The sequence below is a fragment of the Solanum dulcamara genome, chromosome 5, assembly GCF_947179165.1.
Source record: "Solanum dulcamara chromosome 5, daSolDulc1.2, whole genome shotgun sequence".
Lineage (NCBI taxonomy): Eukaryota > Viridiplantae > Streptophyta > Magnoliopsida > Solanales > Solanaceae > Solanum > Solanum dulcamara.
Genome location: NC_077241.1, coordinates 10,307,021 through 10,379,109, shown reverse-complemented (window position 1 = coordinate 10,379,109; position 72,089 = coordinate 10,307,021). Strand labels below are relative to the sequence as shown.

The window sequence follows — 72,089 nt, the reverse complement described above, 5'->3', positions numbered from 1 at the left end:
ATGGCTTGGTCCCCGAGCCTAACTTCCGTGCCAACCTCTTGAGGTGTCTCACTGAACTTGCACTCTAGGTACTCTGTCTTGGTCCTACTCAGCTTAAACCCCTTAGACTCCAAGGTGCGTCTCCAATCTTCCAGCTTAGCGTTAAATTTTAAATAGCATCTTTATATAAATTCAAAATTATATTAGGAGATGACAAATTTTCTTATATTTATTAAGATTTAAATCAATTAAAATTTATTTATTTTATTCATTCCTTGTTTGATCAAATAACAAAGTTTATCAACTTTGTCTACACTTAGGAGTCGTTTGATGTGAGGTACAAGGTATAATAATATAAGGGATAAAATGCAGGACTATTTATCATGCGTTTGGTTGGAGGTATTAGGCAGTCCTAAGATTATTTATCCCACCATTTATACCTTTGTGATGGGATAAGTTATCCCATATACTTGGTGGAATAACTTATACCAGAATAACTTATCGCGAGATAACTTGTTCCCAGCCAAACGACCCCTTAATAATATAAGTACACGTTAATATATCAAAAAATAATTCTTCTTGCGGTAAAATATTTCTTTCACCAATTGTAATTGAATCTAAATCATAAATATTAGGGCTTTTAACATAGTTCAAATAAAAAAAAATCAAGAAGCAAAATTTTATCAATTATAAAGTACTAAATTATTTAGGAGTTCTTGCATCTTACAAATTCATTTTAAATTTTAAATAGTCTCCTTATATAAATTCAAGACTATATTAGGAGTTCTTACCTATTACAAATAAGTAAAGATTTTAATAGTTATAAATTTAATTAATTTTAAAATCTTAAATATTAGAATAACAATTAAGTGACAATTATTTAGAGGAAAATGATGAAAAGACGATTTTGTCTAAAGCGGAGTCTTTTAATACAACAACAACAACCCAGTGAAATCCCACAACGTGGGTCTGGGGAGGGTAAAGTGTACGCAGACCTTACTCCTACCAAGGTAGGACGGCTGTTTCCGGGAGACCCTCGGCTCATTAGAAGCATAAAAAGAAGTCAGATAAGGCTAAGAAGTTCAAAGTGATATGAGAAAGAAAATAACAAATAACGCAAATAACGAAAGCAACACAGATAAAATTGTAACACCCCGAAAATTTTTTCGCAAAGACTCGAACACTTCTCCACGTGTGGGTAGACTCGAACCGAAGGACTTGTAATTTTATATATGAGATAGGATTAATTACTAAGTATTTCAAGTGTGTTATATGTGTTTAGGGGTCATAAGGGATCTCTAACACCAAGTCGAGTCCAAAGATTTCCAATCGAGTAAGTTTTCGGATGAGTTAGTATAAGGGTCAACTTCAAATGACCATATATCCTATAATATAATGAACTGGGTGGACCACAATCTACCAAATTAAAGATCTTTGAGTCTTCTTTCCAACACCACCAAGATTGCAATTTTTGAAGTTCAGAGTCAAAAGTTATGACCATTTTACTACAGACTAGTACTGCAGGAATTTTTGTCCTGGGCGACCACTGCAGGAATTTTAGGCTTGGCGCTCCAGTGGCGCCCGGCGCCACTATAGCGCCAGAAAACAGCCTCAGTAGTTTGGTCCTTGGCGCGATGTGCCACTATTAGATGTGCAGGGTTTTAAGCCTATTTTGGCTTGGCGCTGCAGTGGCGCGACGCGCCACTATAGCGTCAACAAGATTTTTGCCCAATTTTCCAGATTTTTGAAGAGGGGCAACTTGGACTTTTTCTCTAATTATATATACCCTCACTTGGAACGTTTTGGGATCATTTTTCATCCTCCTCACCTCCCAAAAACCCTAATGTTCATCCCCTTTTCTCTTCCAAACATCTCCAACAAGAATTTGCCCTCAAAAGCTCAAGGATTCAAGCTTCCCATTGAAGACCCAACAATAAGGTTTCTTCAAAATCTACTCTAAGGTATGTAAGGCTAACCTAAAATATTGATTGAGTTCTTCCATATGCCCATAGATGTGTTAGATAGAAGTCGTGAAAGATTTGAACCTTTTATGAAGATTTTTCTTGGAATTTTCCTAAACTCTAGAATATTTTTATGTACTAGAAATTGATTGGCGATTTTCATGACTTAAATTCTTGAATAGTTATATTTCATATTATTAACTACAAATGAATTTTTGTATATAAATTCATATGTATTGATGGTGTTCTTGAGTTGAGTTTTGTTGAGAGTATGGATTCATGTATTCATTCACATGAACCCAAGATGAGATTTCTTTGGGTCATAATTTGTCTTGAGTCTGAGATGGATGGTTTGTGTATATGTGATGATTGGAATGAAAAGAAGGAATTAGAATAGTTATGAATGTGAATGGCATAAAAAGAATTGAAACATTGATAGAGCTAGAATGTCACTTTTGTTTCTATAAATGGAATGTAGAATTAAATAAGGATTTTAGAGTAGATGTTTGATGATGATGTGATGATGATGTTTGATGATGATGTGAATGATGATATTTGAGGATGATGCAATGATGATGTTTGATGATGATGTGAATGATGATATTTGATGATGATGTGAATGAAGAGGTTATGTTGATGAGAATGTTGTGTGATGAAGTAGATTGGAGTCTAATGTGATGATGTGATATGTGATTTGCATAATTCTGATTTGATTGGAGTCTTATGAGCATTTTGAAAATAAATGATCTGAGAAGGAGTTTTAAATAAATGATTGTGAGCATTTTTTCATAAACTATTTATACACTATTTTGAGTTTTAAAGAATGATTATTTTCATCTATGATTTAAAAAGAGTTTAAGCATGAGTTGAGTTTGAGAAGTCTTTTAATTATTTTTTAACATGAGTATTTGGAGTATATATGAGTTGAGCATTTTTACTTTAAAATGTCAATTTTTGAGATTGAGTTGAGATTGTATAGATTTTAAAGAAAAGAGTTTGATGATTTGAGATGAGTCGATTTGAAAGAAGGTCCAATGAGGTCAGATTTGATTGAGTTTTGAAAAGAGTCCAATGAGACTAAATGAGTTGATTTGAAAGAGTCCGATGAGACTAAATGAGTATTTTGAGTATTTTACTCACTTGATAGATATGAGCATATTGAGTCTTGGGAGGAGTATCGAGCACCGAATTGGGTAAGAGTATAGTTCATACTCGAACCAATAAACTACGTCGCCAAACGTAGGAGGGGATGGAACCGTTAAAGTCGGATGCTTCCCCAAAATTATTGTCCTGACATTATAGGACTTGGTTGGATTGGATCCATGATTGGTTGATTCGTCCATACCCTGGCAAGGTATGAACGGACGTGGCAACAACGTCGGTTTGTTGTATTATCACTCGCTCATATGGTGATGGTTGTCGGTTAGAGAAACTCCCAAATTGAGTGGATTGTGCATGATATGATTGGTTTGATTGTGATTATAGATGATTGAGTTGAATCGTAAAACATTGCATAATTTAATTTTCATATTTATTGAGTTGAGTCCTTTGAGTTGATTGTTGAGTTGATTGTATATGATCGGATTGGATTAGATGATATGTGATTGGATTGTGTATGATTGAATCGGATTAGATGATGTGTGATGGATTGGATTAGGTGATATGTGATTAGGTTGAATAGAATGGTATGTGATTGGATCGGATCGGATTGTATATGATTGGGGTTGGATCGGATCGTATATGACCGGATCGAACCGATTGTATATGATTGGATTTGAACTGTATTGTACATGATTGGATTGGATTGGATTGTATGGTGTGTGATTGGTCTTTGTCTAAAATGTATTCTTACTTTAGACTTATGATACTTTGATTGAGTCTCTCTTATCTTTCTGATTTGAGATATTTGAACTGATGTTATTCTTCCTTGAGGTATGTTTCATTCTGCCATATTACATACTCATACATTCTATGTACTGAAGTCCATTTGGACCTGCATCGTTTCATGATGCAGCGACAGGTTTAAGAGATCGTCAATAGGAGCACCATTGAGGATCTATTCACACTCAGCGTATTGGTGAGTCCTCCCCTACATTCGGAGGACACTGCTTATGTTATTCTTGCGTCGAGTTAGCTTTTTATTTTTTATTTTGATTTGAGGTAGCCATGAACATGTCATTGGCACCAATTAGATAGTAGTGACAGAGGCTTCATAGACTAGATAGTGATGGATCGATTGAATATTTTATTTCCTTGAAATTATTCTTGTCAAACTATTTTAATGACAAAGATTGAAGTTTGATTTGTTGGCCCATGGCCTTTCTTTCTTGAGTTAGATTATTGATTTGGGATTTGTCCACCAAATATTCTCTTTATTTTAAGTCTTCCGCTGATTGAATGAATAAATGGATGTGTGATCAGGCTATGTGGTTCGCTTGGGAGCTAGAAATGGTTCCTGAGTGCCGGTCACATCTAGGGTACCCTCTCGGGGTGTGATAAAAATAAAGTAATCAAAGTACATAAAGTAATAGAGAGATAATAACATAAGTCAGAGCACAAGAAATTATAGTGCGCTAATGCGCCTACTAATACGGAAGAATAACGAGACTATGTACTAGCCTTTTACCCTAATATGGGTCCTCCACACCCTCTTATCTAAGATTATGTCCTCGGTAAGCTGTAACTGTGCCATGTCCTGTCTAATCACCTCTCCCCAATATTTCTTCGGCCTACCCCTATCTTTTCTGAAACCATCCATGGCCAACCTCTCACACCTCCGCACTGAGGCATCTGTGTCTCTCCTCTTCACATGCCCAAACCATCTCATTCGCAATTCCCGCATCTTGTCTTCCACCTAGACCACTCCTACCTTGTCCCGAATAGCCTCATTTCTAATCCTGTCACTCCTGGTATGCCCACACATCCATCTCAACAACATTTCTAAGGGTCTTCATGCTTTTAATATAGTATAGATAGATATAGATGATAATGTTTAGTATTAGATCTTGAAAATGATTTAAAAAATAAGTAATAAATGATAAGAGTAAAACATGAAAAAAATAATTATTTTTTCTTGAAATGTTAAAAGTAACAAGTAACATTGAAAATCTATTTTTGAAATAGTGTACAAGTCAAAGTGTAAGGAAGAAGTAATAGATAGATGCATTTAATTCATAATTTTAAGATACAATTACTGTAGATGGTCATTCGATCATTTTAATTACCAAACAAATGGTCATTCGATGTATATTCATGTATATTCGGTGTATATTTCATGTATAGAGTATATCATAATGTATATTCAATGATAGTTCATGCATAAGTAATCTATATTGTATACTCAGTGAATACTTTCTATAACTTTTGGCAAGTTATATTGTATAGTCATTGTATATTTCCTATGATTTTGGTTGTTTTTTTATGTAAATAAAACATGGTTATATTTGTTGTAGGCTAATTAGTTTATTATATATATTTAAAAGTGTCCCTAATTTTAATTCATTATTGAAAGACACGATGGAGTGACAATTGAAAGGCGAAAGTTAATTGTTAAACTACCATTATTATTCATACAAATTACAACCAAGCACACATGTTAGTGCCAATCGCTCTTCTAATATAGTAGAAAAATGTCGTCAACGAGTTTTTTTGGAGATTGCCCTTTCCTCATTTTAATAACCAAACAACGTAGTATAAACTTATGCTAATACTCCTCTCTAACCGACAACCAAACAACCTTTATGGTGTAAGTTGGAGCACGATTTAGACGGGTTTTTTAGTTTAGAATTTTATTATCAGAAAGTACCATCAGAGCCAACCCAATCTTATGGTGCTTCGTGCTATCAATGATTGGATCTAAGTGGGTCCTTCCACTATTTTGCCTTTGAGAAGGGTCGCCCACCTGGGAAGGGGAGTGACTAGGTTTACTTTTCATTGAGCGAGAAGTGCACCTAACCACATACCCACTCAGACTCCTACTGTATTGGAATCCTTTTACTGTTGCCACTCCCCTGACGGGTAGTGAGCGGTGCAAGCGAGCCTCTAAACATCAGGAAGAGAAGAAAGTTGAGCTGGATGATGAATTAAAGCTTTCTATCTCTCAATCAAACAATGTAAGGCATCAATTTGATCAAGAATAGTTCTTTTTGAAGCCTAGTCAGGTTTCGGACTACAAAGAATCAGATGATGAAATAAAATATAGACATGACTTTAATCATATTATTCCTCAACTGCTAGATAAGTAGCAACACCAATGGGGTATTAATATATGAAATTATAACAACTCCAAACAGATATATGAAAATGGAACTAAGCCCACAACAATTTAATTCAATTTTCAAAAGAGGATTATCAAAAGAAAATGCAAGAGTGAAGAGACATACGACATGTTGAATATTGATCGAAGAGAATGACATCATCATAATAGTTGTAGATATACAAACAATTTTTTAAAAAACCTACCTAACCAACATTCCTGTACCATCTACTCTTAATGGGTGTAACAATGTTGTCCAAGAGAAGATAGTAACAACAAAACATCAATGCCTCTATCATCCTAAACCATGCTTTTCTCCAACAACGATTGAAGTAGAGCGCTGTAGCTAATCCCAACAATATCGCTCCATAAGACACAACAAACCCAATGTAAAAACACTGAATATCCTCCAAGTCTGATGATTCCTCACCTCCATCAATCTTGGACGTATTTGACGATTTAGGACTACCACAGTTGTTGTCTAATGGATAGCCACAAAGAAGAGGATTTCCTTCATAGCTGCTTTTGTCAAAAGTTGAAAATTGAACTTTAAAATCAGGCACTGCACCTGATAAGTTATTGTATGCAACAGTGAATATTGCCAAAGCATTTAGCTCAAGTAGACCAACAGGAATGCTCCCATTCAATCTGTTGTGGGAAAGGTCTAAACTCTCGATTTCCTGTAGATTGGAGAAGGTATTTGGTATTCTTCCGGTGAGATGGTTGTGGGATAGATTCAAGGCATGTCGGTATGCTGAAAGTGGTTCCCACATGTGCACCAAGTTTTAGAACCTCAAGAGATGAAATCCAACATAAAGATGATATTAAAACTTTAGGATGGATGGGATTAAATTGCAAATCGACTACTTTCAGGTTGGGAAGCTTCCTTAGTTTACTGAACCCTGGATAACAAAATCAGACATGTTAGTAGTGTATATATATCACAGAAGTCTCTCATGAATACAAGATTGATCAGACCTTCATTCTTTGTCCACCCTATAATATTTCTGGAAGACAATAAAAGAACTTGCAGTGACTTAAATGGAAGAAAGAAAGAGGCGTTAAATCTCCAACCATCCTCTGATCCAAGCCTTGTTTCGAGATTGAGTTCGATAACTCTACCTGATGCTAAGCTACATTTTACCCTATTCCAAAAACAACAATCTGTAAAACCATTGGCATTATAGCCTGCCCAATCAACCAACAATTCGCCATTCGAACTCATTCTGTTTGCCTGCAGCTCCAAGAGAGCACTTCTCTCTTCCTCCCAACAACCATTGGCCACAATTACCATCACAAAAAACATCAACAACAAAAATTTAGAGTTCCACATCCCCATTATTCCTCTACTTTCTTTTCTGGTTCTCTTATTTGCTAGCTAGCTAAACGAATGTTTATATAGGAATTATACAGAGCTATAACTTACGGGTTCAATACAACTCAACAGCTTTGACTTAAATTCTGTTTTTGCGCTTAAAACGTCATTTAATATGAATAATTTATTTTTTTTATCAAGAATCGCTTTTCTAAAATGAAAGTTCAAATAATCAATCAACTGAGCTATCAAAATTCTAGTTCCGCCTTGACTACATCACATCTAAACAATAAAATAAAAGTATGAAAATAAGATTCCAAGATGACTTGAAAGGTAAAAGTAAGCGTGTTCATGTTTGGTTGGATAAAAGTATGAAAATAAGCTATTTCGAAATTGTAGTGTAATTTTTATTTTTTTATTAAAACTGGAATGATAATTTTAAGATAACAAAATTTGAAATAATTACACAATTTGACATGTTTATTTGGCTATGTAATTACTTGGTTAGTAGTAAGAGTGTTCAGGTTTGTGAAAAACTAAATCAAACCTAACCAATTAAAAAAACTGACATTTAATTTGATTTCGTTTTAAATTTTAAAAAATCGACAATAATTAATTTGATTTATTTTTTACTAAAAAAGGAGAACCTAAAAATTCAAAGTTTGATTCTCCATTGCCCATGTAGTTTCGCAATTTTAAAAACCCTTGTTAAAAAAACACTTGTAACATTAAACTCGTGACCCTTTCTTTAAAAAGTGGATCTTGTAATCCGTGCTAGAGTCACGATTTTTATTAAGATAATTTAAAATATGAAGAAGTATAAACACAAACTAATAGAAGAGTATTCAACATACGCTATATATATTTAAAAATAATTTTTACCATGTATAATATAATAGAAATTATCAAATATCCCGATCTAAATTACGGGATCATACGGGCAATTACCCTATTTTTAACTAGATAGGCGAACTCTTACCATCCAACGTAACCAAGGATATGCGAAAATATCAGTTGCAGATCGCTTAATAAATACAGGTACATTTTTAATGTCAAAATTTACAAAACCCATAAAATTAAAAAGTAAAGAAAATCGACTATTATTGTATCGAGAGGAATCCTCTCTTAGGTGCATAGTCTAAGTTTGCCCTTTCTTGTAAATGGAGATAAGTCAAATGGCAATAGTAGGCTATTCAACTTATGACCCACCGTATTTTCGGAGGTAAGATTTATGTCTCCCTCCATGTACTTTTATTTTGCTATATTATGTTAAGGCTTGGGGGTGTTCGGCTCAACCCCTGACCGCTACGAGGGGTGAGATCCTTGGGTAAGGTCCGTTTTAAAAAAAAATCGACTACACAACTCTCAAGACCTAGTCCAGGCATGTACAAGAGCTCTATATAGAATAAGACAAAAAAAGACACAACTTCCGTCAGAAAATGAGGTGCGAAAGTTGAGGATGAATATTCACCGCTGCACATAAGGGACTTTTTAGTCAACCTGCAGCACATTTACATCTCACAAGGATGTAGCAAGAGTAGTATTAATACATCACACATAATGGTAAGAAGCATCGATCGATATATCAAGGTTAAAGCACGCAACATAACATAGATATCATAAGCTCAACATGAAAATCCTATACTCCAATCATCCTCATTCATCAAAATATAACATTCCACCCCGCAAACCCTTATTTTATGAGACAAGTGTATTATTGACTAGCCCCATCTACTATATTACCATACATGCAACACATGGAAATAATTCCCCAATCCACAAGTATAACCACCACATAATAGGTCGTATTAGATAACATGTCACACAACCATCAAGTATCACAATGTATCGATATCACATAACTCAGAAAACTCAATAATATCTCACACAATAATAGTAAAGTGTACACACACTCTTAGGGTATCATTTATGCACAATAATTGTGATCTGCAGGCGATCGACTTCGTTCCATATATTTTACCGTTGTGGTACCTACTCCACAATAATGATAACCATAGTATTTGTACTAGTGCGATACCCGATATATATATATATATATATGTCACAAAGAATTCAATAATTTCATCAAGTGATACCATGCAATCTTAAGCATCCAAATCTATATCACCAAGTTCAATCATATTCAAAGACCAATCAACAAACATTCAGCTTAAAAGTATACATGAATTTAAGTCAAGTCTAACTCCAATAAACTCCACGAATTCCTCTTCCCTTATCATGATCAATAGCCTAGCAAAAACTAAGTATCCAACAATCCAATTACATTTCTTTCACCCAATTTTCATGTTTTATCATCATGCCGGCAGACCTAATCATGATTCTCCCATCAAATCTATATCATGTTCACATTTTCTAATCATAGTCTACTACTAATAAACCACATCCTACCTGGACGCCAAGTTACTACTATGGAGTGCACAAATTCTTATCCCTTGGTACCTTTCAAGCGAGATTGGACAAGAATTTTGCGAAGATAGAGTTTGAAGACACATTTCTTGAGATTCTTGCCTCCCTATTATCAAGGTTTTCTCTTAAGAATAACCTTAGAGAGTTTATAGGAGAAGGCACCCCTTTTTGAATTTGGACTGAAAAGAAAAAGGGTAAAATTCATTAGGGCCACTGTTCAATGTCGTTATGGCAGCCCAAGGACCACTACAGAGGTCCCTGCTATAGAGGCCTAAGGATTATTATGGCATTCCAAGGCATTCTTATTCGTAATAAGATATTGGCTACAACTGAAAAGGTCTTATCAATAAATATTTTATATTCCCTCCCTGAATTTCCCCTCGCAAGAGATTATTTTTTTTTCAAGGCAGGGTAGAACCCGCCTTAACTTGACTAGATAGATCAAGTTTTAGACTTAGGTATTGTATTGCAGATATTTTAAAAAATGATGGGATGGATCATTATATTAGATATCAATTTATTAATCATTCATCCCCGAACGACATCACATAGGGATTGAAATTTCACCTACATCGGGTTCCTATGATAACTTCACGATATGCAAAATAGGAGAAATCTTTAGGGCAATTGAAAATATTTTGCCTGAAAATTTTGGCGGGTCGGTGCTATAGAGGCCAGGGAAGTGGGCTTCATTCTCCATTTTTTCCAATTCTCTCGCGCGAATAGATCTCTATTGCAATTTTTCCTCTTCCAATGGTATTTTCTAAGGTAAATCTCTACTTCATCCTCACTACGTTGCTAGACACTACTTTACACTCTTTTGGTTGAAATTTTGCTATATTTTGGTCTAGAATGGGGGTTTGAGCACTGTTGGGTTCCCCCATTTTGGGAATAAGGTTTTCTAAGTATGCTAGTTTCTCTTACATTTTTAATGCTCATACAATGTTCTAGATGCAAGAATTACGGAGTTCATGGGGTTTTGAACTTAGGAAGTGGGGAGTAGATGAAAAGTTATTTAAAAGGATTTTTTTTCAATTCAAATAAACTTGATTTGGGGTGTTAATCATTATAAAAATTAGGTATAATAGTTGTACACCCCCACCCCATGCCTGATTTATGTTGGAAGGCTAAAAAGATGAGGAAAAATTTAGTTTGGGGATTGCTAAAAGAGACGAGCTCGCTATAGCAACCCCTGTCTGCTATAGTGGAGTCGCTATAGCGAGACCCCCTTGCCATATATAGGACCAACCATATTCAGAGATATGACAGTGCAAAAAATTTTAAAATTACTTTGTGACTCCCTTATTGCATGTACAATTGATCATTGCTACATTTGGTCCCAATTTCAGGTACAATGGTTATCAATGTAAAATCTCCCCCACCTATAAGAAATTCCCCAAATTGGTCAGCAGGGGAAAATACACAAACTTACACATCAGGGGGATCATACATAAGTGAAGCTTTGTGATGAATAAGGTGGAGGCGTCAAAGTTTTATGCATGACTATGAGAGTTAGAGTAGGAAACATTGGCCTAGCTGATCCGAGATTGCATGACGACTGGGTTTGAAAGTTATATGCCATGCTACTCACGGTCTTGTGAAATGACCCTCGGCCCATCATTTATATATGAGAGGTAGACGTAGAGAAGGGACAAAAAGTCATAAATCAGGTTTGGGGGTGCCTATCCGCTCCAACAAGGCCTTTTGAAAAAGAACAAGGAAAACAACGACCGTTGGTTAATGTTGATGGTAGTGGGGAAAATATAAGGTGGAATCCACCTCTTGGGTAAACTCAAGGGTCGGTATCAAGAGAATGGACTTTCTCTCTAATGCTCAATGATGATTGAACTTGGTCTCCCAATGGAGTCATCCCTCTGCTAACTTATCTGACGTGACTTACCATAAGTTGTAGTGGTTGCATGCATCTTGGATAGGGTGGACTTGAATGTAGGTTACTAGATAGTGGAAAAGTAGTGGGTATCTTCAGTCAGCCAAAAGAACTCTTCCTTTCCTTACTAATCATCGTACTATGCCAGAGGGATGAATTATCGATGAGGGAGGAAGACTCCTAGCTACCATGTGACTAGGCTTTCAACCAATGGTGGGTGAAAAGCGTACGGGGGAGGAATAAGAAGAAGATATAGGTGGGGACTAGTGAAGAACATGTTGTTTGCCGAGATGGTCTCCCAAGAGTCTACTCCTTCTATTTTGGTGGGCTCATTGTACCTATAGAGTGCCTGCACTTCCTTGGATTTGACATATGTAGAGCTGCAAAAGGACATGGATGAGGAGAAGAGGAGGTGGTGCTCTCGAGATTGATTGTTGATATGGATATGGAAAGATATTAAGACCATGCTCGACTTCCTTACCCCAAAGGAGAAGATTCCCAAGGTGAGGACTTTCGACGCTCAAGAGTTCTCCTTCCTGAGCGGGATAGAGGAGGAGGGTTTCGACACATCTAGCTTTAAGAGTGGAACAGAGACCTAGGTCCCTATCATAGTAATCCCCACGCTCTATTATATCCCCTATTTTTATCTTTCATTGATGATGATATTGGTTTTCCCCTGTGTGAGATTTTGTTGGATATTTCTTTTTATTTTTATGATTTTTTTATATTGACTATTACTCATGTTTTTTGATGTCGTTGGTGGAATCGTTGAAGATGACCTTGTTTGTAGGCCTTTGATTTTATATACTATTATTTTAATTTTAGTTTGAAATGCCTGACTATTTCGAGTTTGGAAAAAATATGGAAGTTGGGCAGGTTGGCAACCTTACTGCCAGTTTTTACCATAGCAGGCCTCATCTCTCTATAGCGTCTTTTGATATGGCGGCAGGATGGCGCTGTAACACCCCTCAAAATATTTTTCTAAGATTCAGACCTTTCTTGTACACGTGTAGGGTCTAACTCAATTATTTTGAAGTATGTGCTTGAGCTAAGATGAGTCCCTGAGTAATTGAAGAGTGTTGGAGGTGATGTGGGGTCACAGAGGATCCGTAGGACCAAGCTAAGTCCAAAAAGGTTCGTCGTGGCTAAGTTTGAGGAGGAGTTCGCATAAGGGGTTGACTTCTAATGACCCTATCTTTTGAAGGACGACAATCTGGGTGGCCCACGACCTATTATATTAAAGTTCGTTGAGTCTTCTTTCCAACGCCACCAAGAATGTAAATTTTGAAGTTCGGAGTCAAAAAATATGGCGATTCTAAGACAAACTAGCACGGCAGGGATTTCAGGCCTGGGTTGTAATTGCTGGGAAAACTGGGCTTGGCGCCACAGGGGCACGACGCGCCACTATCGCGCCAGGAACAAGCCTCAGTAGTTTGGCCCCTGGCGCGGTGTACCACTGCGAGGTGTGCAGGATTTTCAAGCCAAATTTCTAGAACCCAGAAAATATGGCATTGGCGCTGTAAGGGCGCGATGCACCACTATCGCCCCAAAAATATGCCTCAATAGTTTAGTCCTTGGCGCAGCGCGCCACTAAAAGTTGTGCAGGTTTTTAGGCATAATTGGCCTTGCACTGCAATGGCGCAATGCTCCACTATCTCGCCAGGAGCGTTTTAGCCTATTTTTCAGAACTTTTGAGAAAGGGCAATTTGGGAATTATCCTAAATTATATATGTATCCTCCTTGAGCATTTGGGGACATGTTTTTCAGCCCCACTCTCTCTCTAAAAAAGCCCTAGAAATCCTTCTCTCTTCTTCATCTTCTTCTTCTTCTTCTCCATTTCTAACAAAGATTTGTTCTAAGAGCTTCAAGATTCAAGTTGCCATTGAAGACCCAACAACAAGGTTTCTTCAAGAATCTTTTCTAAGGTATGTAAGGCTATCCAAAACATGGGTTGAGTCCACCCATGTGCCCTACTCTTGCTTTGAGGTTAGAGGTCCAAGAGAATGGAGTTTCTTGGTATGGTTTATGTTTGAATGAGTTTTGTCTCCGATTAATTTGACTTTATTGGTGTTGATGTTGTTGAGCTAAGAAGTTCCTAAAACCTTCATGTTAGTATGAGTTGATGGAGATGACTTGTTATTATGTTTTGTTGTTCTCTTTAACCATGTGATTATGATGCATAAGTCAATTTTCTTGAACGTGCTATTCTACTTGAATTGTTGGGTTAAAGCCTTAGAGTTGTGATGAGTCCTAAGGAGAGGTTATAAATGCTTATCTAAATAAGGCTTGATTGAGTTGATTAGAGGATAGAATTGACGAGTGGACAAGGTCCTAAATGGGACTTGCCATTATGACTTAATTGAGTTGAAATGAGAATAGAGTTGATGAGTTGGCAATGTCCCACATGAAACTAGCCGTGAGGGCTTGTGCTGAGATGATTAGAGGGAGTATTATGAGCATGGAGTCATAGGAGGAGCATCGAGCACCGAAGCGGGTAAGAGTATAGTCCATACTCGAACCCCAGAAACTACGCCGCCAACGTAGGTAGGGATGGAACCGTTAAAGTCGGATGTTTCCCATGAGATCGAATCATTAAAGTCGGATGTTTCCCATTTATTTGTCCTGACATGATAGGACTTGACTAATCGATGGTATCCATGATTAGGGAGGCGTTCATGCCCTGGCAAGGTATGGACGGAAGTGGAAACAACGTCTGATTGTTGTACTATCACTGGCTCATAGGTGATGGTTGTCGGATAAGAGAAACTCCCATTTAGGTCTTGATAGTACTCCGAGTCAGTTGAGTTGAGTGGCTTGTGATTGGTCCCGTCTAAACCATTTCTTGTTAGACTTAGGACACTTGAGTGAATTGTTATGTATATATATATGAGTTGAGATCCTGAGTTGATATTGATGTTTTCTTGATATTTGTTTCATCCGGCCATTTTACATACTCGTACATTCCATGTACTGACGCCATTTGGCCTGCATCATTTCATGATGCAGAGACAGGTACTAGAGATCATCAATCGGCGCTCCATTAAAGATCCACATACACTCCCAGCTAGTTGGTGAGTCCTCCTAGTTTTCGGAGGATGTTGAGCTTTCTTGTATAGTTTTGTTGTCGTTTCCTTTATTTTGATTTTTGGTAGCCATAGGCTTGTTGTAACACCCCTTAAAATATTTCCCTAAGATTCAGACCTTTCTTATATTTGGGTAGGGTCGAACTCGAGTATTGTGGAGTATTTTCATGAGTAAGATGAGTCTTTGAGAAATTGAGCATCGTTAGAGGTGATGTGGGGTCATGAAGGACCCCTAGGACCAAACCAAATCCAAAAGATTCGTCGTGGCTAAGTTTGAGGAGGAGTTCGCTTAAGGGGTGGACTTCTAATGACCCTATCTTTCGAAAGACGACAATATGGATGGCCCATGACCCATTAAATTAAAGGTCGTCGAGTCTTCTTTCCAACGCCACCAAGAATGTAATTTATGGAGTTCGGAGTCAAAAGATATGTTGATCCTAAGATAAACTAGCACAACAGAGATTTTCAGGCCTGGGTTGCAATTGGTGGAAAACTGGGCTTGGCGCCGCAGTGGCGCGACCCGCCACTATCGCGCTAGAAACATGCCTCAATAGTTTTGTCTCTGGCGCAGCGCGCCACTAAAAGATGTGCAGGGTTTTTCAAGGCAATTTCCAGAACCCAGAAAATATTGGCCTTGGCGCTGTAAGGGCGCGATGCGCCACTATCGCGCCAAGATTGTGCCTCAGTAGTTTGGTCCTTGGCGCGGTGCGCCACTACAAGATGTGCAGGTTTTAGGCGTAATCAGCCTGGCGCTGCAATGGCGCGACGCGCCACTATTGTGCCAGGAGCATTTTTGCCTATTTTCAAAACTTTTTGAGAAGGGGCAATTTGGGAATTGTCCCAAATTATATATGTCTCACCCTAGACCATTTTGGGATCATATTTTGCAGCCACTCTCTCTCTCTAAAAAGCCCTAGGAGTTCTTCTCTCTCTCTTCTTCTTTTTCTTCTCTATTTCCAATAAGAAGAGTTCCAAGAGCTTCAAGATTTGAGTCCTCCATTGCCCAACATTCAAGGTTTTCTTCAAGTCTTCACTAAGGTATGTAAGGCTATCCAAAATATGGGTTGAGTTCAACCATGTGCCCTACGCTTGCTTTTAGGTTAGATGTCCATGAAAATGGAGTTTCTTGGTATGGTTTATGTTTGAATGAGTTTTGTCTCCTAATTATTTGATGTTATATGTGTTGATGTTGTTGAGCTAAGAAGTTCCTAAAACCTTCATGTTAGTATGAGTTGATGGAGATGACTTGTTATTATGTTTTGTTGTTCTCTTTAACCATGGGATTATGATGCATAAGTCAATTTTCTTGAACGTGCTATTCTACTTGAATTGTTGGGTTAAAGCCTTAGAGTTGTGATGAGTCCTAAGGAGAGGTTATAAATGCTTATCTAAATAAGGCTTGATTGAGTTGATTAGAGGATAGAATTGACGAGTGGACGAGGTCCTAAATGGGACTTGCCATTATGACTTAATTGAGTTGAAATGAGAATAGAGTTGATGAGTTGGCAATGTCCCACATGAAACTAGCCGTGAGGGCTTGTGCTGAGATGATTGGAGGGAGTATTATGAGCATGGAGTCATAGGAGGAGCATCGAGCACCGAAGCGGGTAAGAGTATAGTCCATACTCGAACCTCAGAAACTACGCCGCCAACGTAGGTAGGGATGGAACCGTTAAAGTCGGATGTTTCGCATGAGATCGAATCATTAAAGTCAGATGTTTCCCATTTATTTGTCCTGACATGATAGGACTTGACTAATCGATGGTATCCATGATTAGGGAGGCGTTCATGCCCTGGCAAGGTATGAACGGATGTGGAAACAACGTCTGATTGTTGTACTATCACTGGCTCATAGGTGATGGTTGTCGGACAAGAGAAACTCCCATTTAGGTCTTGATAGTGCTCCAAGTCAGTTGAGTTGAGTGGCTTATGAGTTAGTCCCGTCTAAACTATTCTTGTTAGACTTAGGACACTTGAGTGAGTTGTCATGTATGTATGAGTCGAGATCCTGAGTTGATATTGATGTTTTCTTGATATTTGTTTCATCCGGCCATTTTACATACTCGTACATTCCATGTACTGACGCCATTTGGCCTGCATCATTTCTAGATGCAGAGACAGGTACTAGAGATCATCAATCGGCGCTCCATTGAAGATCCACATACACTCCCAACTAGTTGGTGAGTCCTCCTAGTTTCCGGAGGATGTTGAACTTTCTTATATAGTTTTGTTGTCGTTTCCTTTACTTTGATTTCTTGGTAGCCATGGGCTTGTCATTGGCACATCCTAGACTTTGATAGAGGCTTCATAGACTAGAGTGTAGGGAGGTTGGACTGTTATTTTGAGGAGTCCTATTATACTTATTTTGTTGAGTTAAACATGTTTGGCCTTCAGCCCCCATATTGTAAGTAGCATGTTATGATTGAGCCTTCCTTCGAGCGTTTATGACTGAATGATAGAGTGATTGAATTAGGTGGTTCGCTTGAAGGTCAGAAATGGCTTTTCAAGTGCCGGTCACATCTAGGGTACCCTCCCAGGGCGTGACAAACATGGTATCAGAGCCCAGAGTTCAAGTGTCCTAGGGAGTCTATGAAGCCGTGTCTAGTAGTGTCTTGCTTATGGGTGTGTTGTGCACCACACTTATAAGCAGGAGGCTATAGGGCATTAGGAATTGTTTCACTTCTTTCATACTCTGAATTCGTGCGATAGAGTTAAACTCTATAAAACTCCTTTCTAATTCGTGTGTTTATACATTACAGATAATGCCTCCTAAACGTACAACTAGCTAGAGAAATGTTGACAGTGCCGAGATGCCCCAATCTGAGGTACGCCCAGCAAGGTCTAGAGGCCGACCTGCGAGATATGCGGAGGCACCTCAAGTGCCTGCTACTCCGCCCACACCCACATCAGAGGCATAATTTCGTGGGGCGATTGTAATGCTCACGCAATTAATGGCTGCCTGGAATGGTAACCAGAGTTCGCCCACTCTTAGCTCTAGTTCCCAAGAGCCATCTGCTGCCACTAGAATTAGAGACTTTCTGAGGATGAATCCGCCGACATTCACAGGTTCTAAGGTTGATGAAGATCCCCAAAATTTTATTGATGAGATGTGGAAAATTCTGAAAGCTATGCATGCTATGGAGATTGAGGGGGTTGAGTTGGTGTCTTATCAACTCAAGGATGTGGCAAATATTTGGTATAACCAATGGGAACAAGGTAGAGGTGAGGATGCTGCACCTGCTATGTGGGATGAATTTGAAGGAGCTTTTCTTGACCACTTCTTTCCCCGAGAATTACGGGAAGCAAAGGTGGAGGAGTTTGTGAATCTGAAACAAGAAGGCATGACTGTTAAGGAGTATGGCCTGAAGTTCATCCAGCTATCCAGGTATGCTCTAGAAATGATCCCAGATATGAGGTCAAAGATGAGGAAGTTCATCTCCGGGTTAGGGAGGCATGTGAAGAAGGAGTGCAAAGCGGCATTGTTAATCTCCGATATGGATATTTCTAGATTAATGGTGTATGCTCAACAGGTGGAGGAAGGAAAGAGGGAATTGGCAAAGGAGGTGCATACATTAGCCCGATTGGGAGTTCGTCTTGAAGAGAACCATGAAGGCGGAGTTACTGTTCAGGATGGGTCTACACCCTCACTTGTGGCAGAGGTAAAGGAGAAACAAGATCAAGATTCCGTCCTTCTCAAATTGAAGGGGGTTGTTCACAAACAAGAGGTAATGGCTTTTACCAAAGGGAGAGATGGTGTGTTGAGGTACTAAAATAGATTGTGTGTGCCCGATGTCGATGATGTTCGAGAGAGGATTATGGTCGAAGTGCATAGTTCTAGATACTCTATTCATCTGGGCTCTACAAAAATGTACCATGACTTGAGGGAAATCTATTGGTGGAGTGGGATGAAGAGGGATATTGCGGAATTCGTTTCTAAGTGCCCAAATTGCCAACAGGTGAAAGTCGAACATCAGAGGCCATGTGGTTTAGCCTAAAACATAGAAATTCTGGAATGGAAATGGGAGATGATCAGCATGGACTTTATCACGGGTTTGCCAAAGTCCCGAAAGAAACATGATTCGATTTGGGTAATTATGGATAGGATGACAAAATTAGCTCACTTCTTAGCGGTTAAGACTATTGACACCGTAGAGGATTATGCAAAGTTGTACATTCGAGAGATTGTCAGACTGCATGGGGTTCCCTTGTCTATCATCTCAGACAGAGGATTCCAATTCACTTCCCAATTTTGGAAATCCTTTCAGAAGGGACTGGGTTCGAAGGTGAACTTGAGTACAGTCTTCCATCCCCAAACAGATGGCCAGGCAGAGTGCACCATCCAGACATTGGAAGATATGTTGAGGGCATGTGTGCTTGACTTCAAGGGAAATTGGGATGATCACTTACCTCTCATAGAGTTTGCATATAACAATAGCTATCATGCAAGCATCCAAATAGCTCCTTATGAAGCTTTGTATGAGAGGTGGTGTAGATCGCCCATTGGGTGGTTTGAAGTTGGTGAAGTTGAGTTGATTGGGCCTGACTTTGTTCACCAAACCATGGAGAATGTGAGAGTTATTCAAGAGAGGCTAAAGACAGCCCAAAGCCGCCAAAAATCTTACACCGATGTGAGGAGAAGAAACTTGGAGTTTGAGGTGGGTGATTGGGTATACTTGAAAGTGTCACCCATGAAGGGCGTAATGAGGTTTGGAAAGAAGGGGAAGCTTAGTCCTTGATATATTGGTCCTTACCAGATTTCAAGGCGGATTGGGAGTGTTGCTTATGAGTTGGAGTTACCTTCGGAACTATCCTCTATCTATCTGGTGTTCCACGTTTCGATGTTGAAAAAGTGCTTGGGCGATCCCTCGTTGGTAGTCCCCATTGATAGTATTGGAGTAAAGGATAGCTTATCCTATGAAGAGGTTCCATTCCAAATCCTTGATCGCCAAATTCGCAAGTTGAGGAATAAAGAGATCGCCTCAGTTAAAGTCCTATGGAGGAATCAATTTGTTGAGGAAGCCACGTGGGAAGTGGAGGAATCGATGAAATCTAAATATCCACATCTATTCGTACCTACCGACGAGAATGTTGAAGGTAATGTCCATTTCCTTGACTTGAATTTATTTGCGCATTATGAGTTTGATTGGTAATTGTTTGAGAAAATTGATTGGTTGATTGACTGAATTCTGATTTTGATTCGTACCCCGAGTCTATTCTTGGTTACTCATCATTCGAGGATGAATGATCCCAAGGGGGAGATAATGTAACACCCCTCAAAAATTTTCCCTAAGATTCGGACCTTTCTTGTATTTGGGTAGGGTCGAACTCGAGTATTGTGGAGCATTTGCATGAGTAAGATGAGTCTTTGAGAAATTGAGCAGCATTAGAGGTGATGTGGGGTCATGAAGGACCCCTAGGACCAAACCAAATCCAAAAGATTCGTCATGGCTAAGTTTGAGGAGGAGTTTGCTTAAGGGGTGGACTTCTAATGACCCTATCTTTCGAAAGACGACAATTTGGGTAGCCCACGACCCATCAAATTAAAGGTCGTTGAGTCTTCTTTCCAACACCACCAAGAATGTAATTTTTGGAGTTCGGAGTCAAAAGATATATCGATCCTAAGATAAACTAGCACAACAGAGATTTTCAGGCTTGGGTTGCAATTGCTGGAAAACTGGGCTTGGCGCCGCAGTGGCGTGATGTGCCACTATCGCGCCAGAAACATGCCTCAGTAGTTTTGTCTCAGGTGCGGCGCGCCACTAAAAGATATGCAGGGTTTTTCAAGCCAATTTCCCCAGAAAATATTAGCCTTGGCGCTGTAAGGGCGCGACACGCTACTATCGCGCCAAGAATGTGCCTCAGTAGTTTGGTCCTTGGCGCGGCGCGCCACTACGAGATGTGCAGGTTTTAGGCTGTCAATTGATGAACTACAGAGCTCATTATTAATACATGAGCAGAGAATGACACCTCCTCCTGCAAAAGAACAAGCTTTGAAAGTGTCAACTCTATTTGATTCTTTTAATGGAAATGGTTTCAGCAGAGGTCGTGGTCGAGGTCGTGGCCGAGGTAGAGGACGTGGTCGAAACATGAGTTCAAATGGTAGAGGAAATGCACATGATAATGATCAACACTCCACTTATGATTCGACATTTGACAAGTCTCATATAGAGTGTTATCGTCATCGGTACGGCCACTATAAGTCTGAATGCACAACTAATTTGTATTCAGACAAGGGAAGTGGAGAGAAGTCGAATTTCACAAAACAAGAAGAAGAAGGAGAAGAAGAAACATTGTTGATGGCTTACCATGCGCAGGAGCAATCTGAAGAAACATTATTGATGGATGGTTATGTGCAAGAGCAATCTCATTCAAATAAGTGGTATCTGGACTCAGGCTGCAGTAATCATATATGCGGTAAAAAATCTTTATTTTTAGATTTGGATGAATCTTTTAAAGATAGTGTCAAGCTTGGTAATAATTCAAGTATTTCTGTCATGGGACAAGGCATTGCTAGATTTCAATTTAAAGGGCATTTTTTCAAAGTTAATAGAGTCTTTTATGTTCCTGAATTAAAAAGCAATCTTCTTAGCATGGGGCAGCTGCAAGAAAGGAACTATAAAATTGTTATAAAAAAGGGTTACTGCACAGTACGACATCCACAAAAGGGAACAATTCTTCAAGTTAAAATGACAGCTAATCGATTATTTCCTTTACATAGCAATGACCAAGCATGCTTGACAACCAAAATGATAGACTCTACATGGTTATGGAATATGTGCTATGGACACCTTAATTTCAATGGTTTGAGAGACCTGCGACAAAAGAATATGTTTGGTGGTCTTCCTCAAATAAAAGCTACTTCCAAAGTTTGTCAAAATTATGTCGTTAGTAAACAACATCGCGAATCCTTTCCGGTAGGGAAGGCGTGGAGGGCTAAGGAATTGTTGCAATTGGTCCACTCAGACCTTTGTGGTCCAATTAATCCAGCCTCAAGCACCAATAAGAGGTATTTTATATCTTTTACTGATGACTATAGCAAGAAGACATGGGTTCAATTTTTACAAGAAAAGAATGAGGCTTTCAGTGCATTCAAATGGTTCAAGATCTTTGCTGAAAAGGAATCGGGGAAGAAAATCAAAATTTTTCATACTGATCGTGGTGGTGAGTTCAATTCCAATGATTTCACAAACTTTTATGCAATGAATGGAATTCGCAGGTAGATGACAACAGCATATACACCACAACAAAATGGAGTATCTGAGAGGAATAATCGTACCATTTTGAACATGGTGAGAAGCATGTTGACAACTCGGAGCGTTCCAAAAATATTTTGGCCAGAAGCAATTAATTGGAGTGTTCATGTATTGAATAGGTGTCCTACTTTTGTTGTGAAAGATATGACACTAGAAGAAGCTTGGTCCTCAAAACCAACTGTTGATCATTTTAGGATTTTTGGGTGTATAGCATATGCTCATATTCCTGATGAAAGGCGAAGAAAACTCGACGACAAGGGAATCAAATGTATTTTTCTTGGAGTGAGCAAAGAGTCTAAAGCTTACCGATTGTATGATCCAATCACAAAGAAAATAATCGTGAGCCGTGATATCATTTTTGATGAAGAAGAATCATGGAATTGGAATAGTACAGAAAGACGATCGTCCTCAATACATATTGATGAAGAAGAAGTAGAAACAGAGAGTGAAGGGACAAATCAACAAGATGGCTCAAATGTGCAGCAGTGGCTATCTAATGATGTGATAACCAATCATGATGCAAGGACCTTAAATGAAGAACAATCATCACGAGTGTCAACTGGACAAAATCAACATCAAAGAAAGAGGTCATCTTGGATGAATGATTATGTAAGTGGAGATAAACTATCTGATGATGATGCTACTGCCAATCTTATTTTATTTACAGATTGTGATCCCATTACATACGAAGATGCAATAAAAGACTCAAAATGGCAGAAAGCTATGGATGTAGAAATTGAGTCAATAAAAAAAATGATACTTGGGAGCTGACGGATTTTCCACAAGGTCAGAAGACCATTGGTGTAAAGTGGGTTTACAAGACCAAACTAAATGGCAAAGGGGAAGTTGACAAGTACAAAGCACGGCTGGTGGCGAAGGGATACACTCAGAAGTTTGGTATTGATTATAAGGAAGTGTTCGCTTTGGTTCCTAGGCTTGATACTATTCAATTGATAATAGCTATGTCTGCACAAAATTTTGATCGATTTATCAATTGGATGTGAAATTGGCATTTCTTCATGGTAAGTTACATGAGCGGGTATATATTGATCAACCTCCTGGATATGTGCAGCAAGATAGTGAAGAGAAAGTATATAGGTTGAAAAAGGCTCTATATGGATTGAAACAAGCACCTCGAGCTTGGTACAATCACATAGAGGCTCATTTTTTTAAGGCGGGATTTCATAAATGTCCATATGAACATTCACTCTTTACTAAATCTGGTACCTCAAATTTTTTGATTGTTTGCCTATATGTAGATTATTTGATCTACACAGGAAATGATAAAAGTATGATGGATGATTTCAAACAATCTATGATGTCAGAATTTGAGATGTCAGATCTAGGTACAATGCGCTACTTTTTTGGTATTGAAGTTGTACAATTTGCTGCAGGAATTTTTTATTATGCAAAAGAAGTATGCTTGAGAAATCTTGGAAAATTTTTAAATGAGGAGTTGTAACTCGGTTAGTATTCCAGTTGATCGAGGAGTAAGGTTGACAGTGGATCCTGAAGGCAAGAAGGTTAACAACACTTTATTTAAATAAATTGTTGGAAGCTTAATGTATCTAACTGCTATTAGACCAGACATAACATATGCTGTGAGTTTAATTAGTAGATATATGAGATGTCCAACAGAATTTCATCTTGCTGCTGCAAAAAGAGTACTACGATATGTGAAGGGTACCATTGATTTTGGTATTTTTTATAAGAAAGAAAGAAAATTTGATCTTATTGGTTTCAGCGACAGTGACTATGCAGGTGATTTAGATGAGAGGAAACTACTTCTGGTTATGCTTTTATGTTAAGTTTAGGGGCTGTATCGTGGTCATCAAAGAAACAACAAATTGTTACTCTTTCAACAACTGAATCAGAGTATATTGCTGCAGCGTCATGTGCATGTCAATCTATTTGGTTAAAAAGAATACTTGAAATACTACATCAGCTTCAACAAGAACCGACAAGGATTTACTGTGACAATAGTTCTACAATTAAGCTCTCCAAGAATCCAATTTTACATGGGAGAAATAAACACATCGATGTGAGATACCATTTTCTTCGAGATCTTGTCAACGATAGAGCAATAGAGTTGGTATTTTGCAGAAGTGAAGACCACGTTGCAGATTTAGTAACTAAGCCTCTCAAGTTGGGTCCATTTGTGAAGCTGCGCGGATTACTTGGTGTCTGCCCAGAGAATGATTTTAAACTGATGTTATGAAAAACATCTAGTTTAAGGGAGGATGTTGAGTGTTTTAATTTGTTTAGGTCGTTTAATGTTTTTTTTTGTTTAGCAGAATAAAAGAATTGGTCTTGGTGGACCTATTCTTTAGGAAGATTTTATATTTTCATGATTTTTAGGAGAATCCCATAAGATTAGGAATTATGGATCAGTTTGTTGCTAATTTTTAGGAGTTAGTTTCATTTGTAACCTGATATTTATTTGGAGACTTCCGTCAATAAATTTAAGTAAGTTTCTGATATTGTTATTTTCTCAATTTCAATAGGACAATCCGTTTGGATTGACTTATAAGCTTGACTTATAAGTTATTTTAATTTTTTTTTGAGTGTTTTGCTGGCCAATATTTTAATGAGTTATTCTCTTCGTTTTAATTTATATGATTGTAGTTTGGTTGTATACAAATTTTTTCTTAAAATAGTCTTTTAAAATTTATGATCTAAAATAAGTTATAGATATTCGTATGATTATAATCTTATTAAGAATAAAATTAATATTTTAAAAAAAATTATTAATAAATATAAAAATATGTTATTCTTTTTTTTGAAACTATTTAAAATAAATAGCATATCATATAAATTGGGACACCCAACCCATGAGCGGAGTGACCTTACAGTCAGGGGATTCTTGATGAAATCTTATATTATTTAAAATAGTATAATATTATAGGGCAGCCCGGTGCACTAAAGCTCCCGCTATGCGCAGGGTCCGGGGAAGGGCCCGACCACAAGGGTCTATTGTACACAGCCTTACCTTGCATTTCTGCCAGAGGCTGTTTCCAGGCTTGAACCCGTGACCTCCTTAATTTAAATTTTCAGATCTTAAACTCTTACCAAAAATTCTGACTCCGCCACTGACCCAACCTACAAGCCCTTTATGAAGTTAGCGAATGAAGCAAAAAAATTCCTCCATATAATAAAAAAAAGTAACATGACTTTCAAACCATCAAAGCAGAGCACTAAAAACTATTATGACATGTCAAAAATAATTAATATAAAGAATATAGTACTACTCCGTTTGAGTTAAAATAAGACGTCTGTTAATGGCGGCTAACGTCAAGATTGACTTTGGTACAAACGTTGACATTTTCTTACGATATGACAACACATTAAATTATTTATATATAATTAAAATAAATTATTTATTTTATAATATGACAACAAATTAGCCCTACTTCATTCATCACGTATTAATTGTTACATTTTTCTTTTGCATTTCTATTAAAAAATTATATATTAAAAATATTTTTGTAATACCTTATTCTTATATTTCATCAATAAACTGCACTTTATTTAAGATGTTTTGGGGTTGGGGCAGTAAAAATGCGTTGGGATTATTTATATATATATATATGTTTTTAAAAAAATTCATATGGAGGTATATATGATTCTTCTAGCAAAATTTAGGGTATATTTGATTTTTTTTATACATCATTTTTTTTATTGACTTATTTGATATAACGGCTAATTTGAGGTTTAAATATCTCCATTATTGATCTATTTATTTATCACTATTTGAGTTTTTTTATTCTTATCTTTTCTTCTTTCATTCTTTAGTATAAAAAAATGAGAAATGAAAAAAGAGAAAAAAGAAAGAAAAAAGTTTAAAATTAATTTTTTTTGTTGCTATATTATAATTTATTTTTTGTATATGTAAAAAAGGAGACATCTATGATAAATTTTAAAAACATGAGTGAAAAATGAAATTTGACCATCAAATAATAAATATAAAAATATATTTTAAAAAAATAAAAAATCAAGTAATAAATTTAAAATTAATTTTTTACTATCATTAGACATAAACAGTATATCTGGGCCATTTATTTAATAGAGTATATGTGAACCACTTTGTAACAAAATGTATATAACCTTTAAACCGCAAGTTGATCATTTCCCTATTTTCTATTATTTATGTTACCATAGTAATTTATAAAATATTAAAAATTAAACATTCAAGAGGCTTATAATTAGCGCCTTGAGGCTTACGCCTTACCTTTTGTCGCCTTGCCTCTCGTCACGACTTTTATAACACTGATTAAAAAACTCTACAGATGTCACATCTTTGCAAGATCATGCTACTCCTCTATTAACTTGGATAAGTCTTCCATAAAAGGAAAAAGACTTGGACGAATATTAATGGTGTTAAAATCACTATCTAACATGTCATCATTATTCTAGAATTGTTAAAATTTTCTAACATCTAATCATCTCACTTGTGATAAGTTTTTTGAGTGTTAGTTAAGTCAAAGTCTTGAGTTGATTCATACCTAGTGAAATCACTTTATAAAATGAATGTCGGGACGTTTTCACATTAACTTATGTTATTTTTCTATATATTGTGGTATTCCTCAGCATATATATATATGGAAAATTTGGAGATTTCCCTAGAATTTATGAAGAAATTATAAAGAAGGTGTGGTGCAATTAACTAGGACGGAATAGTCAAAAGGACAAAAAATTCTACCATGGAGTTGGAGAGAAAAATCTTCCTTGGACTATAATTTCATGTGGAACACAACCAAATGTAAATTGCAAAAAGTAACGTACACAAAATTTCATGTGGAAAACCCTTTTGCTGAAGAAATTAAGTACTATGTCACGATCTAATTCACCGGGCGTGCCGGTACCCACTGTAAGACCTAAGTAGGAGAACCCTTAATCCCTTATATGGAATAAGCATTGCGGAAGCTATGGAAAATTTAGATAGTAAGCCAAAAAATTTCATTAAATCTGTAGTAATTTACGAACTCAAGTTTTATGCAAAATATTGTCTAACTCCCTAAGGATACTAGTCTAAACAGGTAAAAGAACCCTAAAGAAATGGGGTATAAGATAAAATGAAAAGACACAGTTCCAACCACAAAGTGAGGAAAAGTAGAAGTTGTAGGAGGATCGTCTTCACCTTCATTTAAGAAACTACACTGAACCTGCAATCAGATTATGTCAAGTGGCATAGCAAGAAAAGTATTAATACAAACATCAGGTACTGGTAGGCATCATCATTCAATCTGATATCCATTTCATAATATATAAGAAAATAAGAGAAGATCATAGGCAATAATGGTTTATGTCCACACCCACAATAACTTACATGTAACTCCTTACTCTCACCTTTATAGTGCTTGACACACCTACTAACCCCGGGTGCACTACCCACTCTGATTTCTGAGGTTGAGACCTGTGGGTTATATCCCGCAAGGTCCTCAAAGAACACCCTACTATCAAGCCAGTCGGCTACCTTACCCACTCACAAGGCAACATAACTACCACTAGCCTTAACCCGTTTACCTTACAAGACATGACCTAGTCATCCCACAAACACACCTCTTAACTAGCTTTGGTCCTAATGTTTCAAGAACAACGACTACTAGCACCTAATCAAACCCTAATAAAAATAAATCCCTGCTAACAAACAACCTCCACTCTTAAGCCCGAAGGTATAGAATGTCACAAACATCATAACATGGCCTCACAAGGTTCCATAGTCTTGCCCATGAATGAGCCTATGCTGACTCTCAGTCCTCCACTAATAACAACCACAGACTCAATGGAGTTCTTTTATAAGAGTCTTACCCTTTAGTCCATTAACAGTTACACTCGTTATTCCACAAAATGACAGAGATAATCGGGTCCTCTTATGGGACCCAGACTCAACCATATATGTGAAGGAATGTGACACCCGATCTAAGAACGTGTCGGAACGTGACATACGATTTAACAACCACAACAATCCACATTTACAGTTACAATAAGCAAACATAATCAATGCATATACAATTACTCAGGCTCTTACAATAAATTAAGATAAGTTGCTAACTCCTAGGGTTTATCACAACCTTCTCATTTTTCCTACCAATATACGTACAATTTAGGCAGTTACGAATACAGAAGTCTAAATACGAGAATACCACTACCAATTTGTGAAAACTCATTATACAACTTTCTTACCCATGTCATATCAAGTTTGACCACTAAAAACACTTGTATTTCTATACGTGACCCGTGACCAAAAGTCTAATTATGAAACCTCTCACTAAATCTCTTTAGACTACACAACATGTATAGATTTATCTACCCAGATAAAAGAAGCCTAGCCTACTTGGGCGCCAAGTAATTATAGAGAGATAATGTGGCTCCAATCCTTGGTTTTAGATGTTAGATGGGAAAGATAGGCCCAAAATCTACCGGTTGGAGTCCTTCCAGTGCTGCAATTCCTTCCCCTTCTCTTCTAAAGTCAGGAGCAGCCTTTTGAGAGTCTTAGCAGCAACCATCGGGTCTTAGCAGTAACCCTTGCCTCTAACTTATACTTTAGGAGAAGCGAGGAAATAAGAAAATCACAACTTAAGTTCTGTCCCACGACCTCCTGCTCTGAGGGTAGGAATCCCTCTAGAGCGACGCCGCTGTGATGGGAATATCCCGCTCTAACGGGATTGTGGGGCCTAATTGACTTATTTTCCCTTAAGATTTCCTGCGCTCTTAATTAATGAAAGTTTGAATCGTTACAATATATACAAATTTATCGCTGGTTCATTTTCGAATGATACTTGGGAAAGAGTACGCAAAGGTTGAGGTACGCTTGAAGTTTGCGTACTCTGGAACTAAGGCATGAAATTACCTTGGATGAACACTCGATGAGGAATACGAAAAATCAATCTGAACCATCAAGCTCCACTGTTCGTACCATTCCGTTGGACCGATGCCATAAGGGCGGGATACCTGTCGCTCTAATGGGATATCGCAGATAGAAAAGGCTGGGAGAAGAATGGTTTCTCCTTATTCTTCTTACACTCACCCTACAACTTCCCAAAACCCTATCAAACCCCTCGTTTTGAACGTCCACTTTACGGTGAGAATATAACTCAAACTTTAGATTACATCATTATTTACATGCTGATAATTGCATGTTAAAAATCGATTGAGTAGAAAGGGTCATAGGGTAGTTTTTCAACTTTTTTGAACTAACTTAATTGCATTGATAGATTAATGTAGCATGGACCCTTCCCTTACTTTAATGTAGCATGGACCCTTCCCTTACTTTCACAACGTGTTCACGACATCTTGGGCGTAAGGTTGATAAACGATCTCGAATCGATTCTGAAAAAGGGTGTGGACGTTGAAAAGTGTTCTGGGCCAAAACTTCGATTAGGCAACCTTTTTGGAGTTTAAAAGCAAGATTATTTATATATAAAGGTACTATGGTACTTTGAGAGCACTAATCTATAAATATTTTGAAGAAAATAAGGGGTTGGGGTGGTGAGGTGCCAAGAAGACACCTGGATAATCGACCCAGATGAAGGTTGCTCTAGAGGCCTTCATCCTGCCCTGGCAGGGCCGTTCTAGTGGGGTTATGCCACTCTGACAGGATTTTTCCAGGCAGTGTCCTCACTTGCTGGGATCCTTTTTCCCCCACCCCTTCTTGTAAACCCTATTTTATACTTATATCACCGGTTTTTAATTGTATTTTTGTGAAAACTTGCAGGTTACTCTACTATAGCTCACAACGACAACACCAACCTCCCATTCATTCATTTTCCTAATGTTGCCAACCGAGAGAGACACCATGACTATCGAAATACAAAGTTCTAGTTTGAGAGAGGCTTTTCTATGCTGGAGGTGGTGGACAAGGCACCCACCTGCCATTCCCGACTAGAGGAGTTCAGGTGGGGCTTATTGGCTGAAACTCCCCCTGCTGCGAGCTCAGGCTGGGTGAGAAAGTTCTACGCCCTACTTCCTATGGTGCATTGGGATGACTCTTACCCCACTATTTCCTATCCGAGGAGTAGACATCCCATTAAGTCCCTACTACATAAATGTTGTGCTCGAGGTACCCGATGACTCCAATGCTGATCATGAGGCCAAGTTGAGAATATGGACTTGGAATGGTTACGGGATACTTTACTGGCTTTGGAGATCCGAGAAAGGGTCTATTGGTCCAGCATCAAGGGCATCACCAACATTGACTGGTCAGATGATGCCTAGAGATGGTTACACCTGGAGGCCAAGTGGATCCTTCCTTCTAGCAACCACACAACATGAATTTTCCACGGGCTTTAGTGGTGTCTTGCGTTATTCAGGGTATAGGCCTAAATATGGAGGCCTAGATTGTGTCTTAGTGGAAGATGTCCTATAGGGGTAAAAAGGCATTTTTTCTGTCAGGTCTGATCACTACCATGTGCAAGCTGGCAGGGGTGCCACTCCTGGATTCTGATAAGATATTACCCATGGATCTTTCTTTTCACCTGTTACTGATCAGGCGGGCTTCCTCCCGAGGGCAGATAAAGAAGAGTATGGACGATGCTAGGAGTAGTCGGGAAGCAACAACAATAGAGGACGAGAATGAGAATGATGCCTCTCCCACGGAGTCACAACTAGCACCAGATCCTTTCTTGGAGAAGGACTTAGTTGCGGTCCAAAGACGGCTAAGGGTCCACTTTGCTAGGGTTCCGGCTTCAGTGCCACCTTCCACTTCTATGGAGGTTGAGATACTCCACCGCCAACTGCAATGGGAGAGGAGGAAGATCACAGAGAGGGATCTTCTCATGATGCGGATGTGGAAGACGGTCAAGGCCATTTTCTCCTATGTTGCTTCCTAGAGAGAGCTTCCCAAGCTTGATCTAAACAATATCACCTTGTTCTCCTTCTTGAATGAGGACTGGGTAGGGGAGTACCCTCCAGAGGACTTGGACTCGAACATCGACACTCCCTCTTGTGCTTGTTAGGATTTGTTAATTTTGGTTTGTCCCTTTTGGGCATGTAACAAACAATTTGTCTCTTTGCTTATTGATTTTCGTACTTTTGTAAGCACTTGGATGTTATTTCAGTAATATCACAGTCCGTATATATATATATATAGCTCAGTTTATAAATATTCATACTTGTTGGGCCCTGCAATGACCACAGAGATTAGTTAATTTGTGCCTCAGAGCTCATTACAAAATAGAGGAAAACACAGGATTTTTGATTGGGGTTCTATCTCACCCCATCCCACCCTGGCGAGAAGATTCTCTCTTTGATGGGATATTTCCGCTGTAGCAGTATTTGCCGAGACAAAATCCCAAGAAAACTCTCTTGGATTATTTCTTTTCCCATACCCCCTTATGAGTTACTGGGTTATGAATTAGCCCACTTAACTCATTCTAGATGAAGCTTAGCATGGTCTCTCCCAGAATTGAACCCAGCACTTGTAACACACCAAAAATAATAATTTAATCTAAGATCGAGTCATCCTTTATATGTGTATGGGGTTGTAATGAATGATTCATAATTGTGTGCATATGTGGAGGTTAATTATTTAGTGTGAGAATAGATTTAGAAATGAATTAAGGTTATAAGGATCCTCTAACACAAAGTCAAGTTGAAAGCTTCCTTACCGATTGAGTATCGGTAAAAGATTTTACTTGGGTCAATTTCAAATGATCATATCTCCTAGAATATTAAGAGTTAGGCAGACCATGACCTATTAAATTAAAGATCTACGTATCCTCTCTCCGACTCAAACAAGTTTGACTCATTTGGAGTTTGGAGAAGAAAGTTATGATTGTTTTACTAAAGCATGTCCATACAAGATAATTCGGTGAGCTCACTAGCCAATTTGGAGACTCGCCAAATAGTTCGGTGAGACCCCGACTTAGCTCGCCGAATGGATATGAAAACATCTACAAACTTTTATTTTAGGTGATCTAAAGCACCCTTTTGGTGACTCGCCGAACAGTTCAGCCAGGAGACCTTTAGCTCACCGATTTGGCCGACGAGACTCATCAAAGGGTCATTTATTTTAATACTTATGGTTTTTTATGTTTCCAAAAGGGTATTCTTGACCTTTTACCCTCAATTAACTCCTCTAAGCCTATATTATAGCCTTATAACCTCCCCATTCATTCCAAACCCTCCGATAAATCAAATTCACATATTCTAAGTTCTTTTAAGAGGAGAAAAAGCTAGGGTTTCAAGAGAATTCGTCGAGTTATTCAAAACTCTTCAAGAATCTAATTCTTCTAGGTATGTAAGGATACCCATAAAGTATATTGAGTCCATCCACGTGCCCTACATCTTTATTGATTCGAGTTGAGTTGAATTTCGAGGTTCCATGAGATGAGTTTTTGAGTTATTTATAATTTCTATTGAGTTGTGTATAAATTCCATGTATGTTCTTGTATATATTTTTATATTCCTTGATGGGTTTCTTGAGTTGAGTCTTGTTAAAAGTATGGATTCATATTTGCATTTATATGAATCCTAATTGAGAATTTTTTTAAAAAATTATTCATTGATGGAGTTTTTAAATAATGATTTATGAACGTTTTTGCATTAATTATTTGATGTACTCTTTTGAGTTTTTAGAGTGACTATTTTCATATTTGATTGAGAAAGAGTTTGAGAATGAGTTGAGTTTGAGAAGTCTCTTAATTATTATTTTGAGCATGGGTTTGAAAAATCTTTTAATTATTATTTTGAGCATTAGTATTTTGAGTATAAACGAGTTGAGCTTTATTACATTAAAACATCTATTTTGAGATTGAGTTGAAGAGTTAAACTATGTTTTTAAATGCATTTCTTGGGTTGAGATTTTATTGGTTTTAAAGAAAAGAAATAAGTTGAGAAGAGTTGAGTTTTGAGCTAAGTCCAAAAAAGACTAAATGATGTATTTTCAGTATTTTCTCACTTGACATATATGAGCATAATATAATATTTTAGGAGTAATATTAAGCACTGATATGGAGTGAGCCTTTAAACTACGTAGCCAGCGTAGGTTAGGATCATGACCGTTAATTCGGGCGACTCTAAACTAGTCCAAAAATGATGGACTTTGAGAGATTTTGGATCAAGAGATGAGTTTGTGTCCCTTACCCTGGCAAAGTATTCGACGGTTGTGGAAACAATAGTTGTTCGTTTTATCATCACTAGCTGATAAGTTATGGTTGTCGATCAGAGAAACTCCCCAAGAAGTAAAGTATTATATTTTTATATACTAAGTTACATTTACTTATTCATATCTTTTAAAGTAGTCTTTTACACATATTGCATGCTTTATTGAGTTGAACTATTTTCAGAGTCGATTCCTATAAGTTAAGTTGAGTTGAGTATCTTTGAGTAAGTTTCCTTTCAATTACTTTAATATCCGTACATTTCATGTACTGACGCCATTTGGAGCTGCATCATTTTATGATGAAGACACGGATGATAGAGATCCTCAACAGGCACATCGTTGGAGATTAGAGTTCCATCCAGTTTTGGTGAGACCTCTTTACATTCAGAGGCTCTCTTGAGTATTTAACTTTCAGTCTTTATTTACAGTGTGAAGTAGCCCTGAGCCTATCCCAGTACCTATTTCAGAGTCAGTTTAAAAGGCTTCATAGACTAGTCATAGACAAAGTTTATGCAGTTATTTTTAGAGTTCATAGTTTTAAAACATTGAGTTATATTCTATATATATTTGAGTATTGAGATTTTATTTTGAGAAGTAAAGTTTGTATATACTATTTTTGCTTATCTAAAACCTTTTCATGAGTTATGTCTTCTGCTAAGTGAGTTAGCTAGGCCAAATGGTTCACTTAGGACCAGTAATGGTCTTTAAGTGATGGCCATGCCTAGGGTACCATCTCGAGGCGTGACAAACTTGGTATCAGAACACAGAGTTCAAGTGTCCTAAGGTGTCTATGAATTTGTGTCAGTAGGATCTTGTTTATGGTTGTGAGGGCCCCACTTCTATAAATAAGACTCTATAGACATTTAAGAAAAATTTCCCTTTTTTCAAATCCTAAATCGTGCAATAGAGTTTTCTCCTAAGAAACTTATCTAGATTCGTATGTTCTCAGATCCAATCAACTATCCCTCATACTCAAGGTGGTCGAAACAGTAAAGCTCAGATCGTTATTGATGAGTTACTTTTAGATAAAGTATTCAAAGGTTAAATACACGACACCAGGCTTGAGAGGAGCCAATTAGTATGCATAAGTCTATTAATTTGAAAGAATGTACCCCTATTGATATGAATCGTGCATTAAGCCAGAGAAAGATGTATTTCCATACTCTTTTCTCTAAAACCTTGCTTCAGATGTTATCCTCGAGAGGAAAGTTATGTCTCTGCAATATTAGTGTCACCATCTAATGGAATATGATTTGAGGCATGGTAAGCTCTGATTCGTAGAATGATCCTAGAGCTAGAAAGACAGAGTTAGAGGAGTAGAAACTAAATAGTGAGAACGGTGGTTGATTGAGGCATGTACCTAGAGTTTGGTATCTATAAGGTAAGCAATGGGGTTATAGGTCAAGTCCCTTTGATTTTTACTAAAGAATAGTAAGTATCATCTAACTTTCATGATAGAAGGTAGAGCAAGAATTGTTAGTTAAGATGAGTTAGAGTACACTCAAACCAAGAGACGAGTTTTATGTTGAGGTGTCTTTGTATTAGTAAAGACTTAGTATAGGCGTTGGATGAAAGGGAAGAGTAGTCATGAGATCATTGATCTAAGCTAGGCTTATGATTTTGAAGAGAGAGCCCTATATTATTTAGATGGATATGAATATAACTAGGCAATGAAGTATAATGAATGGGTAAATAGTACTTAAGTTGTGAAAGGAGATGTGGTGATAGATTGTAATTAGACAGACAGTGAAATAAGGATCGATTACTCGTCATTATGTTTTAAGTGGTTTAGTGTTTCTTATTCTTACTAGTAGCTGTAAGTGAGTATAGTATGCGAGAAGTGGTTGATGTACATGTTTAGTACTAGTCCATAAGTTTGAATTTTGATGAGCATTTTGAAAAAAGGGGATAGCATTATGAGAATAATAGTGTTAGTTTTGAGGTTTGCTCTAGTAAGCTTGACATGGCGTATGCGAAAGATTAAGATATTAACTTGCGATGAGTGTGTGTCATGAATGGGGGGTATGTGATCCTTAGATGTAAATAGTGAATTGGGCTAGTCATTATGTAAGAAAAGGCTTAAGATATGTACCTGAGCTAGTATATACTTGTATGAGGCTCTAATTTTATGATTTGCTATGGGTGACTAGTTAGTATCCTTTAGCTACAAATGTGGAGAAGGCTAGATGTGAGTTTTTCTTTTTATTTGGTATCTATAAGAATTGGGTTGAAGGAGTTGTATATAGATAATGATGAGTCCCCTATTATAGTTCAAGATTCCTTCAACTAAGTTAGGAATATGTGAACCTAGAAGATGAGTGTTAGCAGGCTAAAGAGAAGAGGTTACATCATAAGAGTTAGAGAAATGGATGTGTACGCCAATAAGAAAAGAAAGTATAGAAAGATGCCTAAAAGATAGAAGAAAGTTAAGGGAAGTATCTTAGAATGAGGTCGCAGTAGCAATTTGTATCTTCGGGTATAGTATAATCAGAGATTTTAAGTGTTCTTGTGTTTAGTGATACTTTGGACAAGTGGAGAAATGTGCTTATAGCTTAGTATAGAGAATCAGTCAGCAGGATCAGGGTAGTGACTATCGAGCTAAGGGGGATATGATGAGGTAATGAACCAAAGTGGGTCTTGAGTTTTAAGAAGTGATGAGTTGACCAGGATGAGACATCCATTTCTTATATTCCTTACACTTCAATTGAAGTGATTCCCTACACCTCTCTTGCAATGGCCTAGACCTAGGCACTTCATATTGATTCATGTTCATGCTCAGTTCCTAGAGTGAGAAATGGTAACTTTGTTCTGCGATCCCGATCTTATTCCATGAATCTAAGAATTTCCAGCCCTATATTATATGAGACATGATATATGCACTCATGCTTCATAGTATGCTCAGTTCCATAAACTCATGATGGGACTTAAAGGCTAGTGAGATCATATTACGTTAAGGATTTTCTCAAATCAAATTTCTTAAATGAATCGTGCTTATAATCTGTCACTTTAAGCCCTTCCAGTGATCCTTTCTTTTTAATATTGATTGCGATGTTGATGAAGTAGATGAGTGGTGGCATATAGGAAAGAGTGGGTGTTCCTTATTGTGATAGTTGTGGTGTGCTTATTCTATTTAATGCTATAGAAATGGAGGAAGAGCGAGATTAAATCTTATTGTGTGCAATAGATAGGTAAGAGTATATTGGTGTTCCCCTTTGGTAGGAGTTAATACAAATGTGGATGCAGAGATACTAAGGTAGACATGAGAGTTATTAGGTGATATTGACTTCAAAGAATCCATAAAGTGATTATAATAAGAGGCTTGAATGAGTGGTTGTCGTTATGTGAGTGATTATAGTAGGCTAGTGATGTCTTCTTGTAAAGTTTTCAAGTAAGTAAATTGGGTTGGTTATAGAGCTGGGCTTAAATGTGGTATTGATGGAATGTATATGAATGCATGATGTATTAGGTGCTTCTTGATTTGGACCTGAGGTTGGTTGAATGTAATGGTAAGGAGTAGTAGACTTGGGATGAAATTACCTGTAGAGGTATAGAAAATGAATCTTGTGGTCTAGATTAGCATAATTATATTATGTGGAGTACCTTGTGACTTAGTATTAGGCTTGAATATAGTAAGAGCATGTAGTTAGACTTGGAGTCCTAGGCCTTAGTGAAAGTAGTCATATATATCCTCGTGGGAGTTATGAGTTGCAGTCGAGAAAGAGTTTTCTATAGAAAGAAGAGTATTTAAGCTCTAAAGCTATCGATCATGTCGCTTAATACATAGTGGTCATACTCTTATATCAGGATCATAAGCCTCTTTCCCAAAATTATGAGAAATTTCACTGAAAATGTTGGAGATTATAGCCCTCCTCTCATTTTTGCTTCAGTGTCAATGTTGAAGGTAATATTCCTATTCCTATCTCTGAGATAGTACCTTTTTGAGTTTGAGTAATTGAGTGAGTTATACACGAGCTTGATTCTTTGAGTTCTTGCATTTCATTCGTTCTTTCCAATGATGATACTAATGGTAATATTCCTTTGTCCTATCTTAGAGTAGTTGTTCATTCGGAGTTTAAGTATATGATAAGTATTCTTGAGTCTGAGTAATGATGGATTGATTGTTTGGGTGATTGAGTATCCAATTTCTTAATTTACGCTAGTGCCTTGTACAATTTCCTAGCTTGGTCATCATTCGAGGAAGAATGATCCCAAGGAGGAGATATTGTAACACCCCCCAAAAAAGAATTTAAGCTAAGACCAAGTCATCCTACATATGTGTATGAAATTGTACCGGATGATTCATAATTTTATGCATGTTTGGAGGTTAATTCTTTAGTGTGATAATAGATTTGGAGATGACTTAAGGTCATAAGGATCCTCTAGAACAAAGTCGAGTTGAAAACTTCCTTACCGATTGAGTTATGGTAAAAGATTTTACTTGGATAAATTTCAAACGATCATATCTCCTAGAATATTATGAGTGAGGTGGACCATGACCTATCAAATTAAATATCCACATGTCCTATTTCCAATGCCAATAAGTTTACCTCATTCGAAGTTCGGAGTAGAAAGTTATGATTATTTTACTTAAGCATTTACTGATAAGACAATCCGGCGAGCTCACTAGGAAATTTGGCGACTCACCGAATAGTTCGGTGAGACCCCGACTTAGCTCGCCGAATGGACCTGAAAACCTCCACAAATTATTATTTTAGGATATTTAAGGCACCCTTTTGGTGACTCACCGAATAGTTCGGCGAGGAGACCTCTAGCTTGCCGATTTGGCCAACGAGACTCATTAAAAGGTCGTTTTTTAAAAAATAATTTTTAAGGTTTTCTTACGTTCCCAAAAGGGTATTCTTGACCTTTTACCCTCAATTAACTCCCCTAAGCCTATATTATAGCCTTATAACCTCCCCATTCATTCCAAACTCTTAGACAAATCAAATTCACACGATCTAAGTTATTTCAAGAGGAGAAAAAGCTAGGGTTTCAAGAGCATTCGTCGAGTTCTTCAAAACTCTTCAAGAATTTAATTCTTCTAGGTATGTAAGGCTATCCATAACGTGGATTGAGTCCATCCGCTTGCCCTACATCTTTATTGATTTGAGTCTAGTTCAGTTTTGAGGTACCATGATTTGAGTTCTTGAATTATTTATAATTTCTATTGAGTTGTATATAAATTCCATGTATGTTCTTGTATATATTTTTAAATTCCTTGATGTTTCTTGAGTTGAGTCTTGTTGAAAGTATGGATTCATGTTTGCATTTACATGAACCCTAATTGAGAATTTTTAAAAAAATTTATGCATTGATGGAGTTTTTTAAATAATGATTTGTGAACGTTTTTGCATTAATTATTTGATGCACTCTTTTGAGTTTTTAGAGAGAATATTTTCCTCTTTCATTGAGAAAGAATTTGAGAATGAGTTGAGAAGTCTCTTAATTATTATTTTGAGCATGGGTTTGAAAAATATTTTAATTATTATTTTGAGCATGAGTATTTTGAGTATAAATGAGTTGAGCATTATTACATTAAAACATCTATTTTGAGATTGAGTTGAACAGTTAAACTATGTTTTTAAATGCATTCCTTGAATTGAGATTTTATTGGTTTTAAGGAAAAGAGATGATTTAGAAGAGTTGAGTTTTGAGCTAAGTTCAAAAGAGACTAAATGATGTATTTTTAGTATTTTCTCACTTGACGTATATGAGCATAATACAATATTTTGAGAGTAGTATTGAGAACCGATAAGAGGTGAGCCCATAAACTACGTAGTCAGCATAGGATACGATCGTGATCGTTAATTCAGGCCAAACTAGTCAAAAAACGATGGACTTTGAGAAATTTTGGATCCAGAGATGAGTTTGCGTCCCTTACCCTGACAAAGTATTGGATGGTTGTGGCAACGATAACAATTCATGGTATCATCACTAATAAGTGGTGGTTGTCGATTAGAGAAACTCCCCAAGAAGTAAAGTATTATATTTTCATATACTAAGTTACATTTACCTATTAATATCTTTTAGAGAAGTCTTTTACACATATTGTTTGCTTTATTGAGTTGAGCTATTTTCAGAGTCGATTCCTATGAGTTGAGTTGAGTTGAGTATCTTTGAGTAAGTTTTCTTTCAGCTATTTTACATACTGTACATTCCATATACTGACGTCATTTGGCGTTGCATCATTTTATGATGAAGACACGAATGATAGAGATCTTCAACAGGCACATCGTTGGAGATTAGAGTTCCATCTATTTTTGGTGAGACCTCTTTACATTCAGAGTCTCTCTTGAGTATTTAACTTTCAGTCTTTATTTACAATGTAAGGTAGCCGTGAGCCTGTCCCGGTACCTATTTCAGAGTCAGTTTAGAGGCTTCATAGACTAGTCACAAACAAAGTTTATACAGTTAGTTTTAGTTCATAGTTTTAAAACATTGAGTTATATTCTATATATATTTGAGTATTGAGATTTTATTTCAAGAATTTAAGTTTGTATATACTATTTGTGCCATTCTGAAACCTTTTCATTAGTTAAGTCTTCCGCTGAGTGAGTTAGCCAGGCCAAGTGTTCACTTGGGACCAGTAATGGTCTCTGAGTGCCGGCAATGCCTAGGGTTGTAATGACCTTGAGGGTCATTTTTAAATATTCGTATGAAATTACCAATTTACCCCTATCATTAGTGCCCCCGAGTATTATTTGATCGGTTTGTGTAGTTGAAAGTATCAAAATATTAATGGTTTGTAAATTGTGCAAATTCTTGAGTTTTATAAAGTTAAGAGGTGAAAAAATAATTTTTGGTATCAACCGGAGCTACGGGTCTCGGAATAGAATTTCGTCAATTCCGACAGCTCCAAAATGTGAAATTGGTCTAGGAGAGTTCAAAATTAAGCTCTAGAAAAGTTGACCCTTTCATGACCGTCTATGTTTAAGTATAGGTTCACTGGGTTATTAGCTTAGTTTTCTGAGCTTTAGTTAAGGCAAAGACTTGTGTTGATTCATACCTAGTGAAATCACTTTTTAAAGTTAATATATGGACATAGAATTTCCACATTAATGTATTTCATGTCTTTATTGTGATTTTCCTCAGCCTATATACTTGGCGACCATACTCTCTTTATTCCTTTTTATCTATCCACTTTCAACTTTACACGCTTCTTATAAAATAATAATTGATATGAGAATTTAATAATAATATCATACTAATTAATATTTAGATTATGTTTTGAAAAACAATTTGTAAAAATAATTAATATTAAGGGTAAAACATGAAAAAATTAATTATCTTTTTCTAATATGTTAAAAGTCAAAATGAAAATCTATTTTTAAAATATGGACAAATAAAAGCGAACATAGAGAGTATATAACACGCCATCATTATTCTAGAATTCTTTAAAATTTTCTACCATCTAATCACCTCACTTGTGAAAAGTTTTCTGAGTTTTAGTTAAGGCAAACACTTGACTTGATTCATAACTAGTGAAATCACTTTTTAAAGTTAATGTCTGGATGTAGAATTTCCACATTAACGTATTTTATGTCTCCATTGTGATTATCCTCAGCCTATATACATGGCGACCATACTCTCTTTATTCCTTTTTATCTGTCCACTTTCAACTTTACACGCTTCCTATAAAATAATAATTGATATGAGAATTTAATAATAATATCATACTAATTAATATTTAGATTATGTTTTGAAAAACAATTTGTAAAAATAATTAATATTAAGGGTAAAACATGAAAAAATTAATTATCTTTTTCTAATATGTTAAAAGTCAAAATGAAAATCTATTTTTAAAATATGGACAAATAAAAGCGAACATAGAGAGTATATAACACGCCATCATTATTCTAGAATTGTTTAAAATTTTCTACCATCTAATCACCTCACTTGTGCAAAGTTTTCTGAGTTTTAGTTAAGGCAAAGACTTGAGTTGATTCATACCTAGTGAAATCACTTTTTAAAGTTAATGTCTAGACGTAGAATTTCCACATTAACATATTTTATGTCTCTATTGTGATTGTCCTCAGCCTATATACATGGCGACCATACTCTCTTTATTCATTTTTATTTGTCAACTTTAAACTTTACACGCTTCTTATAAAATAATAATTGATATAAGAATTTAATCATAATCTCATACTAATTATTATTTAGATTAGGTTTTGAAAAATAATTTGTAAAAATAATTAATATTAAGGGTAAAACATGAAAAAATATTATCTTTTTTAATATGTTAAAAATCAAAATGAAATTGAAAATCTATTTTTAAAATATGGAAAAATAAAAGCGAACATAGAGAGTATATAACACGCCATCATTATTCTATAATTGTTTAAAATTTTCTACCATCTAATCACCTCACTTTTTGACAATGACCCCTTCCCTCTCTCTTCATCCAACGGTAATATCTCCAGCTAGTGACCACCCATCTTTTTTCCGGCCAATGACCACCGGAGGCCGCCACAGGTAAGTTGATAGCACCTCTCTCTCCTTTTCTTTGTCTCTCTCGCTCCCCCTTTCTTTCCCTCTCCTTTTCCTCCATAGCTTAGTTTCTTTCTTTTCCTCTGCTCTCCTCCTTCTACCGCTTCACACAAACACTATAGGTTCGTGCCACCATATTAGGGTTTGGGAGGTTTCGCTCCTCCCCCCTAGCCTTCCCTTTTCATTTACCTTTTTGGGGTTTATTTTTGCCCCACATTGCAGGAGGAGGCCGAGCAACAGTCGCGATGAACAGTAATTTTGGTGAATAGTAACTCCAATAGTGCATCGGTGAACAGTACCCCAGTGAACAGTACTCCAGCATATTTTCTGGCAGAGAACAGCTTTTCCGACGGCAAACAGGGATCTTCTCGGGGTGAACAGGTTTTATTTACTTGGAGTTGGTACCTCTAGTAGCCCATTTTCTGACATTTAGCCCTATAAATTTTATTTTTTAGCCTTATTAAATACCTATTTTGCTTCTTATAGACTATTGCTAACTTGCGCTTTAGTAGTGATCCCTCGTTTGTCTTAGATTAACCTTTCACTAGCGTACATTTGCCTTACTGGCTGTGGTGAGGGATGGTAGACTAGGGTCATATTCTCTATTGGGATCGAAGGCTAGGGTTGGGGGGGATAAGGGGGATGAGGGAGCTTCTAGGTTGAGATTAGGGTCTTGGAATATTGGGACTTTATCGGGTAAGTCCATAGAATTAGTTAAGATTCCCAAGATGGGGAGGATTAGTATAGATTACATCCAGGAGACTAAATGGGTAGGACCTAAACCTAAGGAGGTGGATGGGTATAAGCTTTAGTTCTCGGGCAAGTCGAGGTATAGGAATAAGGTAGGGATCTTAATAGATAGTGAGCTTAGAGATCAGGTTGTAGAGGTTAGGAGGATCAATGACAGGATAATGAAAATTAAATTAGTTGTTGGAAGATTCACCCTGAACATTATTAGAGCTTACGCGCCACAAGTAGATTTGGACGAGGAGGTAAAAAGGCACTTTTGGGAGAACTTGGACGAAGTGGTGGTAAGTATACCGTCTATCGAGAAACTTTTCATAGTTGGAGATTTCAATGGGCACATTGGGTCTGTCTCGAAGGGCTATGATGAGGTGCATGGAGGATTTGGCTTCGGGGATAGAAATGGTGAAGGAATCTCACTCCTAGATTTCGCAAAAGCTTTTGGATTGGTAATAGCCAACTCGAGTTTTTCGAAGAAAGAGGAGCACTTGGTAACCTTTCGTAGATCGATGGCTGCGACGCAAATAGACTATTTACTTCTTAGAAAATATGATAAAGGCCTCTGTAAGGACTGCAAGGTCATTCCGAGTGAGAATCTTATGACCCAACATAAGCTATTAGTGATGAATTTGGAGATAAGAAGGAAAAAGAAGCAGATGGGTATAGACGATTGACCGAGGATTAGGTGGGAGAGTTTGACTCTGCCTAAGTCCCTAGAGATGGGAGAGAAGTTAATGTCTATGGGAGCATGGGGTGGTAGTAGGGATGCGAGCAGTGTGTGTGGGATTGGACGGCCAGTTGCATTAGGAAAGCAGCTAGAGAGTATTGGGAGTTTCACGAGGCCACCATGGTGGGCACCGAGGGGAGTGGTGGTGTAATGGAGAAGTCGAAGAGAAGGTAGAAGAAAAGAAGAAGTCATATATGAAGTTGATGGACAGCAAGATGATGAAGAGAAGCGGACGAACAGGGAAAAGAATAAGGTGGCAAAAAATGAGGCAAAGTTGGCAGTCTCGATGGCTAAAATGACAGCTTTTGAACGCCTTTATACAGAACTAGAGGACAGAGGTAGGGATAAGAAGTATTTAAGCTTGCTAAGTCAAGAGAGAGGAAGGCACGCGATTTGGATCAAGTGAAGTGCATCAAGGCTGAGGATGGCCAAGTGTTGGTACAGGAAACCCACATTAGACAAAGATGACAGTCATACTTTCATGAAATCTTGAATGAAGGATGGGACAGAGACATTGTGTTAGGAGATTTGAAGCACTCGAATAGGTATCACGACTCTAGATATTGTAGGAGTATAAAGGTTGAGGAGATTAGGGAGTTGTTCGTAGGATGAGCGGGGGAAGTGCGACCGGACCTAACGAGATCTCTGGGGAATTCTGGAAGAATGCAGGCAGGGTGGGATTGGAGTGGCTAACTAGGTTGTTTAATGTCATTCTTAAGACAGCGAAGATTCCAGAAGAATGTAGGTGGAGTAAAATAATTCCTTTGTACAAGAACAAGGGAGACATTCAAAGCTGCAACAACTATAAAGGTATCAAGCTGCTCAGTCACACTATGAAAGTGTAGGAAAGGGTGGTGGAAATAAGGGTGAGGAGAGATGTGTCTATTTTAGAGAACCAGTTTGGATTCATACCGGGGCGCTCGACTACAGAAGCGATTCATATTGTAAGGAGATTAGTGGAGCAGTATAGGGAGCGGAAGAGGGACTTGCACACGGTATTCATTGACTTAGAAAAGGCCTACGCTAAACTGCCAAGAGAGGTCCTATGGAGATGCTTGAAGGCTAAAGGTGTGCATGTAGTGTGCATTAGAGCGATAAAGGACATGTATGATGGAGCTAAGACCAGGGTAAGGACTGTAGGAGGAGACTCGGAGCACTTTCCTATTAAGATGGGGTTGCATCAGGGATCAACTCTTAGCCCGTTTCTATTCACCTTGGTGATGGATGAATTGACGCGATGAATACAAGGTGAGGTGCCTTGGTGTATGTTATTCGTAAATGACATAGTCCTGATTGACGAGACTCGTAATGAAGTTAATGATAAGCTGGAGGGATGGAGATAGACGTTGGAGTCTAAAGGATTTAAATTGAGTAGGACCAAGACAGAATACTTGGAATGTAGGTTCAGTGGCTTATCGGGTGAAGCTGATGAGGAAGTAAGGCTTGGTACCCAGGCCATCCAAAAGAAAGGAAGTTTCAAGTATCTTGGGTCTATTAAATAGAGAGACGGGGATATCGATGATGATATTTCACATCGTATTGGTGCAGGGTGGATGAAATGGAGACTAGCCTCCGGAGTGTTGTGTGATAATAAAGTGCCACTAAAACTTAAAGGCAAGTTCTACAAAGTGGTGGTTAGACCGATTTTATTGTACAGGGCAGAGTATTGGTCAGTCAAGAAATCTCACGTTCAAAAGATGAAAGTCGTAGAAATGTGAATGCTGCGGTGGATGTGTGGGAATACTAGGAGGGAGAGAATTAGGAATAAAGATATCCAAGACAAGGTGGGAGTGGCATCGGTGGAGGAAAAGATGCGGGAAGTGAGACTAAGGTGGTTTGGGCATGTGAAGATGAGAGACAATGATGCTTCAGTGCGGCGGTGTGAGAGGCTAGCTATAGACGGTTTTAGGAGAGGCAAAGAGAGGCCGAAGAAGTATTGGGGAGAATTAATTAGACAGGATATGGCACAGTCTCAGCTCACCGAAGACATGACCTTAGATAGAAGGTTGTGGAGGAATAAGATTAGGATAATAGGCTAGGTGAGTATATAACACGCCATCATTCTTCTAGAATTATTTAAAATTTTCTACCATCTAATCACCTCACTTGTGAAAAGTTTTCTGAGTTTTAGTTAAGGCAAACACTTGACTTGATTCATAACTAGTGAAATCACTTTTTAAAGTTAATGCCTGGATGTAGAATTTCCACATTAACGTATTTTATGTCTCCATTGTGATTATCCTCAGCTTATATACATGGCGACCATACTCTTTTTATTCCTTTTTATCTGTCCACTTTCAACTTTACACGCTTCTTATAAAATAATAATTGATATGAGAATTTAATCATAATATCATACTAATTAATATTTAGATTATGTTTTGAAAAACAATTTGTAAAAATAATTAATATTAAGGGTAAAACATGAAAAAAATTAATTATCTTTTTTTAATATGTTAAAAATCAAAATAAATAGGAAATCTATTTTTAAAATATGGACAAATAAAAGCGAACATAGACAGTATATAACAAGCCATCATTATTCTAGAATTGTTTAAAATATTCTACTATCTAATCACCTCACTTGTGAAAAGTTTCGGAGTTTTAGTTAAGGAAAAGACTTGAGTTGATTCATACCTAGTGAAATCACTTTTTAAAGTTAATGTCTGGACGTAGAATTTCCACAATAATGTATTTCATGTCTCTATTGTGATTGTCCTCAAACTATATACATGGCGACCATACTCTTTTTAATCATTTTTATTTGTCCACTTTTAACTTTACACACTTCTTATAAAATAATAATTGATATGAGAATTGAATCATAATCTAATACTAATTAATTTTTAGATTATGATAAAAAAAATTAATATTAAGGGTAAAACGTGAAAAAATTAATTATCTTTTTCTAATATCTTAAAAGTTAAAATGAAAATCTATTTTTAAAATATGGACAAATAAAAGCGTATCTAGAGTATATAACACGCCATCATTCTTCTAGAATTATTTAAAATTTTCTACCATCTAATCACCTCACTTGTGAAAAGTTTTCTGAGTTTTAGTTAAGGCAAAGACTTGACTTGATTCATACGTAGTGAAATCACTTTTTAAAATTAATGTCTGGATGTAGAATTTCCACATTAACGTATTTTATGTCTCTATTGTGATTATCCTCAACTTATATACATGGCGAACATACTCTCTCTATTCATTTTTATTTGTCCACTTTAAAATTTACACGCTTCTTATAAAATTATAATTGATATGAGAAATTAATCATAATATAATACTAATTAATATTTAGATTAAGGTAAAAATAATTAATATTAAGGGTAAAACATGAAAATATTAATTATCTTTTTCTAATATGTTAAAAGTCAAAATGAAAATCTATTTTTAAAATATGGACAAATAAAAGCGAACATAGAGAGTATATAACACGCCATCATTATTCTAGAATTGTTTAAAATTTTCTACCATCTAATCACCTAACTTGTGAAAAGTTTTCTGAGTTTTAGTTAAGGCAAACACTTGACTTGATTCATAACTAGTGAAATCACTTTTTAAAGTTAATGTCTGGATGTAGAATTTCCACATTAACGTATTTTATGTCTCCATTGTGATTATCCTCAGCTTATATACATGGCGACCATACTCTTTTTATTCCTTTTTATCTGTCCACTTTCAACTTTACACGCTTCTTATAAAATAATAATTGATATGAGAATTTAATCATAATATCATACTAATTAATATTTAGATTACGTTTAGAAAAATAATTTGTAAAAATAATTAATATTAAGGGTAAAACATGAAAAAAATTAATTATCTTTTTTTAATATGTTAAAAATCAAAAGAAAAATGAAAATCCATTTTTAAAATATGGACAAATAAAAGCGAACATAGAGAGTATATAACACGCCATCATTCATCTAGAATTGTTTAAAATATTTTACCATCTAATCACCTCACTTGTGCAAAGTTTTCTGAGTTTTAGTTAAGGCAAAGACTTGAGTTGATTCATACCTAGTGAAATCACTTTTTAAAGTTAATGTCTGGACGTAGAATTTCCACAATAATGTATTTTATGTCTCTATTGTGATTGTCCTCAAACTATATACATGGCGACCATACTCTTTTTATTCATTTTTATTTGTCCACTTTTAACTTTACACACTTCTTATAAAATAATAATTGATAGGCGAATTGAATCTTAATCTAATACTAATTTATTTTTAGATTATGATAAAAATAATTAATATTAACAGTAAAACATGAAAAAATTAATTATCTTTTTCTAATATCTTAAAAGTTAAAATGAAAATCTATTTTTAAAATATGGACAAATAGAAGCGTATATAGAGTATATAACACGCCATCATTCTTCTAGAATTATTTAAAATTTTCTACCATCTAATCACCTCACTTGTGAAAAGTTTTCTGAGTTTTAGTTAAGGCAAACACTTGACTTGATTCATAACTAGTGAAATCACTTTTTAAAGTTAATGTCTGGATGTAGAATTTCCACATAACGTATTTTATGTCTCTATTGTGATTATCGTCAGCTTATATACATGGCGAACATACTCTCTTTATTCATTTTTATTTGTCCACTTTAAAATTTACACGCTTCTTATAAAATAATAATTGATATGAGAAATTAATCATAATATAATACTAATTAATATTTAGATTAAGGTAAAAATAATTAATATTAAGGGTAAAACATGAAAATATTAATTATCTTTTTCTAATATGTTAAAAGTCAAAATAAAAATCTATTTTTAAAATAAGGACAAATAAAAGCGAACATAGAGAGTATATAACACGCCATCATTATTCTATAATTGTTTAAAATTTTCTACCATCTAATCACCTAACTTGTGAAAAGTTTTCTGAGCTTTAGTTAAGGCAAAGACTTGAGTTAATTCATACCTAGTGAAATCACTTTTTAAAGTTAATGTCTGGACGTAAAATTTCCACATTAATGTATTTCATGTCTCTATTGTGATTGTCCTATGCCTATATACATGGCGACCATACGCTCTTTATTCCTTTTTATCTGTCCACTTTAAACGTTACATGCTTCTTATAAAATAATAATTAATATGAGAATTTAATAATAATATCATACTAATTAATATTTAGATTACGTTTTGAAAAATAATTAGTAAAAATAATTAATATTATGGGTAAAACATGAAAAAAATTAATTATCTTTTTTTAATATGTTAAAAATCAAAAGAAAAATGAAAATTCATTTTTAAAATAAGGACAAATAAAAGCGAACATAGAGAGTATGTAACACGCCATCATTATTCTAGAATTGTTTAAAATATTCTACCATCTAATCACCTCACTTGTGAAAAGTTTTCTGAGTTTTAGTTAAGGCAAACACTTGACTTGATTCATAACTAGTGAAATCACTTTTTAAAGTTAATGTCTGGATGTAGAATTTCCACATAACGTATTTTATGTCTCTATTGTGATTATCGTCAGCTTATATACATGGCGAACATACTCTCTCTATTCATTTTTATTTGTCCACTTTAAAATTTACACGCTTCTTATAAAATAATAATTGATATGAGAAATTAATCATAATATAATACTAATTAATATTTAGATTAAGGTAAAAATAATTAATATTAAGGGTAAAACATGAAAAAATTAATTATCTTTTTCTAATATGTTAAAAATCAAAAGAAAAATAAAAATCCATTTTTAAAATATGGACAAATAAAAGCGAACATAGAGTGTATATAACACGCCATCATTATTCTAGAATTGTTTAAAATATTCTACCATCTAATCACCTCACTTGTGCAAAATTTTCTGAGTTTTAGTTAAGGCAAAGACTTGAGTTGATTCATACCTAGTGAAATCACTTTTTGAAGTTAATGTCTGGACGTAGAATTTCCACATTAACGTATTTTATGTCTCTATTGTGATTGTCCTAAACCTATATACATGGCGACCATACTCTTTTTATTCATTTTTATTTGTCCACTTTTAACTTTACACACTTCTTATAAAATAATAATTGATAGGAGAATTGAATCATAATCTAATACTAATTAATTTTTAGATTATGATAAAAATAATTAATATTAAGGGTAAAACATGAAAAAAATAATTATCTTTTTTTAATATGTTAAAAATCAAAAGAAAAATGAAAATCCATTTTTAAAATATGGACAAATAAAAGCGAACATAGAGAGTATATAACACGCCATCATTCATCTAGAATTGTTTAAAATATTTTACCATCTAATCACCTCACTTGTGCAAAGTTTTCTGAGTTTTAGTTAAGGCAAAGACTTGAGTTGATTCATACCTAGTGAAATCACTTTTTAAAGTTAATGTCTGGACGTAGAATTTCCACAATAATGTATTTTATGTCTCTATTGTGATTGTCCTCAAACTATATACATGGCGACCATACTCTTTTTATTCATTTTTATTTGTCCACTTTTAACTTTACACACTTCTTATAAAATAATAATTGATAGGAGAATTGAATCATAATCTAATACTAATTAATTTTTAGATTTTGATAAAAATAATTAATATTAAGGGTAAAACATGAAAAAATTAATTATCTTTTTCTAATATCTTAAAAGTTAAAATGAAAATCTATTTTTAAAATATGGACAAATAGAAGCGTATATAGAGTATATAACACGCCATCATTCTTCTAGAATTATTTAAAATTTTCTACCATCTAATCACCTCACTTGTGAAAAGTTTTCTGAGTTTTTTGTTAAGGCAAACACTTGACTTGATTCATAACTAGTGAAATCACTTTTTAAAGTTAATGTCTGGATGTAGAATTTCCACATAACGTATTTTATGTCTCTATTGTGATTATCGTCAGCTTATATACATGGCGAACATACTCTCTCTATTCATTTTTATTTGTCCACTTTAAAATTTACACGCTTCTTATAAAATAATAATTGATATGAGAAATTAATCATAATATAATACTAATTAATATTTAGATTAAGGTAAAAATAATTAATATTAAGGGTAAAACATGAAAATATTAATTATCTTTTTCTAATATGTTAAAAGTCAAAATAAAAATCTATTTTTAAAATATGGACAAATAAAAGCGAACATAGAGAGTATATAACACGCCATCATTATTCTAGAATTGTTTAAAATTTTCTACCATCTAATCACCTAACTTGTGAAAAGTTTTTTGAGTTTTAGTTTAGGCAAAAACTTGAGTTGATTCATTGCTAGTGAAATCACTTTTTAAAGTTAATGTCTGGATGTAGAATTTCCACATTAATGTATTTTACGTCTCTATTGTGATTTTCCTCAGCCTATATACATGGCGACCATACTCTCTTTATTCCTTTTTATCTGTCCACATTCAACTTTACACGCTTCTTATAAAATAATAATTGATATGAGAATTTAATAATAATATCATACTAATTAATATTTAGATTACGTTTTGAAAAATAATTAGTAAAAACATGAAAATATTAATTATCTTTTTCTAATATGTTAAAAGTCAAAATAAAAATCTATTTTTAAAATATGGACAAATAAAAGCGAACATAGAGAGTATATAACACGCCATCATTATTCTAGAATTGTTTAAAATATTCTACCATCTAATCACCTCACTTGTGCAAAGTTTTTTGAGTTTTAGTTAAGGCAAAGACTTGAGTTGATTCATACCTAGTGAAATCACTTTTTAAAGTTAATGTCTGGACGTAGAATTTCCACATTAACGTATTTTATGTCTCTATTGTGATTTTCCTCAACCTATATACATGGAGACCTGTAACACCCCCTAAAACGTTGTATGTAGGTATTTCAAATCTCGACAAAAATGATATAGCCTCTGTATTTCGGGCATAACGTTTCATAGACTTATCCAAATTAGGTGATTCAAATATTTGAGTAACCACAACGTCAGTACCGACAACTTCCATGAAGACCATATCTTATGATTCGGAGTGTAAGTAGATCAAATAAATTAATCTTTGCAGGACATAGTGCTGTGACGGAATGGAGTATTTGTAGAAGAAACTTCATATCTCACTCTAGATTGATCCAAATTGGATGATTCTTGAATGAGATAAAACTATACTTCTATATCTACAATTCTTATGAAGACACCAAATCCTAATAAGAAATGTATCTTGTTCAAACGCAGCTTCGAACATGGATATTCCGTTAAACGAGAGTTCATCTCACCTACCATAGAAAGATCTAGATACATTTGACATCACTAATGACATCAATTGCCCTCCATTTGACATCATCTATGACATCAATATATTCCATTAAATTTTTAGATATTTATTTATAATTATTTTATTTATTGTTTGGTCCCTCTTTTCCATCTATAATTACCAACCTTATTTCCTCATTTTATTCATCAAGCTTTCTTAAGCAACTCTTCTCTCTATATACTTCTTTACTCATTCTCAAATATAGTTTTAGTTTTAGTAGTATAAAAATACTACTCCGGTGATTCTTATACTCCGGGTAGTACACAAAACGCTCCGGCGAGAAGAAAAGGCTATGGGTCCAAGAGTGTTCTAATTTGGAGTAAAGCTTCGGATTTAAGGTATGTAAGACTTTCATAGCATCGGATTGAATTAGTCCATGCGCTCAATATTTAAATTCATTATAGTTGAGTTATAGTTGAGTTTTATCCAAATCTTGAATTTTAAATGAATTAATTCTTCTTTTATTGAGTTAGATATATTTATGTATTAATATTATTATTATTGTTATCTATCATATTATTGGAATTATTGTTCATGGCTACTTTCCCATGAATTCTAATTGATTTGATGTTCATGAATATTTTTACACATGTTTTGAGTAAAGATGTTGTATTTTTAATATTTTCATTGATAAAAAGAGTGATATGAATTAATACTATATATGTATTTTATTGAGTTTTGAAAGAACAAAAGAGTTGAATTTAAATGAATTTGAGTAAATGATGTTTTGAGCAAAATATTTTGATGAGATGTAAATGATGTTTTTTTAGTATAATGATTGATGAAGAGGTAATGAGATGAGTTTGATGATTTAAATTAAAGTCCAATGAGACTAGATAATGAGTTTAATATGAGCACATATTTTGGGAGTAGTATTAAGCACCAAGTTGGGTAAGAGTTTAAATTGACTCAAACCCCAGAACTACGTAGCCAGCGTAGGATGAAGGCTATGCCTCTTAAGTCCGAAAAAGAGGACTTTGATGAGTGGATCCAAAATGGTGATGTCCTTTACCCTGACAAGGTATTAGATGGATGTGGCAACGACATCACTTCGTTGTATCATCGCTAGCTCATAAGTGATGGTTGTCGGTTAGAGAAACTCCCAACTGAGTAAGCATTTCTTATTGTTATTTTAAATTTGCATTACATATTAATGTTGAGATGATGTTGAGTTCTGAGCTGAGTTTTTCTAAGAGGAATTTCTTGATATATGTCCTTACCTTCCTGCCATTTTACATACTCGTACATTCCACGTATATAATTTCTGAGCTGAGTTTTCCTAAGAGGAATTTCTTGATATATAATTTCTTGCATCGTTTTATGATGCAGATACAGGTGTTAGAGATCCTCAACAGGCGCATTGTTGAAGATCATTATTTTTCAGCTATTTGGTGAGTCCTTCTTGTATTCGGAGGAACTCTCTATCCTTTTATTACTTTTGAGTATTATGTTTCTTTTAAGGTAGCCATGGACATGTCATTGGCACCATCTAAGAGTATTAGAGGCTTCATAGACAGAGTTTGATGATGTAATCGGAGTAGTTCTCCTTAGAAACTACTTCTTCTAAGAATTATCTATTTTTCCTTTGATGTTGATGATGACAAGCCCACATTAGTATTCTTAAGTCTTCCACTGATGAACAAATGAGTAATGAGACCAAGTGGTTCTCTCGGAAGCCAAAGATGGTTTCTGAGTGCCGGTCACGCCTAGGGTACCCTCTCGGGGCGTGACACGACCATACTCTTTTATTCACTTTTATTTGTCCACTTTAAACTTTACACACTTCTTATAAAATAATAATTGATATGAGAAATTTAATCATAATCTAATACTAATTAATTTTTAGATTAGGGTAAAAATTATTAATATTAAGGGTAAAACATGAAAAAATTAATTATCTTTTTCTAATATGTTAAAAGTCAAAATGAAAATCTATTTTTAAAAAGTGAAAGACTACCACCGTGTTGGTTTGGCAGGCAGGCGGTAGAGCAATATGGGTTACACTAGTTTGAGTCCCAGAAGGAGGCAAACTACATGGGATATGAGTATGTCAGTGAGGGTAGGTCGAAGGAAGAATTCCCCCGAATTCATGAGATGGTATACAATCTAGATCTTTAGTTCATCTTTGAAGACCAAGGTGAGTGCAACCAAACTCTTGTCCGTGAATTTTATGCTAATTAGAACACTGACCAGTCTAATAGTAATAAGGTGGAGGCTAGGTGTAGTATCCCCTTTGGGAGGATGCCACTTACGAAGCAAAAGATAATTTTTTTCACATTTAAAAAACTTGTTTTAAAATTCTATTTCCAATTCAACACCATTGCGAGTCCATAAAATACACAAAACTCAAACTAGTAATTATCACAAAACTATTATCTTACCTTGTGCAGAATGATAGGTCAAAGTATAAACCCAGTACATGGCATGACGTGAGTTAAAAGCACATTCCAAAAATAGCAAAACTAGTCACTCAGTTAAAGTTACAAGCATATGGTTTTGTTTTCACAAGCCTTCAAAATTTCATACATAAGTGCCACATGTATCCTGTACAATTCCCCAAAATATTTACAAAACTAGATGCATATGCAGATGTGATCTTCACAAGGGATCCAAAAAGTCTACTCCAAATGGCCATCTTCATATCTCGTCCCGCACATTACCTACGATAGAAAATAACTATCGCTAAGCATAAAGCTTAGTGGTGTATAAACTTTGGGCTTGGAGCCATTAAATTCTTCGATTCCCTTGTTCGTTGCAGGTGGCTCAATAAGGTAAAAGTAAGCCCAAGTGAACAAGTAGATCAAAGTATCGAATACAAACCTTGAATAGTTTTAAAATATCAATATTAATATTTGAAGGCTCAAGTATCAAGAAAACTTATAATTCAATTCAAAAGAGTTGTCAAATAATCAATTTCGCCCAATATATACGTCATGCCTTCATACTAAGCATAATCAGTATCAAGATGGACCGAATCCCTAAAATCAAGAAGGAATGAAGCCCATATCAAGAAGGTTCGTCACCCAATATCAAGAGAATCAAGAACCATGTTGAAAGTGGCTTTCCACTAGTACCTGAAAATGGACGAAAATCCATCGTCAAGATGAAATGTAAATCCAAAGTCAAGATGGGCAAGATCTGAATCGATAGACATGCCAATATCGATGACAATTCACCATAACAAGAAGGTCAAACTCCCATCAAGAATGCAAAATGATCAAGCAATTCATACAAGTGGGCGGTTTAGCGAACGTTTTGCAATATTTGAGATAATAATCATACCATAATACAAGACAAAGAGTAAGGAAATAACCCATCAAGATACTTTAAATTTCAGAAAATAAAATATTCCAAGTTCAAGTTTATACATAAACCTTGACGTTTTAGCACATAACAAGTTCTACCACAACTCGAGGAGTTCAATTCATCTACGCCATAGACCAACCAAAATTTACTTCGTCAAACAGTTCCTCTTAGCTTGTATAAGAGCATATACACCTTAAATACAAAATAAAATACCTACTTAAGTTTAAAAGTCTCAGCATATCAAAACTCAACATGAAATCAACAAAAATCAACCCAAACTATCAAAATGGGAATTCTGGACAGCCTACTGTCTTATATTATTGCTCAGTTTCGAAGGGGTAAATGGGGGAAATAGGCTTTGTGGCCTCAATTAAAGTTAGATCATGTGTCGTAGGGTCACAAACAATTTTGAATCACCCCTACAACAATTCTGTACAAAAAGATATGCCCAAAATACCAACAGCAGTCCATGTAGGATTTTCAAAACAAAATCTGGGCAGCACCTCCCCTAAACTTCATCCCCCCTTTTCGAGTAGATAAAAGCAAAACTGGGTTTTAGAACCTAAATGAAAGTTATATCCCTGTTAAATAGATTTCCAAAACATCTTGAATCACTCGAAATGAAGCTTTACACAAGGAGTTATACTAAAATTACTAACAGCAGTCCCATCCAAAAATAGATTTGCAAAACAAAGTTTATTCCCCCAATTTTGACAACAACAATTTATCAACAACAATATCAACAATCATTCTATATTATAAATTAACTAATTCCACCCATTTAATCCAACCAAAATAGCCCCTAATCTATAAGTCTCAACAAAGCAACAAACAAGTTTATAACGCTACTTCCTCCATTTTAATCCGTTAAATCTCTAAACAAGCTTGTTAACAAGGAAAAAGGAATCTCAATCTTACCTTAAGTGTGAAGAAACTACATCAACATACTCCTTCTTAGCTGATTTTTAGCTCAAAGTGAAGACAACACAACGTGCAATGCCTTTCTCTTCACGAGCTTCGGAATTCGGGACTCACATTTGGGTACAAAATGGCTTCTTAGCCTAGAAGTTCTCTCTCTCTCTCTCTCTCTCTGTCTCTCTCTCTATGATGTTATGAAATATCTGGTCTAAAATGGAAGAAATAAGGCTGATCTTATCCTTTTAATGTTAGAGGAAATGGGCCTGACTCGACTTGGAATCGGGTTGGGCCCAAAATCACTACCCAGCTTGACCTTTCTGCCTTAAAATGTCCATAACTTTTTATCTCGATGTCACATATAATTCCATGATCTATGGTTGGAAATGTATTTCAATTATCTACAATTTTCATTTTAGGACTTTTCCCAACTTTCCAAATTCTAATGGATTTATGGCCTCCCGAAGTCAGATCACCCGAAAATGTAGCTAAATTTTTTTTTCTTCTTAAAAGAAAATTGGGGTGTTACAACTCCCCCCCCCCTTAAGAAATTTTGTCTCGAAATTTACCTTATACTATAGTCAAAACAAATGTGGATATTGAATTCACATATCCTCTTCTCGCTCCCAGGTTGCTTCATTGCCAGAATGATTCCTCTGAAGGACTTTTACTAAAGGAACTTTCATGTTTCTAAGCTCTTTTGTCTCAAGGGACAAGATTTGGATAGGTTCCTCATTATATTTCAAGTCAGGACTTATCTCAATGGATTCGACAGGGAGAATATGAGATGGATCTGAGCGATATCTTCTAAGCATAGAAACATGGAAGACATTGTGGATTTTATCTAATTCTGGTGGAAGAGCTAATTTATATGCAACTAGACCAATCCTCCCAAGTACTTCATATGGTCCAATAAATCGAGGACTAAGTTTTCCTTTTTGGCCAAATCTCATAATCTTCTTCCATGGAGAAACCTTTAAAATGACATTATCTCCTACTTGATACTCAATTTCACGCCTCTTAAGATCAGCATAAGACTTTTGTCTATCTGAAGAAATTTTTAGATGATCCTTGATGACTTTTACCTTATTCTCAATTTGTTGCACAATCTTAGGACCAACCAGTTTTCGTTCACCAACTTCACTCCAGCAAAGAGGAGTTCTACACTTTCTCCCATATAAGGCTTCGTAGGGAGGCATGCCTATACTTGATTGGTAGCTATTATTATAAGCAAATTCTATCAAAGCAAGGTGTCTGTCCCAACTACCTTCTAATTCCATAATGCAAGCTCGAAGCATATCTTCTAAGATTTGAATCACCCTCTCAGATTGGCCGTCTGTCTGAGGATGGTAAGATGTACTAAAATTCAACCTAGTGCCCAAAGCTTCTTGCAATCTAGTCCAGAATCTAGATGTAAACATTGGGTATCGGTCAGATACAATAGAAACAGGAACTCTATGTAACTTCACAATCTCCTCAACATACAATTCTGCTAGACGTTCAAGTGGGTAGTCCACCTTGATGGCCAAGAAATGAGCACTTTTGGTTAGCCTATCAACTATAACCCAAATTGCATCATGATTTGTTTGAGTGCATGGAAGCCCAGAAACAAAGTCCATAGTTATTCTTTCCTATTTCCACTCAGGTATCGACAAGGGTTGTAACAAACCAGTCGGGACTTGATGCTCGGCCTTTATCTATTGACAAACTAAGCATCTAGAAATAAACTCCGCAATGTCCTTCTTCATACCATTCCACCAGTAGTGTTCTTTAATGGTTTGATACATTTTAGTACCTCCAGGATGCATTGCATATGGTGAATTATGTGCTTTATTCAAAAAAAAATCTCAAATTGTCATCTTTAGGGACACATAACCTGTGTTGATAAAGTAGAACACCATCCTCCCTTAATTTTAAAACAAGTTTTTCTCCAATTTGAGCTTCTTTGATCAATTTCACCAGCTTCTCGTCTAACTTCTGTGCTTCTTTCACCTGTTCAAGTAGAACTGGTCTGACTTGCAAACCGATAACAATAGATCCATTAGAATTAAATGCAAGACAAGCATTCATGGCTCTTCATTTAAGAAACAAAGGCAAGTGGCTTAATGATAAACTAGTAAGGGCTTTACGACTTAGAGCATCTGCTACCACATTGACTTTACCCGAATGATAATCGATCGTGCAGTCATAATCTTTAATGAGTTCAAGCTATCTACGTTGCCTCAAATTCAACTCTTTTTGTGTACCAAAGTACTTCAAACTCTTGTGATCAGTAAATATGTGACACTTTTCGCCATATAAGTAATGCCTCCAAATTTTCAAGGCAAACACTATAGCAGCGAGCTCAAGGTCATGAGTAGGATAGTTTAATTCATGTGGTTTCAATTTTCGGGAAGCATACGCAACCACTTTCCCCCCTTCTTGCATCAAGACACAACCCAAACCACGATGAGAGGCATCACTATATAACACATATTCCTTCCCTTCAGTCGGTGGAGTAAGTATAGGAGCTTTTGTTAATTAGGATTTGAGCTTTTCAAAACTCTCCTGAAATTTGTCATCCCATACAAACTTGACATCCTTCCTCAAGAGTTTAGTCAAAGGGGAATCTATAATGGAGAATCCTTTGACAAACCTTCTATAGTATCCCGCTAAACCCAAGAAACTCCTTACTTCAGTTGGACTTTTAGGTGGTTTCCATTCAACAATAGCTTGAATTTTACTAGGATCCACTTTCACACCTGCCGCCGACACAATATATCCCAGAAAGGCCACTTCACCGAGCCAAAATTCATATTTAGAAAGGTTGGCATAAAGCTTTTTCTCTTACAGAATTTGCAAAATAATTCGAAGATGCTTTCCATGGTCTTCACTATTCTTGGAGTATATTAAAATGTCATCTATAAAAACCACTACAAATTGATCAAGATAAGGCTTAAACATGCGATTCATCAAATCCATAAATGTCGCAGGAGCATTCATCAATCCAAATGGCATCACCAAAAATTCATAATGGCCATATTGAGTCCTAAAGACAGTTTTAGGCATATTATGTTCCCTTACCTGCAGTTGGTAATACCTAGACCTTAAGTCAATTTTTGAGAATAAACTAGCACCTTTTAACTGGTCAAATAAATCATCAATTCTAGGCAGTGAGTATTTATTCTTAATTGTTACCTTGTTCAGTTGCCGGTAATCAACACAAAGCCTAAAAGTCCCATCTTTATTTTTAACAAATAGCATAGGAGCTCCCCAGGGAGAAACACTCGGGCAAATAAAACCTTTCTCAAGGAGTTCTTGCAATTGATTTTTCAACTCTTTCAGTTCTGCTGGAGCCATTCGATAAGGAGTCATAGAGATAGGAGTAGTTCTAGGAACAACCTCTATAGGAAATTCAACCGCCCTTTCCGAAGGCAGTCCGGAAAGATTTTCAGGGAAGACATCAGGAAATTCACATACCACAGGTATATCCTCAAGGCTTGGACTTTCCAGGCGTGTATCAAATATATGAGCAAGATAAGCTTCACAACCTTGTCCATCTTCCTTGCCACAACCGCGGAGATGATATTAGATGTCAATGATCTTTCACCTTGAACAATGATGTGTAAAGGTGAAGGAGCTCTAAAGGTCACATGCTTTGACCTACAATCAACTACCGCATGGTATTTATAAAGCCAATCCATATAGATAATGACAACATAGTCTTGGAAAGGCATTTCAATTAAATCAGTAGGGAAGACTAGATTTTGAATCACCAAGGGACAACCTTGATAAATTTGATTGCAAATAACTTGTTGAACCAAAGGACTTTGGACAAGCACATCACAATTGAGTCTCGCAGATTTCACATTTTCAGGAAAAGCCAATGATGAGCAAACATACGAATGTGTAGAACCAAGATCAAATAATGTAACAACACATAAGTTGAATAAGTGAAATTTACCAACAACCACATCTAATCCATCTTGTTCATCCCACTGTCTCATCGCATAAGCTCATATTGTAGCTTTTGACCCACTAGCTGGATTGGCTGCACCTGCACCTATTACTTATGTGTTTCTAGATATTGCACTTCTATTCCCTTGAGAGGGAGTGGTAATAGGTTTTTGAACTGAGCCTTCCGTACGTGGAGAAGAAGTGGGGTTAGGATTAGGATAATCCCTCACTTTATGATCGAAGCTCCCACAATTAAAACAAGCGCCAGAAGCTTTTCTATAAGTACCAAAGTGATTCTTTCCACATTGTGCACAAGTGGGTATACGAGTCTTGCCTTGGCCATAGCTTGGAGTGCTAGCAGTAAAGGAACTTGATCTATTCTGCTTATGTTGGCTAACTTGCGAAAAGTATTAGCTTTGGAACTATCAAACCTCACCCTTTTTGATGGACCTCCTAAATCTGCATAAGCTTTTCTGAACTTGTTTTCATTTCTACCAACTTGTTCCTTGTCGATCCTTTCCCAAGTAAGAGTAGCTGAAACTAATTTACAAAAGTTTTCATGTTGTAGGGCCACTACAGATTTTCTGATAGAATCATTCAAACCGTCTTCGAATCGCCTACACTTATCTTTTTCATTATTAATAATACCCCCAGCATAGCGGGATGGCTTGAGAAACTTCTACTGATATTCAGCGATAGACATACTCCCTTGCTCTAAATTTAAGAACTCTTTTTTCTTTGAATCATGATAAGCAGGTAGGACATACTTCTTATGAAATTCTTTCACAAAATCATTCCAAGTAAGAACAGGAGGTTTTGTCCTGGCATTCAGTATGCTTACCCACCAATCATAGGCATCTTTTTTGTAACAGTGAGACAGCATACTTAAATCTGGTAGCGTTTGAACACTCTAACTGCTCGAACACTCTTTCAATCCATTCCAATCACTGCTCGGCATCGGTAGGGTCAACAGTGCCTTCAAACTTAACTCCAACCATTATTCTCCTTTTCTCAAAGTTCATTTCATCAGGGTCAGGCACTCTTCTAGCCATGTGACAAAAGAAATAAGCCATTTATTGAAAAGGGGGATCAACAGCAGGAGCATTATGACTTATTTGAGGGTGTGACCCAACTCTTGTACCTTGATTACTTCCCGCTTCAGATCCACTTGTACTAGGAGGATTAGAATCAAAAAAATATTCTCCAACCCCTTCTTGTAGGTGAAATTGGGCATTAAATGTATTTAAACCCTCACGAGCAGCTTCCATAAGTCTATTAGAAGTAGAAGATGCCACGACCTGATTCCTTCATAAGGGAAGATCACATTACATTAGGTACATGTAAATGATACATATGTACTATATACTAGAAAAACATGTGACAAAATGAAATAATATACGAACAAGACACAACAAAAGTCCTACAATCATAAACCTAGGCTCTGTTACCAATACTTGTAGCGTCCCCTTTGAGAGGATGCCACTTACGAAGCAAAAGATAGTTTTTTTTATAATCTTGAATAGTCAACACATTTAGAAAACTTGTTTTAAAATTCTATTTCCAATTCAACACCATTGCGGATGCATAAAATACACAAAACTCAAACTAGTAATTATCACAAAACTATTATCTTCCCTTGTGCATAATGACAAGTCAAAGTATAAACCCAGTACATGGCATGACTTGAGTTCAAAAAAGACTCCAAAAATAGCAAATTTAGTTACCCAGTTCAAGTTACAAGCATATGGTTTTGTTTTCATAAGCCTTTAAAATTTCATACATAAGTGCCACATGTATCCTGTATAAGTCCCCAAAATATTTACAAAAGTAGATGTATATGATGATGTGATCTTCACAAGGACTCCAAAGAGTCTACTCCAAATGGCCATCTTCATATCTCGTCCCATATATTACCTACGAGAGAAAACAACTATCGCTAAGCATAAAGCTTAGTGGTGTATAAACTCTGGGCTTGGAGACATTAAATTATTCAATTTCCTTTTTCGTTGCAGGTGGCTCAATAAGGTAAATGTAAGCCCAAGTAAACAAGTATATCAAAGTATCGAATACAAACCTTGGAGAGTTTCAAAATATCAATATTAATATTTGAAGGCTCGAGTATCAAGAAAACTTATAATTCAATTCAAAAGAGTTGTCAAATAATCAATTTTGCCCAATATATACGTCATGCATTCACACTAAGCACAATCAGTATCAAGACGGACCTAATCCCCAAAATCAAGAAGGACCGAAGGCCATATCAAGAAGGGTCTTGACCCAATATCAAGAGAACCAAGAACCATGTTAAAAGTGGCTTTCCACTCAAACCCGAAATTGGACGAAAATCCATCATCAAGACGAAATGTAAATTCAAAGTCAAGATGGGCAAGATCCGAATCGAGAGGCATGACAATATTGATGACAAGTCACCGTAACAAAAAGGTCAAAGTCCCATCAAGAATGCAAAATGATCAAGCAATTCATACAAGTGGGCGATTTAGCGAAAGTTTTGCAATACTTGAGATAATAATCATACCATAATACAAGACAAAGAGTAAGGAAATAACCCATCAAGATACTTTAAATTTCAGAAAATAAAATATTCCAAGTTCAAGTTTATACATAAACCTTGACGTTTTAGCACATAACAAGTTCTACCACAACTCGAGGAGTTCAATTCATCTACGCCATAGACCAACCAAAATTTACTTCGTCAAACAGTTCCTCTTAGCTTGTATAAGAGCATATACACCTTAAATACAAAATAAAATACCTACTTAAGTTTAAAAGTCTCAGCATATCAAAACTCAACATGAAATCAACAAAAATCAACCCAAATTATCAAAATGGGAATTCTGGACAGCCTACTGTCTTATATTATTGCTCAGTTTCGAAGGGGTAAATGGGGAAAATAGGCTTTGTGGCCTCAATTAAAGTTAGATCATGTTTCTTAGGGTCACAAACAATTTTGAATCACCCCTACAACAATTCTGTACAAAAAGATATGCCCAAAATACCAACAGCAGTCCATGTAGGATTTTCAAAACAAAATCTGGGCAGCACCTCCCCTAAACTTCATCCCTCCTTTTCGAGTAGATAAAAGCAAAACTGGGTTTTAGAGCCTAAATGAAAGTTATATCCCTGTTAAATAGATTTCCAAAACATCTTGAATCACTCGAAATGAAGCTTTACACAAGGAGTTATACTAAAATTACTAACAGCAGTCCCATCCAAAAACAGATTTGCAAAATAAAGTTTATTTCCCCAATTTCGACAACAACAATTTATCAACAATATCAACAATCATTCTATATCATAAATTAACTAATTCCACCCATTTAATCCAACCAAAATAGCCCCTAATCTATAAGTCTCAACAAAGCAACAAACAAGTTTATAACGCTACTTCCTCCGTTTTAATCCTTTAAATATCTAAACAAGCTTGTTAACAAGGAAAAAGGAATCTCAATCTTACCTTAAGTGTGAAGAAACTACATCAACATACTCCTTCTTAGCTGATTTTTAGCTCAAAGTGAAGACAACACAACGTGCAATGCCTTTCTCTTCATGAGCTTCGGAATTCGGGACTCACATTTGGGTACAAAATGGCTTCTTAGCCTAGAAGTTCTCTCTCTCTCTCTCTCTCTCTATGATGTTATGAAATATCTGGTCTAAAATGGAAGAAATAAGGCTGATCTTATCCTTTTAATGTTACAGGAAATGGGCCTGACTCGACTTGGAATCGGGTTGGGCCCAAAATCACTACCCAGCTTGACCTTTCTGCCTTAAAATGTCCATAACTTTTTATCTTGATGTCACATATAATTCCATGATCTATGGTTGGAAATGTATTTCAATTATCTACAATTTTCATTTTAGGACTTTTCCCAACTTTCCAAATTCTAATGGATTTATGGCCTCTCGAAGTCAGATAAACAAAAAATGTAGCTAAAAAATATATATTTTTTCTTCTTAAAAGAAAATTGGGGTGTTACACTAGGGGTAAGACTATACATTTTACCACTAGACTGTTGAATGAATTTTTGGAGATGGCCCATTGTAATTATTCTGATTACTTGGACATGAAAGAACAACCATTTTATAGAGATATTTGTCATACATTGTGCCGTGTTAATTCTGCTGCACGATGGGATAGGGCAAAGGTCACCGGAAGGCACACTACACTGCAATATGCACATTTAAATAGTGAGGCTAAGGTGTGGTTAAAAATTGTTTGTAGTGTATTCTTTCCAAGTAAGCATGTGTCTGATGTTACGCGAGACAGAGTTGTTTTGGTTTATCACTTGATGAGAGGTTTGCAGGTAAATGATGGATCTGTGATACATCGCAATATGATGAAATTTCAAAATAATAAGAGGTGGCATTTCTGTTATGGTAGTACGATAACCCGATTTTTGCGGGCTGAAGGAGTTGAAGAAGCGATTCATGATCTAAGTGCACCGAGGGTGCAATATTTGGTTTGTAATTTGGTTGATGTGACTAAAACTAGGTGCCATGATACAGCCCAAGGAAAGGTGTTATCTGCCGCGAACCGACAAGCTCGCGATGAAAGTTGGATGGGCCACATGTTTGGTATGGTAGAGTTGCAGCTGTGAATTGGTGGTCGTCTGGTGCAGATTGCTATCCTCTTACGTATAGTGCTATGCACATGTTCTGGGTGGGGCCAGCTTTTCAGGAGCCTTTGGATGATGATGAACCCACAATAGAGGAGATGGGAGATGATGAGGAAATTGAAGAGCCAGATGATACCGCTAGCACTGCTCTTATGGTAGTAGATGACACTTCCGCCACTGTTGGTGGAGAGGACGAATAAGTGGTTCAGGGAAATAAAAACAAATAAAAACGACGAACAAGATCGTTTTATCCGTTACAGTTTTGTTGCGATGCTATCCATCACTTTTTTTTTTGTCGCTTTTTGGCCTCTTTTTAGTAGTGTTATAAAAAAACTTAATCGGTAAAGGGTCTTTCAACTCTACTTAGTACTAGAGGTTCCTTAAGACCCTAATTCACCTCTACTACACTTCAAATAATTAGGAATTGATCTTAACTCATAAATACAATTAGAATTCATCGAGTTCGAGTCTATACGCATATGAAGAATTGTTTGAATCTTGGCGAAAAATTTTGGGGTGTTACAACTTCTCCTATACTCAAATGAGAAAATGGATCAAGAATGCTTTAAGTTACATTGTCTTGTTGAAGCAAGACTGTTTTGTTAATCCTTAGGCCATCTGAAAACATGCTATTACAAACAAATTCTATATGACGAAAGAATCTAACTCAAAATTAAGGCATTGAATAAATCCTTGCATTCACAGTACTCAAAATTAAGGCATTGAATATAGTAGTACGTTCCTATGATCTAGACCCTTAAATTTAGTCTCCTGAGCCATATAGAATGTAATATCATATGAAACATATCAAACCTCTGAGCAGGCCGATTAAGTTCAAAATGTTTCCTCACAGCCCTCAAGCCTTCCTTGAGCTTCATGTATTTGTCATCTGGAACAGCCAACAAGATGTCATTTAGCCTTGGGATATCAGAAATGTTAACCTGTACTGAAAATGCTTCCCAGTTCAGCACATCACTAAAAGGGAAGACATAATGATCTGATAGCATAACCGGAACACATTCGGCATAAATGGCTTCAACCACTCTTGGGCTAGCCACTTCATAGCCACTAGGGCATAGACAAAACTTGGAGCGCAACATTTCCGAGGGATAATCCATGTCCTTAGGCAAGTATTCGTATACATGAAGATCGGAGTCATTTCCCTTCCAGTGATCAAAGAGGGTTTTCCGGATATGGCCATGAAGTCCACCAGCAAAGAATCCAAGGTAAGGCCTTGAAATGTTGGCTGGTGGAGGAAACTGAAGCTTTGGGGACACTACACCATTGTAAAGATAGATTTCAGGAAGACTGACATCTTTCTGAGGATTGAAGCCTTCTGAGGAGTTGGCATTACACAAAACCCTTATTGATGTATTGTACAGGAAATCATTGCCTTTTGAAGCAGCAGGAGCCTGAAATAAGTGTAGCAGCAGACCATGTGTCAAAAGACTTCTAAGCTGTTAAATGTTGGCTAATTGATAACAAGTACGTACTACATTTTATAAGCATAAGCAAAAGTAGTAGAGTAGTAATAAATTTAGCTCACCCAATCATGGCAAGAAAGCATGAAATGATCAGCTCCATGGCTTTGGTTCCAGAATGGATATTTTGTTGATATAAGTCGCACATAATCAGACACGAACTCTTTAAGAGGCGCAAGATTATATGAAAGAGACACGTAGAGAAACTTAACCATCCAAGCTACACTAAAAGGCATGAAGTAAACATGGGCTGAATAAGGGTCTCTTGTCCTGAATTTATTGTTACCATATTCCATCTCACTGATGAACCTTCCCTCACTTGCATATATATCTTTACAGGGTCCATTATGGACTAATATGAAGTCCCCATCATCATATACATACACCTTCAGCTTCCTCTCCATTTCCTTGTAACTCCTGCAATAATTATATATTTTGAACATTTACAAATCATATTCAACTCCACTAACATGCACGTTCAATGATAGCAATATATAGTAAGTAATTATAACTACGACAGATCCCAAACAAAAAGTATCAGATATTTGTTGGTTACGTGAAATCTAAATGCTTAAAGGGCAAGGCAAATTATACGAAAACTGTATCTTGGTCTTTAAATACTTTAGTGTAAAAATCCGTATAGATAAGCAGATGGGATCATGTTAAAGGAGGCTTCCTTGATATTAATAATAGTAATTGTTAGCATTCCTCTTCTTTTTTTTTGTAGGGATGGCAATAGGGAGGGGCGGGTGAGTTAAGCAGGGCGGTCCGGGCTTAGAGTTATGCGGTGCGGGGCTGGTTGAAGTAATTATTATCAAAATAAATGCAGGGCGGGGCGGGTTGCGGGTTTATAGTATCAAATAGGAATCCGAAGAAAATTAAATTTTTCTAATTAGTAAAATCAAAGATATATACTTTTTATATTAAACTTTGACTTTAATTTTAACTTCTATTTTTTTAAAAAAATTTAAACTAGACAGATGGTAATTAGATTTAATTAGCGATTAAGAATCAATTGTTGAAATGTTCTAGAAATAATTAATTAGTTATTGTGATGTTAATTAGCAAAAAATGAAAAAGAAATAATGAATTTTATTTTTTATATTAAACTCAATTAAAAAAGAAAAAAACATAAAAATTTATGCGGGACGAGGCGGAGCGGGTTGAAAATGGAAAGAATTGTTATGCAGGGCAGAGCGGAGCGGTTTTAAAAAATTGCGGATTAAGCTAAACTCGCTCCGCACCCGCCCCGCCCCACCCAATTGCCATCCATAATTTTTTGTGGTAAAAGAAAAACAGACGACGATATCACTATAGCATAAACTATTATGTTACTTATATATGAGGGGAAGTAACGAAATAAATGCAAAGCAATTAGTGTATAAGCAGTAGTAAATGGTAGATAAATAAGGTGAAAACTAGTCAAGCGTGTATCCGTTATAAACTTGTATAAAAAGGGGAGTTCGGTGCACTAAAGCTCCCGGTATGCGCAGAATCCGAGGAAGGGCCTGACCACAAGAATCTATTGTACGCAGTCTTACCTTGTATTTCTGCTAGAGGTTGTTTCCTACCGTTATAAACTTGTATATGTATGTTAAATAAAGAAACAAAAATATTTCAACTAATTCCGCAAATTTTAGGAAAGGGTAAATTGATAAGGATATATAGGAAAGGTTGTTTTGTATGACAACCAACAAATAGGAAAGGTTGTTTGTAAGGGGAACCACAGCCCACAAGCAATGAATGACTTTCCCACACAAATTAAAGACAATCAAGTGCAAGGAAACTCAAACATTGAGTGTGCACACTACACATACCATGCGTCAATTACAAGACTTGTACTAATTGTAGTATATATGCACTCTTACTCGCTCGTTCCTTTTTTTTAATTATAAAAAATTACGGATAGGGAAAGGGAAAATGGAGAGGGGGTTACAATGTGGGGAATCGAACTGGTGGGAGTTCATGTATCCAACCAACTAAGCTAGTAACTCCAACTATTATTTTTCTTTTCTTTCAAGGAAAAACTAGTTTACATCTCCATCACAATTATATCAATGATCTAATTTAAAATCACTTCTTTTGGGAAACACTCTCTCTATATATGTATACACGAATACGAATACTATGTATGTTTGTGTATTTAGGTAATTTAAGTGTATTGATACTTTGCATCCTTCAAGTTTAAAACGAAGAATAAATTAGAAGAGAACACACTTGGAATGTAGAGTATCTTAGAAGGGAAGTAGTTATGAATTACAAAAAGCTCCTTCCTTTTATAGGTTGTGTTAAATAATTTTATATATGAAATTCAATTAGACTTACTGATAAAATGCGCCTGCATTGCGGTAGATCCTACCAGGGCTCATAGACAGATTTCCAACACCAGCAGCTTTTCGAATAGCCGCTCTTGCTCGTGCCAGTCCTTCTTCTATCTTATCATCTTTCCTCTGTGGAAAGTTCCAGAATTAGCACTAGAAAAATTAAAATGCTCGTCAATAACAAACTAAAACTGAACTTTGTAGAGTTTCACATATACAAAAACTCACATAAAGATAACTGAACAAATTTAAAAGCTTCAATATTAACGTTTCCTTATGAATCATTGAATGCAGCTCTGTTAACACTCAAGAAACTCACTACAGTAAATAATAAAAAGTTTTGATTAAGGTTATGCATCCACATGAGATTCAGAAAATCTTTCAAACTTGGAAGATGACGTTTTCTAATAAAGCATTAAAGGAAGCTCTTTCGGTAAAAACAAAAGCACAAAAAACAAAAAAAACTCGTAATTGTCGATGAAATTTAAGGAGCATTGAAATTCACTCACAACAACTGTAGATTTTCTAGGAATCGGAAAGAAGGAAGAGTTTCGGTAGTAAAAAGCATCGGAAGCGATGGCTCGTGATGGATTTGGATTAGCCACGGTGGCGGCGATCACTTTCTTCTGCAATTCAACGATCGAAGCATCTGCATAATTCATATCAGAAACTGACGATCGAAAAGGGCTTCCAGAAACGGAGAATCTGATGGACAAAACCGCTGTCACAGATAGAACCAGCACACAACAGAGTACACTAAAATAAGTATAATGTACTCCACTGCCACCATCACCATCATCACCACTCTTCTTCATCATCATATATACTAGAGAGAGATTAGAAAATTTTTTTAAAAAATCAAGGTTTCTGTAAAGAGGCGGTTATGGCGGGGAAAGAGAAGTTGTTTTCCTACTCGGCTTCTTCAACTTTTCGTTTCGCTTGGGGTAAATATTTGTTGGTTACGTGAAATCTTAATGCTTAAAGGGCAAGGCAAATTATCGAAAACTGTATCTTGGTCTTTCAATACTTTAGTGTAAAAATCCGTATAGATAAGCAGATGGGATCATGTTAAAGGAGGCTTCCTTGATATTAATAATAGTAATTGTTAGCATTCCTCTTTTTTTTTTTTTTTTTTTTTTTTTAGGGATGGCAATAGGGAGGGGCGGGTGAATTAGGCGGGGCGGTCTGGGTTTAGAGTTATGCGGTATGGGGCTGGTTGAAGTAATTATTATCAAAATTAATGCGGGGCGGGGCGGGTTGCGGGTTTATAGTATCAAATAGGAATCCGAAGAAAATTAAATTTTTGTAATTAGTAAAAATTAAAGATATAAACTTTTTATATAAAACTTTGACTTTAATTTTAACTTCTATTTTAAAAAAAAATTTAAACTACACAGATGGTAATTAGATTTAATTAGCGATTAAGAATCAATTGTTGAAATATTCTAGAAATAATTAATTAGTTATTGTGATGTTAATTAGCGAAAAAATGAAAAAAAAATTATGGATTTTATTTTTTATATTAAACTCAATTAAAAAAGAAAAAAACATAAAACTTTATGCGGGATGAGATGGAGCGGGTTGAAAATGAAAAAAATTGTTATGCAGGGCGGAGAGGAGCGGTTTAAAAAATTTGCAGATTGAGCTAAACTCGCTCCGCACCCGCCCCGCCCCACCCAATTGTCATCCATAATTTTTTGTGGTAAAAGAAAAAAAAAGACGACGATATCACTACAGCATAAACTTTTATGTTACTTATATATGAGGGGAAGTAACGAAAATAAATGCAAAGAAATTAGTGTATAAGAAGTAGTAAATGGTAGATAAATAACGTGAAAACTAGTCAAGTGTGTATCCGTTATAAACTTGTATATGTATGTTAAATAAAGAAATAGAAATATTTCAACTAATTCCGCAAATTTTAGGAAAGGGTAAATTGATAAGGATATATAGGAAAGGTTGTTTTGTATGACAACCAACAAATAGGAAAGGTTGTTTGTAAGGGGAACCACAGCCCACAAGCAATGAATGACTTTCCCACACAAATTAAAGACAATCAAGTGCAAGGAAACTCAAACATTGAGTGTGCACACTACACATACCATGCGTCAATTACAAGACTTGTACTAATTGTAGTATATATGCACTCTTCAAATTTTTGTTTCGCTTGGGGTAAATATAAGTGGCGGAAAATAGGTGAACGGCGTGAGAGCTAATGAAATTGAAGTTGAATTTACCTTTTACACCTTACCCTTTAGAGCTTGTCAAAATGAGCTTGGCCCTTAAGGCCAGTCCAATTCAATCCAAGAATTGGACTAAAAACTTTTCGTCCATTTAGAAACGAAATTTTTTAGTCTAGCCTCATTTGACCGACCAGCCTCATTGGCTTAATCTGTGAGCCACAGAGACCGGTCCGTGAGTCATGAATTTTAAAAATATTTATTACATACATACATACATATATATATTAAGTAGTGTTTTATTTTACCAAATCTTCGGCAACTAGGCAATTGAAGTTATTATAACTATGAATTTTTGACCTCTTTTATTTTTGTGTTTATGCCTAAATTCTCGTTTCTCCTTTCTTAGCTAGTTTATGAAAAATGATCATGTAATTGTAACACCACCTAAAAAAATATTGTATATGGTGTTTAAATTCTCGATGAAAATGATATTGTTTCTATATTTTGGGTATAACTTTTCATAGGATGATCTAAATTAGATGATTCAAATTTTTGAATAACCCCAACATCATTACCTACAATATTTGTGAAGACTATAGCTTAAGATTCAGAAACTAAGTAGGTCAAATAAATTAATCTTTGCAAGACCTGGTGTTGGGACAAAATAGAGTATTTGTAGAAGAAAAATGTAACACCCCTCAAAATTTCCCCCTAAGATTCGGACCTTCCTTGTGTGCGTGTGGGGTCAATCGTGTTTGTTTCGAAGTATGTGCTTGAGTTAAGATGAGTCCCTGAGAAATTTAAAGAGTGTTGGAAGTGATGAGGGGTCATAAGAGGACCCCTAGGACCGAGCTAAGTCCCAAAAAGGTTCGTCGTGACTAGGTTAGGATGCGTTCGTGTATGGGGTCGACTTCTAATGGCCCTATCTTTTGAAAGATGGAAATCTAGGTGGCCCGCGACCTATTAAATTAAAGGTCGTCGAGTCTTCTTTCCAACGCCACCAAGAATATGAATTTTGGAGTTCAGAGTTGAAAGATACGATGATCCTAGGACGAACTAGCACGACAGGAATTTTATTTTTGGCCTGGGTTGCGACTGCTGGGGAAATGGCCTTGGCGCTTTAAGGGCGCGATGCGCCACTATCGCGCCAGAAACATGCCTCAGTAGTTTGGTCCTTAGCGCGACGCGCCACTAAAAGTTGTGCAGGGTTTTTCAGGCCAAATTTCCAGAACCCAGAAAATATGACCTTGGCGCTGTAAGGGCGCAACGCGCCACTATCGCGCCAAAAACATGCCTCAGTAGTTTGGTCTCTGGCGTGGCGCACCTCTACGAGGTGTGCAGGTTTTAGGCGTAATCGGCCTGGCGCTGCAATGGCGCGACGCGCCACTATCGCGCCAGGTGCATTTTTGCCTATCTTTCAGAACTTATGAGAAGGGGTAATTTGGGAATTCCCCAAATTATATATGTATCAGCCCTAACACATGTTGGGATCATTTTCAATCCCTCACTCTCTCTCTAAAAGCCCTAGATGCTTCTCTCTCTCTCTCTCTCTTCTTCTTCTTCTCCATTTCCAACCAAGAAGAGTTTTAGGAGCTTCAAGATTTGAGTCCTCCATTGAAGACCCAACAACAAGGTTTCTTCAAATCTTCACTAAGATATGTAAGGCTATCCAAAACATGGGTTAAGTCCACCCATGTGCCCTACTCTTGCTTGAGGATTAGATGTTCATAAAAATGGAGTTCCTTGGTATGGTTTATGGATGAATGGGTTTTGTTCCCTATCTATTTGATTCTATATATGTCAATGTTGTTGAGCTAAGATGTTCCAAAAAT

At 36.1% G+C, this 72,089-nt stretch overlaps 5 protein-coding genes across 6 annotated transcripts in view; 2 read left to right on the top strand and 3 right to left on the bottom strand.

Annotated features, from left to right (window-relative positions):
* LOC129890416 (uncharacterized) overlaps positions 1–135 on the bottom strand; it is a 1,038-nt gene extending 903 nt beyond the window's left edge. Inside the window, exon 1 of the mRNA XM_055965973.1 lies at positions 1–135. This exon is cut by the window's left edge and continues 903 nt beyond it. The gene's annotated coding sequence lies outside the window, so the exon portion shown is untranslated.
* Positions 136–6,219: 6,084 nt separating this feature from the next.
* LOC129890415 (receptor-like protein 56) lies at positions 6,220–10,294 on the bottom strand. 2 transcript variants are annotated; one of them, XM_055965971.1, is made up of 2 exons: positions 9,920–10,294; positions 6,220–7,097 (listed from the first exon to the last, which is right to left on the bottom strand). In XM_055965971.1, the coding sequence occupies exon 2, from the start codon at positions 6,966–6,968 to the stop codon at positions 6,402–6,404; it is 567 nt and encodes a 188-aa protein (XP_055821946.1). In that variant the 5' UTR covers positions 6,969–7,097; positions 9,920–10,294; the 3' UTR covers positions 6,220–6,401. The 2 variants fall into 2 exon arrangements, with proteins under 2 accessions (XP_055821946.1, XP_055821945.1); XM_055965970.1 differs by lacking the exon at positions 9,920–10,294 and adding an exon at positions 7,174–8,085 and having other exon boundaries at positions 6,232–7,097.
* Positions 10,295–42,663: 32,369 nt separating this feature from the next.
* LOC129890458 (uncharacterized) lies at positions 42,664–43,170 on the top strand. Its single transcript, XM_055966010.1, has one exon. The coding sequence runs from the start codon at positions 42,664–42,666 to the stop codon at positions 43,168–43,170; it is 507 nt and encodes a 168-aa protein (XP_055821985.1).
* Positions 43,171–43,215: 45 nt separating this feature from the next.
* On the top strand, positions 43,216–45,262 carry LOC129890457 (uncharacterized). The gene is made up of 4 exons (XM_055966009.1): positions 43,216–43,365; positions 43,435–43,561; positions 44,772–44,892; positions 44,971–45,262. The coding sequence occupies exons 1-4, from the start codon at positions 43,216–43,218 to the stop codon at positions 45,260–45,262; spliced, it is 690 nt and encodes a 229-aa protein (XP_055821984.1).
* A 19,574-nt stretch (positions 45,263–64,836) lies between these two features.
* Positions 64,837–69,148, bottom strand: LOC129890414 (probable glycosyltransferase At5g25310). The gene is made up of 4 exons (XM_055965969.1): positions 68,584–69,148; positions 68,079–68,203; positions 65,819–66,170; positions 64,837–65,684 (listed from the first exon to the last, which is right to left on the bottom strand). The coding sequence occupies exons 1-4, from the start codon at positions 68,893–68,895 to the stop codon at positions 65,022–65,024; spliced, it is 1,452 nt and encodes a 483-aa protein (XP_055821944.1). The 5' UTR covers positions 68,896–69,148; the 3' UTR covers positions 64,837–65,021.
* Positions 69,149–72,089: the final 2,941 nt, after the last annotated feature.

Excerpts from the sequence above, each read along its gene's own strand:
- LOC129890415 (XM_055965970.1), bottom strand. The coding sequence starts at position 7,534 with ATGGGGATGTGGAACTCTAAATTTTTGTTGTTGATGTTTTTTGTGATG. Across the intron at positions 7,098-7,173 it reads AGGGTGGACAAAGAATGAAG|GGTTCAGTAAACTAAGGAAG; the intron begins GTCTGATCAATC and ends TTTGTTATCCAG.
- LOC129890458 (XM_055966010.1), top strand. The coding sequence starts at position 42,664 with ATGAAAATTAAATTAGTTGTTGGAAGATTCACCCTGAACATTATTAGA.
- LOC129890457 (XM_055966009.1), top strand. The coding sequence starts at position 43,216 with ATGGGAGAGAAGTTAATGTCTATGGGAGCATGGGGTGGTAGTAGGGAT. Across the intron at positions 43,366-43,434 it reads GGTGGGCACCGAGGGGAGTG|CAAGATGATGAAGAGAAGCG; the intron begins GTGGTGTAATGG and ends GTTGATGGACAG. Across the intron at positions 44,893-44,970 it reads TTGTACAGGGCAGAGTATTG|GAGGGAGAGAATTAGGAATA; the intron begins GTCAGTCAAGAA and ends TGGGAATACTAG.
- LOC129890414 (XM_055965969.1), bottom strand. The coding sequence starts at position 68,895 with ATGATGATGAAGAAGAGTGGTGATGATGGTGATGGTGGCAGTGGAGTA. Across the intron at positions 68,204-68,583 it reads CTAGAAAATCTACAGTTGTT|AGGAAAGATGATAAGATAGA; the intron begins GTGAGTGAATTT and ends AACTTTCCACAG. Across the intron at positions 66,171-68,078 it reads AATGCAGGCGCATTTTATCA|GAGTTACAAGGAAATGGAGA; the intron begins GTAAGTCTAATT and ends TAATTATTGCAG.